Source organism: Rhinoderma darwinii, chromosome 12 (genome assembly GCF_050947455.1).
Source record: "Rhinoderma darwinii isolate aRhiDar2 chromosome 12, aRhiDar2.hap1, whole genome shotgun sequence".
Classification (NCBI taxonomy): Eukaryota; Metazoa; Chordata; class Amphibia; order Anura; family Rhinodermatidae; genus Rhinoderma; species Rhinoderma darwinii.
This window is the reverse complement of record NC_134698.1, coordinates 13,312,474-13,384,562: the sequence shown is the minus strand read 5'-3', so window position 1 is coordinate 13,384,562 and position 72,089 is coordinate 13,312,474. Positions and strand designations below refer to the sequence as shown.

Below are 72,089 nucleotides of genomic sequence, written 5' to 3'. Positions count from 1 at the left end.
TTCTTGTTATATTGTATTCTACCTACAATTGTTTTTTTACGTAGGTCATAGATATAAGTATCAATAAAGCTTTGTGGATAGTATATATATGTGTCCGTGTGTTTATTGTAGCAGATACAAATTTATACGTTATTTACTCTGTAAAATAATTTATAACATGGTTACTGGAGATGATCAGTGACCTACCATAAAGGGATTTACCAGAATTACCTAAATAGCTGCTAAACTATGTAAAACAGTAAGCGACTGTAACATACATACCATATATACTCACCTTTTAAAAATGCTCTGTTCCCCCATTACTCCAGACTGGTTCTGCACTGCTCCCCTGTTTTCCTTGGTGAAATAATAACATGTCATCTGGTGACAGCAGTGGCTTGTGATTACATAGCGGGGGTATACAGAATACACGGCACAAGACCAGACAGCACCAATGGATTAAGGCATCACGTTGGTGGACTGACAGTGGTCTGGGTACCCTAATAATAATGCTCAAGGCCCCCTCACCAACCACCATAGTTATAATACACTTTGTTTAGGTTAACAAAATGCCTTAGAGCAGTTTTCAGCATAAGCATCTGTAGTTTTTTTGTTTAGATTTGTTGCTAACAATACACTTTGATGCGTCTGGCTCAGGGGCTTTGGGACCCTTAGGTAATGTTCCCTATAAACCTTTATAGCTGGTGAGCTGGGCAGTTAGGGACCTGGGTACTGTTCCTTCTAAACCGGCAATGCAAAATAGCAGCAAATAAATATTGCTGTATAGCGCTAAATAATTAGCTATGGCATCGTTCTTTTTGTGGTTGCGTAGATAGTGACCGATGTGCACGTTGCATGTACTCAGCCATAGGTGTGAGGAGCCAAAAATATAAGGTCGTAGCAGCCACTATGACCCATGGAGGCGCAGAGCAATTCCCCACAAAGTGGTGCATCCCCTACGTGTATTGAGCCAGGCTGTGTGATAAAGGGGATCCCCTCAGCGACACACAGCCGCACGGTTGGGACAGGCGGCGGAGCCCGCAGTCACTTTTTCCCCAATTAGTGGGAACTAATGACTACGGTTTAGGACCGCTCAATAATTTTACTAAAAAGGGGAGAGCAAGTGGAGACCACTATAGACGCTGGTAACACAGCCATCATAGTAGAAATCCACCAGCTCCCAACGATTCAGTTTCAGAGAAACATGTTAAATTTAATTTCGTTATTTAGTCCACTAGGATTCAAAGTTCCCAAAGTGTAGATCAACATAGTTTCCTTTTGTAGGAGTATGCGGTTACGATCACCTCCCCTCCTATCTCCAAGAAGTTGCTAAATCCCCATAAATCTCAAGCCAGTTGGAGATTGTTCATGATGTGTTTTAAAATGGGCTGCCAATGGGTTCTTCATTTCTCCCTTAATGATATCTAAGATATGCTCATTTATGCGTATATGTAATTCTCGCTTGGTTTTCCCAATGTATTGTTTCACACACGGGCAGATAATAGAGTACACTACCATAGTTGAACGACAGTTCATGAAATTATAGTCTTTAAATTCCTTCTTGTGTTCACTGTCGGAGAAAGTATCTGATTTTAGTACATATTTACAACATCTACATGAGCCACACATAAACATTCCTTTTGGACGTTTCTGTAGCCATAAATCGTTTTCCGGAGTTCTTCTCTTGAACTCAGAACTAACTAACATGTCCCTCAATGTAGGGGCTTTTTTAGGGACCATGCTTGGTATATTCCCCACTATTGAGTTAATTCTTTTGTCCAGGGTTAAATGTGGCCAATTCTTTATCATTAAGTTTCGTAAAATGTCCCAATGGGACCCATATTTTGAGATGAATCTAACCCTATTATCACTGTTCTTTTTTCCTCTTTTGAGGATTTCCTCTCTATTATGTCTGAGCGCCCTATTGTATCCCTTCTTAATTATTTTTTTAGGGTACCCCCTTTTTTCAAAGCGAGATGATAAATCCTGAGCTTCATTTTTGAAATCTTCGAAATCAGTGCAATTGCGTCGAATTCGAAGAAATTCACTTATCGGGATCCCCCTAATTTGAGAGGGAAGATGATGACTACTTGCTGCCAATAAGGTGGGCTGTATGTATCGCAATGTCTACAGGGGGGCTGTATAGCACTGTCTACAGGGGGGCTGTATAGCAATGTCTACAGGGTGGGCTATATAGCACTGTCTACAGGGGGGCTGTATAGCACTGTATACAGGGCGGGCTATATAGCACTCTCTACAGGGTGGGCTCTATAGTACTGTCTACAGGTGGGGGCTGTATAGCACTGTCTACAGGGGAAGCTGTATAGCACTGTCTACAGGGGGCTGTATAGCACAGTCTACAGGGTGGGCTGTATAGCACTGTCTACAGGGGGACTGTATTGCATTGTCAACAGGGGGCTGTATAGCATTGACTACAGGTGGGGCTGTACAGCACTATCTACAGGGGTTCTGTATGGCACTATCTACAGGGGGCAGTATCTACAAGGGTGGGCTGTGTGTGGCACCCAGGGGAGAGGAGGCCCAGTCAAAAGGTTTCTATGGGCCCTGTGTTTCCTAGTTACACTAGTGTGCAGAAGTATTATGCAAACAATACAAAGACAATAGGCAGTCAGTAACAGAGCAAGGTCATACACAGGTAATCAATATAGGAAAGTAAATAAAGCTAGAGGCCGTGACTGAACAGACTTTACACTCAGACACTAAATGAGTGAGCTAGCTGGGTATATAAAGCAAACCCTGATGACTTTATAATAGGAACAGCCAATGGAAGGAGCCCTGGCAAGTCACCTGATCCACACAGCACAGAAGAAGTTAATAAACACAAGTGGTAGCAGCATGTGTGGTCAGATGCCCAAGGAAATCAGAGAAACATAACACTCACTAAGGATGCCTGAGGGTCAAATGGAATCTTCTTGGAGACACCAGTGGTGCACACCGATCGCCTAGCGATACAGCGCACCTGTCGTGAGGACATAAGAGAAGAGTACTGGTGCATAGAGTTGTGAGTATCAGCGCAATCAGCGATTTTTGTGACCGTTTTTATGGATGGCAAACTGGGACATTGCCTAGGGCCCTTTATTCCTAGGTGGCTCCCAAGGACTGTATTCCAAGGAGCAATATGAGATTGAAGGACTCCACTGACCTGGACCCAGAGGGACTTTACTATTAACCTCTTTACTATTCAGGCATCGTACTGTATGTATTATTTTAGCAATATTAGAAATATTGAATAGCAATATTGAGTGGGCATCGTATGGAAGAATTTTTTGGCATATATATATATATATATATATATATATATATATATATATATAAAAGCACAGTAAATGTCAAAAGTTTTGACACAGCTACCCAAAGTGGTTTTCTTTATTTTTTCTTCTTTTCACATTTTAGAATAATAGTAATTAGAACTAGTAAGTAATACAAATGAAACTGAACAGTGACCAAACAAGGTCATACAATTCAAAACTATCTTATATTTCAGATTCTTTAAAGTACCAACCCTTTGCCAAAAATAACAGCTTGCACAGTCTTGTCACTCCCTCTACCATGTCATGCGTTAGCCAAGAGGATTGCCTTTCCAACAGTCCAACCTTTAACGTGGGTTTAATTAGGATACACTGAAGGCAGACTAAGAACCAATCAACTTATTTATTAGGCAGCAGCAACGTATACGTTTTAGCCTAACAGACAATAACCGAGGTCGTGGAATTCGACTTTTGTTCCCACCGTGTCCGTTTGTGTCAAAGAAATCTATGACCGCACAGTCTCCACCTTCTATAGTGCAGCCACGAGTCACTCTTTACCACACAGCTTATCCCGATCTATTTAGTCACCTATATCACTGGGTTGCACCAGATTCATTTGTGAAAGATGCTCTCCTACCCCTGCTACACTTATGCATATTGTTGGGAGGTTCTGCTACCTTTCCCACCTGGATTCCCTCGGCAGTACACTGGCAACGGTCCGAGTACCTTAGGTGCAACTGTTTAAGGAGGTATTGTAAAGTAAGTAGATAGTCTAAAGTGTATGAGTCCCTTGAATAAGATGATTACAGCCCCTTTAGGACCGCTTTGCACTGGCTATAACATAAACATCACTCGCTTGTAACTTGTATATTTATAACGAGGAAATATTACTTCAAAGACGACTGTTCACTCAAATTACAACAAGGAGTGGAGGGATGACCAGACTTCATTTGATCATCTGGATACAGTTTATTCAGTTAATATTCAGACCTTAGTCTTAGGTCCCTCTGACTTGATGACTCTTTTTAGTGTTAGAGTCCCAGACACTCAGCCAGACACTACTATTCTCAGTTTCTTTCTACCTATTGTCACTCTAACTCCCTCAACTGTCATCATCCCACACTTTTCCGCCTTTTACTAACTCCGCTCCTTCACTCTCTAACCTCTTTCTGTACAGGAACCACACCAATCCCCTTAACCCGTGTGGTCACCTGAGCTGTGCACTGATACAGGGCTCCACGAGAACCCCCTTTGGGCTATTGTATTACCATATCTACAATGGACACCCAGGATTCAAAGAACGAAGACGAACACCGGGGGACACACAAAAGGGTGATAGAGAAAAACATGCAACCATTTACAGTACCTGGTGGGTGACCAGAAAACACCCTAAAACCAATTCCAAACCATCTCTATAAGGTTTAGGTCAAAGGACTGTGGTGGCAAGTTCATCTGTTGTTACTCCTTATTTGGGTTATTGTTCTATGGTAAAACAAATAATGGCTGAACTTAGTGCAAACCAGGTTGAATGGTTTCCCTGCAGAATGTTGTGGTAGCCATGTTGCCATCAGTGTCTTCAGCAAGGCATCCCTACACCATCACACACCCTTCCCCCATGCATCACGGTGGGAACTACTCATCCATACATTATCTGATCATCAGCTGGTCAAAACACAGTGATTAGCGACAGTTAATTTCTTGTCAAGACCCCATTTTTCTGTAAAGCCGGCCCTGGGCAGCACAAATCCTAATTTCATAGAATACACTATACACAGCGGTATTGCTATTCTAGACCCATTACCCATATTTAATCTCGAAAATGGACAGTGTATAGTCACACGTCTAAGAAATCCCTATCAATTCTGAAACACAACACTTTAATGGTTAATTTTCCTCTTTCTCCAAACCATGCAACACATTTCCATTAACTGCCATAACAAGGATAAAAATATACTCGCAAAACAAATCCAAATGTCTCATTTTGTGGTCATATTCAATTTGCATTAGATATTTTTCAGCTATTAATAGTATCATGTTCTTACAGCCAATAAATGAGATGGCGTATGAGGAACATCTGGCTATTTCTAAACCTGCTTAGGTGCAGAAGGACAGAGATGACTACTGTAAAGGAAACTCTCATATATTTCAATTATGTGACTTTAATGCTCTCATATCCAGGAAACATCTTTATTATTACCGTGAATATTCTAGATTTCCGCAAGAACAGAAGACTTCCATTGAGTGATCGGCTCATATTTGGTTTCAGTGTCTTCAGTCTACTACATGGACTTCTGAAAGGTTATATTCTTCACAGAAATCTCTTTCAATTGGCCAAGAATGATTTTGATAAGAACGCTACACACGTCTTTATGTACTTGAACATGTGCACCTTATGGTTTTCCGCGCTCCTCAGTATACATTTCTGTCTGAAGATTGTCAATATTAACCACTGGTTCTACATTTGTCTTCAGAGAAGATCTTCTAAGATGTTTCCTTGGATTATAATCGCTTTTCTCCTAGGATACTTCTTCTTGAGTATTTTATTTTCTTCAATGCCCACAAAGCCGGAGTGTCTACTGAACTCAACATACAAGGTTGAATCCATAAAGGAGTTTGCAAGATGTTCTTGGTTAATATTGACCTTTCTAATAATATGTGTCTTGTGCGCTTTTCTCTGCTCTATATCAGCATTGACCATCCTCATCTCTCTAGTTAAACACATTAAAAGGATAAAAGAGAATACCAAGGAATCCAGAACTCCTAACATGGACGCTCATATTCGTGCAATTACAACGGTCACCACTTTACTTGCTGTTAGCATTCTTATATTTTGTTCTGTGTTCATATTGAGTTTTTATACAAAACCATGGGTGTATGTATTTAGTATTCTAATTTCTATATGCCATATGTTAAGTTCCTATTTTTTAATTAAGGGGACAAAAAAAATGGAAACGCCACTGGTGGCGATACTTAACCGGTGCTCATGCTTCAGCGGTAAGAATCAGTAATGGTAATACAAGGTAACAAAAGGGGATTAAGATGTTCTTACTATTTACTTAAATTTAGTTCTGGGTCATGATCTATTGTGTAGTTATGGCGAGCCATCTCAAGATATTTATCAATGGTAATACATGGTAACAAAGGGGATTAAGATTTTCTTACTATTTACTTAAATTTAGTTCTGGGTCGTGATCCAGGGTGTAGATATGGCGCGCCATCTGGAAATCTTTATTAATGGTAATACATGGCTATATTTTCTTTTTTAATATTCCAATTGTTTTTCCAAAAGCAGCAGCAAATCCCATCAAGCAGATATAAGACAGACTAAAAGTATGTATCGCCATGTGCTCATAATAAAACTACAATGTGGAACATTTCCCTAATGGTTTTAAAATCAATGTGTCAACCCATTTGTGTCTTTATTGACATGCTATAAAACATTAGGACAGTAATTTCTAGGAACCCTAATAAATCATGTCCTGAGAATTGGCCATAAAGAACTCACGTACTAAATAAGCTCTGTAATATTAAGGAAATTGTCATTATATGATTTTTGGGGAGTTCCTTCACGGTTGGTTTGGAGAACACTACATCATGACATCTGTGGAATTATTATCTATGTATGATGACATTGCATTGACTGTTCCACATGGGCTCCCCACAAGGGGCTATCAGAGTAGAGCCAGGATCACACACAGTTTTGATGCAGGTTTTGGCTAAGTCTTTGGAGCCAAAGCCAGAAGTTCAGAAATTCAGATCTTGCTACTCTGATAGCCCCTTGTGGGGAGCCCATGTGGAACAGTCAATGCAATGTCATCATACATAGATAATAATTCCACAGATGTCATGATGTAGTGTTCTCCAAACCAACCGTGAAGGAACTCCCAAAAAATCATATAATGACAATTTCCTTAATATTACAGAGCTTATTTAGTACGTGAGTTCTTTATGGCCAATTCTCAGGACACTAGCTTAATAATAAATGGTAAAGAATCTCCTTTATTGTTTAACCAGACAAAGCACCGTACATAAGTTGTAACTGTGTTCTACTTCCATTTATTATTAAGCTAGTGTATGCAGTAGATAAACATGAATTACAGATACAAAAAAAAAAGAAAAAGAGTTACAACATTAAAAAAAAAAAAAGATTTTGTTTGCAGTCCATTAGAACTTTGATTTATTTACTGGTATTTCGGTATTTTTGTAGTGTTTTGATTTCACTTCATGAGTTTTCAATATTTCAATGATTTTCCATTTAACTATGACGTAACAAAAGGTGGCCCATAGGGGGCCCCTTTGCATCCCCTCAGGCTGCCACGTCAGGCGTTCTGTGCCAAGATGCATACAAAGTCCTGATTCCGGGCAGTGTCAGTACATTATATTCGACACAGCACACACAGTTCTAATGCTGGACACAAACCGGGTCTAATGTGACAGCCCAAGCGGAACTGCTAAAGGTCCCATGCGAACAAGAGAAGATGGAGGAGCGCCGAGTAAAGGCCTTTTTCTATATGTCTTTCTTGCTGGGTTTGATCTAGGTGGGATCTAATATGGGGAGGAAGGGACCGGCAGGGAGGCCTGGCGCATTCTGTTTACGACCCTGACCTCTACTGACCCTGACCTCTACTTTGTGTTTGTTTTACTTATTATTAGTGTGGAATTGTAACTTTTTCTTAAGATACTCATGTATACTGACTATGACTTCGTATTTGACTGGACATCTCCTTATTTTAATACTCCAGTCTGTTGTTTGAGTGTAGCAATATTTTTATTACTATTATATTCTAGTTATATTGTATTTTACCGACAATTGCTTTACGTAGGTCATAGATATAAGTATCAATAAAGCTTTGTGGACAGTATATATGAGTCCGTGTGTTTATTGTAGCAGATACAAATTTATACGTTATTTACTGGGTAAAATAATTTATAACACAGTTACTGGAGATAATCGGTGACCTACCATAAAGGGGTTTACCAGAATTACCTAAATAGCTGCTAAACTGTGTAAAACAGTAAGCGACTGTAACATACTTAACCATATACTCACCTTTAAAAAATTCTCTCTTCCCCCATTACTGCAGCCCAGTTCTGCGCTGCTCCCCTGTTTTCCTTGGTGACAAAATAAAATGTAGTCCTTAAGGATGACACCTTAAAAGAGTGTGGCGGCCATCCATGGGCTACGGCAGTAATGTTGTGGTAGACATCTTGTGACTGTGGTGGGTTTTAATCACATAGCGGGGTAAACAGATTAATTGGAACAAGGCCAGACATCACCAGTGGGTGAATGCATGACATTGGTGGAGTGACAGTGGTCTGGGTCCCCTAGCAATAATGCTCAAGACCCCCTCACCAACCACCATAGTTATACTACACTTTGTTCAGTTTAACATAATACCTTTGAGCAGTATTTGTCTCAAGTATGTGTTGTTTGTTGGTTTGATTTTTTGCTAACCTCACACTTTAATATGTCTGACTCAGAGAAACAGATAGATTAAAGGCAAATTCCTAAGACCAGTAGCCATGTAAAACCACCACACCCGACGTGCGTTTCGCTTAGTAAGACTAAGACAAAACCTTTCTAAGCGAAACGCGTGTCGGGTTTGGTGGGTATGCATGGCTAATGATCTTAGGCATTTGCCTTTAATCTAACTGTTTCTCTGGTAGGATTGTTGGGCTACTTCTATGTATTGTCTTAATATGGGCTAAAGGGGTTTTCCACCTTTGTAAAACTATTTAGCAAAATATTTTAAAAATATATTAAACTATCTTTGTAATATACTTACTAATGCAAATCTGTAGATGTCTTCTAATACTGAGTAGTGTCACGTGACTTCGCTGGTAGATTGCAAAATAATATTTTTTTCCACTTAAAGAGGCTCTGTCACCAGATTTTGCAACCCCTATCTACTACTTTTACTAGCTGGGCTTTCTGACGAGAAGTATCATCCACTTCTCTTCAGAACGCCCAGCTTCTGGCAGTGACAGACACACAGCGTGTTCTCGAGAGATCACGCTGTGACATCACTTCCCCAGGTCCTGCATCGTGTCAGACGAGCCGGCACCAGAGGCTACAGATGATTCTGCAGCAGCATCGCCGTTTGCAGGTAAATCGATGTAGCTACTTACCTGCAAACGCTGATGCTGCTGCAGAATCAACTGTAGCCTCTGGTGCCGATGTGGCCGACACGATGCAGGACCTGTGAGTGACGTCACAGCGTGATCTGGCAGAAGCTGGGCGTTGTGAAGAGAAGTGGATGATACTTCTCATCAGAACGCCCAGCTAGTAAAAGTAGTAAACACGCCCCGATGTACGCACATAATACACGCCCAGTTGTACTTTTACTTTTCAACACGCCCAGTTGTACTTTTGCAAGCCTCATTTGCATAAATAAAAAAATGGCCATAACTTGGCCAAAAATGCTCGTTTTTAAAAAATAAAAACGTTACTGTAATCTACATTGCAGCGCCGATCTGCTGCAATAGCAGATAGAGGTTGCAAAATCTGGTGACAGAGCCTCTTTAAGTACCTTACCAGATATTTGTGCAGCATACTTAACTTTTTATGTGGTCTGTACTTTGTATTTTTTAACCATTTGTTTCTATATTTTTAATGTATACCAATAATGTTTTCAGATATTTTTTACCGTATATGGGTCTCGGACATATAATCTCTATAAGTGCCATGTTTGATTCAAGTGCGAGACCTTAGATCTGTAAATTTATCCTTTGTTAGGATCATTGTTTTGTATCGGTGCTATCATTGTGACACCGCTTGATGAAGGAGCAGGTATGGCTCTGAGAAGCGTTACTTGTCTCACTGTACTAATAAAAGGATACATATTTTGACAACTCCAGAGTATTTCCATAAATGGTAATTACCTAAAAAAGATACAGAAAAGGGAATAGCGCCTTCGGAAAGGTAATTTTTTGGCAAATTTGCATTCAGAGTGCCTTTGTGCATTTTGCATCCTATATTTCCTATCCTTGTTACTGGAAAAGTTTCTACACCCAGACAGAACCTTGGCTAGCAGTTTATCAAACCATCAATAAGACTTTTTTTGACTACTAGGTTGCCGTTACCAGGTGAGTGTACAGTATACCCTTCCCACTTTCCTGCCTCTTCAATTTATCGTGAGACGATGCATCATGTTGCGCCATTGTGTGCTATTTATCTTTAAAGTGATTCTCACCATGTTCCATGTCGCAGAGCAATTTCCCACAAAGTGACTGGAACATCCCTGAGCTAAATATATGGCTGGGCCAGGCTGTGTGGCTGAGAGTAGCCCCTCATTGACCCAAAGTTGGACGGTTGGGACAGGCTGCGAAGCCTGCAGTCACTTTAGCCCCACTAAGTGGCAACACCAACAGAGTTTGTATCCCAACCACGGTTTAGGACTGCTCAATAAAGTTTGTGCTACTGCTAAATCTACTGTTTAACTGCAACATCTGTGTCATCTTCTGGAAGACCCTGTTACAAATGACTGCAAATCCTTGCTTTTCTTTACACCTTTACATTAAATTTGCCACTCCATAACTAGCTCAACACTCTACCATTTTCCTGCTTTTCTCTATAAATTCTAGACTCAGGCCTGAATTTCAGGGCATCACACACCCTGCATCCAAAACTCAGCCTGCCTTAGCAGAAATACTGTTCCAAGTGGGTGACTTTCTGGCTCCCAGTTGTTACATAAGTAAAGGACTCAGTTTGGGGCTGCCACAAGACACTAAGATTGCAGCCTTTGTCTTGTCGATGGCTGCGGCTAGCCAGAGGTCAGATAAGCTCTGCAGGCTGCTGCTTTGGCGTCTCCCTCAGCTTCCTGTGCAAGCTTCTGCTCACATGACCGCTAAGCCTCTAATGAGGTCTGTCGGGTTTCCGTCATAATGTCGTCCATTTTACCCCCAAAAAATAGTGCTGCATGCTGCGTTATTTTTTCTGCCATTTTTTATGAAAACTGCAACGAACCCTCTAAATCAGATGTGAACAGAGTCTTACTACGAACTGTAACCTCTAACAGTCCAAGAGTCCCTTATCAATATTAGTTGAGCCCCATATCAATATCGTCCTCTACACTTATCTCCCTATTTCCCAAGTTAGTACTTCTGTGTCACGTATCACATGAAATTTATGAAATGTTTGATTGATGCGGGTCCCAGCTCTGGACGCGACCAAACCACTTTCCTCCTGGCTAGGCATCCACTTGACACAGATTCCAGACGAGGGCTAGTGGAGAGGGGCAATTCTACTGTATGAGAGTTATGGATTCAGCCGAGCAAGCACTGCTTGGATTTTTCCATATACAGTGAAGGAAATAAGTATTTGATCCCTTGCTGATTTTGTAAGTTTGCCCACTGTCAAAGACGTGAACAGTCTAGAATTTTTAGGCTAGCTTAATTTTACCAGTGAGAGATAGATTATATAAAAAAAAAAAAAGAAAATCACATAGTCAAAATTATATATATTTATTTGCATTGTGCGCAGAGAAATAAGTATTTGATCCCTTTTGTCAAACAAGACTTAATACTTGGTCGCAAAACCCTTGTTGGCAAGCACAGCAGTCAGAAGTTTTTTTGTAGTTGATGATGAGGTTTGCACACATGTTAGATGGAATTTTGGCCCACTCCTCTTTGCAGATCATCTGTAAATCATTAAGATTTCGAGGCTGTCGCTTGGCAACTCGGATCTTCAGCTCCCTCCATAAGTTTTTGATGGGATTCAGGTCTGGAGACTGGCTAGGCCACTCCATGACCTTAATGTGCTTCTTTTTGAGCCACTCCTTTGTTGCCTTGGCTATATGTTTCGTGTTATTGTCGTGCTGAAAGACCCAGCCACGAGCCATTTTTAATGTACTGGTGGAGGGCAGGAGGTTGTCACTCAGGATTTGACGGTACATGGCTCCATCCATTCTCCCATTGATGCGGTGAAGTAGTCCTGTGCCCTTAGCAGAGAAACACCCCGAAAACATAATGTTTCCACCTCCATGCTTGACAGTGGGGACGGTGTTCTTTGGGTCATAGGCAGCATTTCTCTTCCTCCAAACACGGCAAGTTGAGTTAATGACAAAGAGCTCATTTTTAGTCTCATCTGACCACAGCACCTTCTCCCAATCACTCTCAGAATCATCCAGATGTTCATTTGCAAACTTCAGACGGGCCTGTACATGTGCCTTCTTGAGCAGGGGGACCTTGCGGGCACTGCAGGATTTTAATCCATTACGGCGTAATGTGTTACCAATGGTTTTCTTGGTGACTGTGGTCCCAGCTGCCTTGAGATCATTAACAAGTTCCCCCCGTGTAGTTTTTGGCTGAGCTCTCACCTTCCTCAGGATCAAGGATACCCCACGAGGTGAGATTTTGCATGGAGCCCCAGATTGATGTCGATTTACAGTCATTTTGTATGTCTTCCATTTTCTTACTATTGCACCAACAGTTGTCTCCTTCTCACCCAGCGTCTTACTTATGGTTTTGTAGCCCATTCCAGCCTTGTGCAGGTCTATGATCTTGTCCCTGACATCCTTAGAAAGCTCTTTGGTCTTGCCCATGTTGTAGAGGTTAGAGTCAGACTGATTAATTGAGTCTGTGGACAGGAGTCTTTTATACAGGTGACCATTTAAGACAGCTGTCTTTAACCCGTTAGTGACCACCAATACGCCTTTTAACGGCGGCCACTAACGGGCTTTATTCTGATGCATATGCCTTTTTACGGCACTGCATCAGGTTAAAGTAAACAGAGCAGGGAGCGTCAAATCTCCCTGCTCTCAGCTGCTAGAGGCAGCTGAAGGCTGGGGTCGTCCCTGCTCTGCCGTGTGAGATCGATATAAGTATCGATCTCACCCGTTTAAACCCTTCGATGCGGTGCACAATAGCGTGCACAGCATCTGAGTGGTTTTGGAGAGAGGGAGGGAGCTCCCTCTCTCTCCCACCGACACCCGGCGATACGATCGCCGAGTGTCAGTGTCTCCCATGGCAGCCGGGGGCCTAATAAAGTCATTGCCTGTCAGATGCCTGTCCGTTTTAAATGGACAGGCAGTAATACACTGCAATACAAAAGTATTGCAGTGTATTATAATAGCGATCGGAGAATCGCATATTAAAGTCCCCTAGTGGGACTAGTAAAAAAGTGAAAAAAAAGTTTAATAAAGTTAATTTAAAAAAAAATGTGAAAAAAAATGAAAAACCCAGCTTTTCCCCTTACAAAATGCTTTACTATTAAAAAAACAAAATAAAGTAAAAAAAGTTACACATATTTGGTATCGCCGCGTCCGTAACGACCCCAACTATAAATCTGTTACATTATTTAACCCACACGGTGAACGCCGTAAAAAAAATTAATAAAAAACTATGGAAAATTGCAGTTTTCTGTGAATCCTGACTTAAAAAAAATGTGATAAAAAGTGATCAAAAAGTCGCATCTACTCCAAAATGGTACCAATAAAAACGACAAGTCTTCCCGCAAAAAAAAAAGCCCTCATACAACCGCATCGGCGAAAAAATAAAAACGTTACGGCTCTTCAAATATGGAGACACAAAAACAAATAATTTTGAAAAATAAGCGTTTTTCCTGTGTTAAAGTAGTAAAACATACAAAAACTATACAAATTTGGTATCATTGCAATCGTAACAACCCGCTGAATACAGTTATTGTGTTATTTATATCACACAGTAAACGGCGTAGATTTAAGACGCAAAAAAGTGTGGCGAAATTTCAGGGTTTTTTTTCCCCCCCAAAAAAAAGTTAATAAAAGTTCATCAATAAATAATATGTCCCCCAAAATGGTGCTATTAAAAAATACAACTTGTCCCGCAAAAAACAAGACTTACACAGCTATGTCGACGAAAAATAAAAAGGTTATAGCTCTTGGAATGCGACGATGGAAAAACGTAAAAAATGGCCTGGTCATTAAGGTTTAAAATAGGCTGGTCATTAAGGGGTTAATGCAGGCACCAAGTTGATTTGGAGCGTGTAACTGGTCTGGAGGAGGCTGAACTCTTAATGGTTGGTAGGGGATCAAATACTTATTTCTCTGTGCACAATGCAAATAAATATATATCATTTTGACAATGTGATTTTCTGTTGTTTTTTTTTATATAATCTATCTCTCACTGGTAAAATTAACCTAGCCTAAAAATTCTAGACTGTTCATGACTTTGACAGTGGGCAAACTTACAAAATCAGCAAGGGATCAAATACTTATTTCCTTCACTGTATCACACAGAACAAAATGGAGAGAGTATACATGGCTTGACACTCAGGCACTAAATGAGTAAACTAGCTAGGTATATATAACAACCCTAGATGACCACATAATAAAGGCTGCATCCAATAGAGGGAACTGCTGCAAGACAACTGATCCTCACAGCACAGAAGAAGTTAATAAACATAAGCGGTAGCAGTCTGGTGTGATGACATGCCCATGGAATCTTGTCTGTAACACCAGCATTGCACACCGATCATCTAGTGACACAGTGTGACCTCAGGTGGATGCAAGTAGTGCCGGTTTTAGACAAAGTGTGGCCCTGGACAAAGTTAAAAGTGGGGCCCCAAATGCTGAATTACTGTATTTATAATGCAGTAAATTCAAAAGTCGATGTGCAGAGAACTGCATCACTGATTTCTAGCACATCCAGGAGTGTTGCAAGCCCAAATGAACATGTCCCCCTCACAGAAAAAAAATTGTTATTAAATCATACCACTATACCAGATTAACCCCTTCCCGATATTTGCCGTACATGTACGTCATGGAAAGCATTGACTTCCCGCATCTTGCCGTACATGTACGCCGAATGTTTGGGACCGGCTCAGAAGCTGAGCCGGTGCCATCATCACCGGATCTCAGCTGTATCTTACAGCTGACATCCGGCTGTAACGGCGGGGACCGAAATTAGCTTCAATCCCCGCCATTAACCCCTTAAGTGCAGCGCTCAAACGCGATCGCTGCACTTAAGGTGTTTGCAGCTCATCGGAACCCCAGTAATGAAATTGCCGGGGTTCCGGTGGCTGCAATGGCAACCGGAGGCCTAATACTGGCCTCCCGGTCTGCCTAGCACCGAAGCCGGTCAAGATCCGCCCGGCGGCGGAGCCTGATCGGCTTCCGTAGCTGCCGGCAAGATAGCGCCGGGTCAGGAGCTGATCCGGCGTCATCAGCGGTGGAAGTCAGCTGTACTGTACAGCTGACATCCACCTGTAACGGCAGGAACCGGAGCTAGCTCCGATCTCTGCCATTAACCCCTTCGATGCAGCAATCGAAAGCGATTGCTGCATCGTAGCGGTTACTAGCAGATCGCCAGCCCTGACAGGCAATCAGGACTGGCGACTGCTGTTATGGCAAAAGGAGACACAATGGTCTCCTGCTCTGCCATTACGGAAGCCGATTTAGGCCCCGCCGGGAGGCGAAGCCTAATCGGCTTGCTGTCAGTGAATGACTGACAGATCTAATACATTGCACTACATAGGTAGTGCAATGCATTAGAAAAAAAAATATCTGACCGTTGGACCTTCAAGTCCCCTAGTGGGACTTGAGAAAAAGTGTAAAAAAAAAGTATAAAAAAGTGTAAAAAAAAGTGCAAATAATAAAAGTTTGAAAACAATAAAAGTTTCAAGTAATCAAATAAAACACAATCCCCCTTTTACTCTTATCAAGTCCTTTATTATTGAAAAATAATAATAAACCATATGTATTTGGTGTTGCCGCGACCGTAACGACCTGAGGTATCAAAATATTATATTATTTATTGCACGCGGTGAACAGCGTAAAAAAAACGTAAAAAACGTTACCAGAGTTTCTGTTTTTTAGTCACTTTGCCCTACAAATGTTAGAATAAAAAGTGATCAAAAAGTCGCACGTATCCAAAAATGGTGCCTATAAAAACTATAGCTCGTCCTGCAAAAAACAAGCCCTCATACACCTCCGTCGACAAAAAAATTAAAAAGTTATGGTTCTCACAACTTGGCGACAGAAAAAATACATTCTTTTTACAAAAGTAATTTTATTGTGCAAAAAGTTGTAAAACATAAAAAAGTTCTATAAATTAGGTATCGCCGGAATCGTACTGACCCGCAGAATAAAGTTAACATGTAGTTTATAATGCGTGGTGAACGCTGTATAAAAAAACCGAAAAAAGCTGTGCCAGAATTGCGTTTTTTTGTTTACCTGGCATCCAAAAAATAGGATAAAAGGTGATCAAAAAGTCGCATGTACCCCAAAATGGTACCAATAATAACTACAGCTCATCCCGCAACAAACCAGCCCTCATACCGCTACGTCTATGAAAAATAAAATTAGTTATGGCTCCAATAAGTCAGGAAATAAAAAAATATGCAGTTGTGCCCGAGGGGAACATTTCTTCTGTTTGAAGAGGCGATTTATCAAGGACCTAAAATTAGGGAACCAGGAAAGGGAGGGCCCAAACATATCCGCTGGAAGCGACGGTGCCCGTATTATACCAGGACAACACTTCCCAGCAAAATTCCCCAAACGACAAAGGCGCGGAGTGTGGATCAAAAGGGGGATAATAAAGGACACCATATATCAGTGCGACGCCGGCCTGTGCAGAAAGGATTGCTTCACAGCGTAACACACATCTATGGATTATTTTTTTTTTTTTTTTACCCCATTATTATACCACCTGACTATGCCCCTTATATACTCCGCCCGGCTTACATATGCCCTACATTATAAACGGAAACACCAGTAAGACTCCAAACAAAACTACTACCAAGCAAAATCCACGCTCCAAAAGCCAAATGGCATTTCCTCCCATCTGAACCCTACAGCGTGCCCAAACAGCAGTTTCCTTCCACATATATGGCACCGTCATACCCGGGAGAACCCTTTTAGCAATTTTTGGGGTGTGTGTCTACAGTGGCATAAGCTGGGCACGACATATTTGCCACTGAATGGAATATCTAGGGAAAAATATAAATTTTTAATTTGCACCATCCACAGCGCATTAATTTATGGAAAAGACCTGTGGGGTGAAAATGCTCACTACACCCCTTAATAAATGCCTTGAGGGGTGCAGTTTCCATAATGGGGTCACTTCCCAGGGGTTTATTTTTATTATTTCACATCTGAGCCTCTGCAGTTGTGAACCAATACTTTGTAAATCGCCAAATTAGGCCTCAATTTTACATGGTACGCTTTCACTCCTGAGCCTGGTCGACTGTCCAGGCAAGAGATTAGGGCCACATGTAGGGTGTTTCTAAAACCAGGAAACCCAGCATAATAATTAGAGAGCTGTCTTGTTATGGTGGCACAAGCCGGGCACCACATATTGTCCACATATCTGTGGAAAAAATCCCATTTTCACTCTGCAACATCGAGTTCACACTAATTTCTACAAAACACCTGCAGGGTTAACATGCTCACTACACCCCTAGGTAAATGCATTGAGGGGTGTAGTTTCCAAAATTGGGTCACTTCTGGGGGGTTTCCACTGTTTTGGGCCCACAGGCGCCCAGAAACCAATCCAGCAACATCTGCACTCCAAATGGCGGTCCTTCCCTTCTGAGCCCTGCCGTGTGCCCAAACAGCAGTTTATGACCACATATGGGGTATTGCCGTACTCGGTAGAAATTGCTTTACAAATGTTGGGTTCTTTTTTTTCCTTTATTTGTTGCGAAAATGAAAAAAATTGCGCTAAAGCTACGTCTTATTGAAGAAAAAGGATTGTTTTTATTTTCACTGCCCAATTCTAATAAATTCTATGAAACATCTGTGGGGTCAAAATGCTCACTACGCCCCTAGATGAATTCCTCAAGAGGTGTAGTTTCCTAAATGGTGTCACTTTTTGGGCGTTTTCATTGTTTTTTCCCCTCAGGGGCTTTGCAAATGTGACATGGCCGCCGCAAACCATTCCTGCTCAATGTGATCAGCCCTGCCGTGTCTCCAAACAACCGTTTATTACCACATGTGGGGTATTGTCTTACTCGGGAGAGATTGGTTTACAAATTTTATGGTGCTTTTTCTCCTTCAGTACTTGTGGAAATGAGAAAAAATTAGCTAAACCTACATTTTCTTTGAAAAAATTTAGATTGTCATTTTCAGGGCCTATTTCCAATAATTTATGCAAAAAACCTGTTGGGTCAAAACGCTCACTAGATAATTTCCTCAATGGGTGTAGTTTCCAAAATGGGGTCACTTGTGGGGTGTTTCCACTGTTTTGTCCCCTCAGGGGCTTTGTAAATGTGACAAGGCCTCTCAAACCATTCCTGCTAAACTTGAGCTCCAAAAGCCAAATAGCGCTCTTTCCCTTCTCAGCCCTGCCGTGTCTCCAAACAACCGTTTATTACCACATGTGGGGTATTTTTTTACTCGGGAGAAATTGCTTTACAAATTTTACGGTGCTTTTTCTCCTTTAGTCCTTGTGGAAATGAGAAAAAAAATTGCTAAACCTACATTTTCTTTGAAGAAATGTTGATTTTAATTTTCACGGCCTACTTCCAATAATTTCTGTAAAAAACCTGTGCGGTCAAAATGCTCACTGTACCCCTAGATAATTTCATTGAGGTGTGTAGTTTCCCAGATGGGGTCATTTTTGGGGGATTTTCACTGTTTTGGCACCGCAAGAGCCCTTCAAACCTGACATGGTGCCTAAAATTTATTCTAACAAAAATAAGGCCCCAAAATCCACTAGGTGTTCCTTTGCTTCTGAGGCCGGTGCTTCAGTCCATTAGCACGCTACGGCCACATGTGGGATATTTCCTAAAACTGCAGAAACTGGGCAACAAATATTGAGTTGCATTTCTCTGGTAAAACCTTCTGTGTTATAAAAAAAATTGTACTAAAAATTTATTTCTGCAAAAAAATATGAAATTTGTAAATTTCACCTCTACTTTGCTTTAATTCCTGTGACATGTGTAAAGGGTTAAGACATTTTCTAAATGCTGTTTTGAATACTTTGAGGGGTGAAGTTTTTAAAATGGGGTGACTTTTTGGGGGTTTCTAATATATAAGGCCCTCAAAGCCACTTCACAACTGAACTGGCCCCTGTAAAAATGGCCTTTTGAAATTTTCTTGAAAATGTGAGAAATTGCTACTAAAGTTCTAAGCCTTGTGAGGTCATAGAAAAATAAAAGGATGTTCAAAAAACGATGCCAATCTAAAGTAGACATATGGGGGATGTTAATTAGCAACAATTTTGTGTGGTATAACTGCCTCTCTTACAAGCAGATACATTTAAATTGAGAAAAATGCTAATTTTTGCAATTTTTCGCTAAATTTTGGTGTTTTTCACAATTAAATACTGAACATATCAAGCAAATTTTGCCAGTAACTTAAAGTCCAATGTGTCACGAGAAAACAATCTCAGAATCGCTTGGATAGGTGAAAGCATTCCGGAGTTATTACCACATAAAGTGACACATGTCAGATTTGAAAAATGAGGCTCGGTCAGGAAGGTCAAAAGTGGCTAAAGAGGGAAGGGGTTAAATATTACCTGCATACTGTTACTGAACACAACTCACTATTATAAGACCAATATTACCAATAATAGCACAATATAAATTCCAAATAATACTGCCACACCATAACCACATAGTGACTGACTAATACCCCCAAACTGTTACTGAATAATACCCCCACACCATAACCACATAGTGACTGAATAATACCCCCATACCATTACTGAATAATACCACCACACCATAACCACATAGTGACTGAATAATACCCCATACTGTTACTGAATAATACCACCACACCATAACCACATAGTGACTGAATAATACCCCCATACTGTTACTGAATAATACCACCACACCACAACAACATAGTGACTGAATAATACCTCATACTGTTACTGAATAATACCCCCAAACCATAACCACATAATGACTGAATAATACCCTCATACCATTACTGTATAATACCACCACACCATAACCACACAGTGACTGAATAATACCAACACACCATAATCACATAGTGACTGAAAAATACCCCCATACTATTCCTGAATAATACCACCACACCTTAACCACATAGTGACTGAATAATACCCCCATACTATTACTGAATACCCCATACTGTTACTGGATAATACCTCCACACCATAACCACATAGTGACTGTATAATACCCCCATACTGATACTGAATAATACCCCATAATGTTACTGAATAATACCTCCACACCATAACCACATAGTGACTGAATCATACCCCCATAATTTTACTGAGTAATACCACCACACAATAACCACATAGCGACTGAATAATACCCCCATACTGTTACTGAATACCCCATACTGTTACTGAATAATACCACCACACCATAACCACATAGTGGCTGAATAATACCCCTACACTGTTACTGAATAACCCATTCTGTTACTGAATAATACCTCCACACCATAACCACATAGTGAATGAATCATACCCCAATGCTGTTACTGAGTAATACCGCCACACCATAACCACATAGCGACTGAATAATACCCCCATACTGTTACCGAATACCCCATAATGTTACTGAATAATACCTTCACACCATAACCACATAGTGACTGAATCATACCCCCATAATTTTTCTGAGTAATACCACCACATCATAACCACATAGCGACTGAATAATACCACCATACTGTTACTGAATACTCCATACTCTTACTGAATAATACCTCCACACCATAACCACATAGTAACTACATCATACCCCCATACTGTTAATGAATACCCCATACTGTTACTGAATAATGCCACCACACCAATATTATCACCATATAATGACCATATAGTGGTAGATGTTAGTTAGACACAGGCGCTCTGCAGACCATATAAGTGATTACAGCACATTTATATACAGTGACACACAGGTGATGTTTTCTCTGATTAGAGTCGTTAATATTTCCTTTTTTTTTCTCCTCCATCCGGCCCAGACCCCTGTGACAACTTTTTCCAGCCGCAACTCTTCTCTGTAGAATTTGATACACAGTCATGGGTTGGTTTCTTGATTTTCTAGCACCCTCCACACCTATACCCCATCCTCTAAACAAACTCGTAATTCACAGTCCCCCAGATAGTAATAATGATCTCTTAGTGCTCGACACAATAAAATTGCCCCATCAGTAAACGTGCCCCCTTTGTGCTCCTACAGTAATAATGCCCCCTTTGTGCACCCTGTAGATAGCGCCACAGCATCCTCTGTAAATAGTGTCACACACAGCCCCCTATATATAAAGCCACACACAGCCCCCTATAGATATCACCACACACAGCCCAATGTAGATAGTGCCACACACAGCGTCCCCTCTTGTAGATAGTGCCACACAGCCCTCCTTGTAGATAGTGCCACACAGCTGTCTCGGACACTGGACTTGGCTAGGACACTGGACTGGAGTAGTGCAGTCATTTCGGACACAGGACTTGGCTAGGACACTGGACTGGAGTAGTGCAGTCATCTCGGACACTGGACTTGGCACCGGCACCAGACACAGATGGTGAAGTCGCCTTGGACACTCGACCCGGCACCAGACACAGATGGGGAAGTCGTCTCGGACACGGCTTGGCATGGGCACCAGACAAAGAAGGTGAAGTTGCCTCTACACTCGGTTTAGCACCACACCAGATACAGATGGTGAAGTTGTCTCGTACACTCGGTGTGGCACGGGCACCGGACACAGATGGTGAAGTTGTCTCGGGCACTCGGTTGGGCACGGGCACCGGACACACATGATGAAGTCATCTCAGACACTCGGATTGGCACTAGAACTAGACACAGATACTGGATACGGGAAGCGGGACTCAGCATATGGGATACAGGGTACAGGATACAGCTAAGGAACCAATTGCAAGACAAACATAGGGAAGACACAACATTGCTCAGGCACTGGAGCAGAGGGCAGGTTAGATTATATAGCCAGGTGTGTTCAGGGATAAGCTAGGGAAACGTTTAGTGATGTGCACTGGCCCTTTAAGAGACCACAAGAGCGTGCGCGCACCCTATGTGTTACATAGTTAGTTACATAGTTAGTACGGCTGAAAAAAGACACATGTCCATCAAGTTCAACCAAGGGAAGGGAAAGGGGAAGGAAAAATTTCTACACATAGGAGCTAATATTTTTTTGTTCTAGGAAATTATCTAACCCTTTTTTAAAGCCATCTCCTGTCCCTGCTGTGACGGCTCCTGCGGTAGGCTATTCCATAAATTCACCGTTCTTACTGTAAAGAAGCCTTGTCGCCTCTGCAGCTTGAACCTTTTTTTCTCCAGACGGAGGGAGTGCCCCCTTGTTTTTTGAGCGGGTTTTACAAGGAACAGGATATCACCATATTTTTTGTATGTGCCATTAATATATTTATATAAGTTAATCATGTCCCCCCTTAGTCGTCTTTTTTCAAGGCTAAATAGGTTTAATTCTTTCAATCTTTCCTCATAACTTAAATTCTCCATGCCCCTTATTAGCTTCGTTGCTCTTCTTTGTATTTTTTCCAACTCCAGGGCATCCTTTCTATGAACTGGAGCCCAGAACTGAACTGCATATTCTAGATGAGGCCTCACTAATGCTTTGTAAAGTGGCATTATTACATCCCTGTCCCGCGAGTCCATGCCTCTTTTAATAAACGACAATATCCTGCTGGCCTTTGAAGCAGCTGATTGACACTGCATGCTGTTATTGAGTTTATGATTTACAAGTACACCCAGATCCTTCTCAACAAGTGAATCCGCCAGTGTAGCGCCCCCTAGGACATATGATGCATGCAGGTTGTTGGTACCCAGATGCATAACTTTACATTTATCTACATTAAACTTCATCTGCCAAGTGGACGCCCAAACACTTAGTTTGTTTAAATCTGCCTGTAATTCATGAACATCTTCCATAGTCTGAACTATATTACATAGCTTGGTGTCATCTGCAAAAATAGAAATAGTGCTATTAATCCCTTCCTCTATATCATTAATAAATAAGTTGAATAATAGTGGTCCCAGCACTGAACCCTGGGGTACACCACTTATAACCGGTGACCATTCAGAGAAGGAATCATTGACCACAACTCTCTGGATACGGTCCTTGAGCCAATTCTCAATCCAATTACAAACTATATTTTCTAAACCTATAGTCCTTAATTTACCCATTAGGCGTCTATGGGGGACAGTGTCAAATGCCTTTGCAAAGTCCAAAAACACTAAGTCCAAACACTAAAAGCACACTGATATGTGTGCGGGGTTTAGGAAGCAGTACACCCCAGCGTCCCCGGGGATGAGGAGGGAGACGCCCAAATCAATACAAGGAAAGCTGACGGCCACCAGGGGAGGTAGAATGGAGGTGGTTGGCGGCCATGAGCGCTACAGTGGGTAAGAATAATTGGCATTGGGTAAGATTGAGGAAAGACAGTCCATAAATTATCTTTAATAGGCACACATTTTCCACCATTAAATAATACAGAAATTAAAAGATTTCCCCAACAATCTTTTAAACATTATTTTTACAAAGCTTACACTTTATTAATAGACAGGATTAACTACAATATTTATATTTGCAGAAAATAAAATTACAAAATTCATTAAGTTATGTCCAAGTTATGTTGCTAAGACCCCTTTTTTTTGTAAAGTTGGCCCTGGGCAACAAAAATCCTAATTTCATTGAATTCACTACACAAGACAGTCGGGCTATTCTAAAGGCGACCCTTTACCCATAGTTTACCTCATAAATGGACAGTGTATAGTCACACGTCTAAGGAAGGACTGTTATTTTAGAAACACAAAACTTTAATGGTCAATTTCCATCTTTCTCCAATCTGTGCAATACATTTCCATTATCTGTCATCACAAGGTTAAAAATATACTCGCAAAACAAAAACTCGTGTTGCGATCATGCTCAATTTGCATTTGATATAGTTCAGCTATTAATAGTACAATGAATTCTTACTGCCAATATATAAGATGGAGTATGAGGAACATCTGGCTATTTCCAAACCTGCTTAGATGCAGAAGGACAAAGATGACTACTTTAAAGGAAATTCTCATGCATTTCAATTTTGTGACTTTGATGCTCTCATATCCAGGAAACATCTTTATTATTACCGTGAATATTCTAGATTTCTGCAAGAACAGAAGACTTCCATTGAGTGATCGGCTCATATTTGGTTTCAGTGTCTTTAGTCTTTTACATGGACTTACGAAAGGTTATATTCTTCACAGAAATCTCTTTCAATTGGCCATGAATGAGTTTGATAAGAACGCTACACACGTCTTTATGTACTTGAACATGTGCACCTTATGGTTTTCCGCGCTCCTCAGTATACATTTCTGTCTGAAGATTGTCAATATTAACAACTGGTTCTACATTTGTCTTCAGAGAAGATCTCCTAAGATGTTTCCTTGCATGATTATTGCGTTTCTCCTAGGATACTTCTTATTGACTCTTTATTCTGCACTGGAAGCGAACCTGGAGTGTCTACCAAACATAACATCCAAGCTTGTATTCATAATGGAGTCTCCAAGATGTTCTTGGTTATTATTGATCTTTTTGATAATATGTGTCTTGTGCGCTTTTCTCTGCTCTATATCGGCATTGACCATCCTCATCTCTCTAGTTAAACACATGAAAAGGATCAAAGAGAATACCAAGGAATCCAGAACTCCTAACATGGACGCTCATATTCGTGCAATTACAACGGTCACCACTTTACTGGCTGCTAATATTCTTATATTTTGTTTTTTGTTCATCACAGTTTTCAGTGAAGTCAAATGGATTTATCTGTTTGGTGTTCTAATTTCTATATGTCATATATTTAGTTCCTACTTTTTAATGAAGGGAACAAAGAAACTGGATGAGGCACTGGTAGCGACGATGAAGCAGATTTCATGCTTTAGATATCGGAACCAGTAATATGGTAATACAGTACATTTAGCCAAGCTAGGTCATAATATCATGGCTGTTTTTTCCTTCATGTACTTTTTCCAAAAATGAGAGAAAATTACTTCAAGCTAGAAATATACAGATGTAACGGAAAGTATGGCCGTGAGTTTTTAATCAAGCTAAAATGTAGATCAAATTTCCCTAATGGTCCAAAATAAGTTTCACACTGGTGTCATGGCTTCCAAATATAGCAATGGCGCTGTGCAGGATCTGTTGTACGATGGGACCAATTTTCGAGCAACAGCATCCATTAACTTATAGTGGAATCTGTCGGGGGTTCTGTTGACAATTCTTTTATTTTGATGGCAGGAACAGGGCTGAATCCTCACTAGTCTTGCCATTAAAAGTGACGAAACCCCCTAATGAAGATTCTGAATGGCAATGTGAACAGAGACTAACCTATCTATTTTTTCAATGATAGTCTATCTCTTAGAAGTAACTGTTCATTTTATAAAGATGAAGCTAGTAGGGAGTTTTAGGGCAATGTTTCCTTGAAAAAAGTAGGTAAAATAGCTTTCCTCCAGAATGAAGAGTCTATTTAGTTCCACACTGTTCCGACCTTTTAAAGCGTTCTCCGGTCTCAGGACAAAATTCTAAATGTGACGGGGTATATGGAGTTATATTACCTGGTGCCCTCCAGTTGTGCCCATATGTTGTGGATCCTCGTTTTAGGATCCCCTCTGTGTTGTCCCAAAATGGCCACTGTGCTTCTCAGAATAAGACACATCCTCTGTTCATGGATCGGACAGAAGTGCTTACATGAGCAGCTCTGGCCAATCCGAGAACAGTGGGAGTATCTCAGACTCATAGTCTAAGAAGCACTGTAGCTATTTTGGGGCAGTACAGATGGAACCCTAAAATGGCAGATCCTTGGCAGAGCACTTAGAAAGTCATCAGTGAGACCACTTAGCTATGTGTGTATATCTCTGCTACTGTTTTTGTTACATGCATGTGCAAGGACGTGTACAATGGCATACGGAGTCCCTACAGGACCATATTATTAGAGCTATAGGAACTCTGTTTGTTGCTGCATGGTGCCTCAATGAGACACCCTATCTCTCCTTGTAGGAGAATACTTCCGTAATATGACATGCAAAGAAGCACATTTTTTTTCTCACGCAACCTGTATGTATAACTCTCTGCTAAAAAAAAATTGTCGCAAAATAAAGGCAAACAGCCGATTATCGGCACCAGATTACGGATTTGTACAACATAGATTAGATATACAGCCATGTTCATGAGGCCTTACAAAGAGCATTTTTTTTTAACTTGGCCTTAAGTTGCCCACCTGAACCGATTACCAGTCTGGGTTGGCAAACACTGTTTATACTAGTATATCATGTGTTCCATTTCTATTCATCACTAAGATAGTTTATGTAGAGGATAAAAATGATTCAAAAATGAATAAACTATGACAATTACATTGTTACAAAAAGTTTTTTTCAAAAAGAACTTTCTTACAAGAACGTTTGAGATTTAAAGTTCATGTTCACTTTATAATATTTTGTGGTATCCAGATTTTTCTGTAGTGTGTTTTATATTTACAGCGTGTTTCTTAATTTTCCTAATTTTAATTATTCCCCCTCTACTCTGTGCTTTTTTTCATTATTTATTATAAGAGCTCATTCACACAGCGTCCTCAGTAATGATTCATACAGCCTCTGTGTGCTGCTATATATTTATTCTCCACCAAACGCTGTATGTACAGAGATATTGTACTATATATATATATACACAAATACATCCGTACATGCGTCATCTGATGGAGCACGTCACCATATTTGTACAGAATCCAATGGAAAACCTTTATATGCCTGTCTAAAATTGGAGCCATATGGAGGTACAATGGAGACCCTATGTACGTCTAAAGGAGCTCTATTACTGCTCCATACAAAACAGAGCTGAAATACGGCTGTGTGCATGGGCCCTAACTGTGGGATATTTATGTGCAGTTTACAGACTATAACTCAGCAGTTAACTCTTTATTCTGTTACTATTTCACATTTCCAGTCTGTTGTTTGATTGCATTGATTTTATTAGTGTTTTATTTAGTATTGTTATATTGTACTTTATTGACATTTGTTTTACATTTGTTATGGATATTATTAAAATGAAACTTGGTGTGTAGTATATGTGTGTTTGTGTGTTTTATTGCAGCAGATACAAATTCACACTTTATGCTACAGGGTAAAAATCTTTTTAGGTAGGGTAATGGAGATTACAAGATATTAGGCGCCGTTCGCATCTGCAGTATCGGTTCCATCGTCCAACGAATACCCCCTTCACCCAATAGACCTTATTGACTTTTAATGGGGTCTGTTGTAGTGTCCGTCTTTGGATGATAAGAATAACATTGCATGTAGTACTATTATTTCTGGCAAATTTGAGAGAATCTGCAATAGGGACTCTGGACGGAGCCTCCGACGCAAATGTGAACAGATCCTGAATGCCTTAAAGACGACAACTATGTTTTTACACTGGTCATTAAGGGGTTTTTATTCTGCATTGTCATAAAAAAGTACTTTGCACTAAAAGCCAGAAGTTATAATTTTGTGCTGTGCACTTTTTCCCTATATAATTTATCCCTATGTGTGCTTAGGGTTTGTCTGGTTTTAACTTTCCCTCTTAGGCCAGGATCACACACGCAGTTTTTGATGCAGTTTTTAGCTCAGTTTTTTAGCCAAAGCCAGAAGTGGATCCAAAAGAAGGGAAAGGTGTATATGAAAAAAAAAAGTGCCAAGGCTATAATGCCTGAGACGTAGTAAGAAGCGGACCTGTCCACTTTGCACAATATGTGTGGGCGTGACCATGGATACAAAGGGTGTGGTTATGCAAATAAGGACAGTGGTGTTCATATAAAAACAAAGTTATAGAAATTGGAATGCTGGTTGCAAACAGGTTTAGGCAGGTTATTAGCAAATAAAACAATATGACTATACATTTTAAATATGGTTATGATTGAATATGAATGACTCAAAATAGTAAAAATTTTGGGGCTCAGTAATCGTTATCAAATTTTGTGTGTCTATAATATCTCGGCTCAATAAAAAAAAAAAAAAATACTTCTCTAATAATGATTAAATATGACATTTTCATTATTCACTAATTATCAACTATAAATTTGGTCAGAGAAAATGACTGATCAGTGATAGTGATCTAATATGAATTATATGTCCCAAAGAACTGAGCGCAATAAAGCAGAAAAAAAGATGATAAACCTATAGTTTTTTGTTTTTTTTCTAAGTTTCTCCTCTCCCTACTCTGGACTCTTCCCTTCACTACTATTTTCCTTTGCCTCTCCAATCATACTCCAAACTCCTTCCTTCTCCAAATCCTTCCTCCTCTAAACACCCTTCTTCCTTATATCCTTCTTCCTCTAGACTACTTCCTTCTCTAAATCCTTCCTCCTCAAAACTCCCTTCTTCCTTATATCCTTCCTCCTCTAGACTACAGTACTTCCTTCTCCAAATCCTTCTTCCTCTAAACACCCTTCTTCCTTATATTCTTCTTCCTCTAGACTGCTTCCTTCTCTACATTTTTCCTCCTCTAAACTCCCTTCTTCCTTATATCCTTCTTCTTCTAGACTACTTCCTTCTCTAAATCCTTCCTCCTCTAAACTCCCTTCTTCCTTATATCCTTCTTCCTCTAGACTACTTCCTTCTCCAAATCCTTCTTCCTCTAAACTTCTATCCTGTTTGTTGTTTCACAAATATCAATGCTAATTTCTTCTCCCCACGTGGCATAGAGATTTCAACCATGGGCACGCTGTGATCTTGAAGGATTACCAGGATTGACAGTGTTGCGGTCATGTGACCACTTGGATGACTATACCACTGCTATGCTACAGGCCAGTTGTCGGTCCCTCGATCCTCAGTTGCACATGACTACCACACTGGTATGACGATAGTATTGTAGTAATATGACTGCCCGGACATCATGCCGACTGGACTTTACTGCTAGTCAGCGTAGCCATGGCGTGGTCACCTTACTTTGACGCTGGCGACATACCATTCCATGTAAACCTTTAAAATTGCCGCCATGACCCTCCTCCTCAGAAAACATCTCTATGCCCCATTTTAGTTATAACTAACGATGGGCATAGAGATGTTGGCAGCGGCTGCAAAGGAAGGACGCAGGTACCAACAAGCACGTTTCGTTAGTTATAACCACATTCAGGGGCCTCATTTTAAAGGCACATCCTGGTGCTATGACAGCTCTGCAAACCCGTCCACAGGTTGTTTGTGGTATTGTAATTCAGCCCCAATGCACAGCTGTGGCACTGGTTCTGGAAAAAAGCAGCCATGTTCATCTAATCCTGGACATTCCCTTCAATATATAAAACTTGAGTTAATACAGAGGCACCCCAGATGGGAACCCTACACTATTAGCTAGGGCCATGACCCCCATTGACTCATGACCCTCATGAACCTGAATGACCAGATGAGGAGCATATGAAATGCTTCATTTGCTCTGCATTTTAGCTATTTATGGGGAATTTTCAGGAGCCCCTTATAAGAAGATGGTCTTATGGGGACCTGCAGCATCAGAAAGAGTTGCCCACAAAGCATGTGAATAAATAAATGGATCTATATTGTTATTTGTCTTTAGAAGTCAATCTCATTTGAATGTTCTGAGCTCAAATACATTTACATGTTAAACTGATAAAAAAATTAACAATAAAATGAGATAAAAAGGGATAAGAAATGTAATACCATACTACAGAACAAAGTAAATTAAGAATCAAAATGCATATTATCTTTTATTATTAGCACACACCAAAGAAATAAACTTTCCACCGATAAAAATCCACCGAACATTAAAGAGTATGTTAGCTGTGGATTCATGTATTATGGTGTCATTAATTCATCCTTCATATAATAACTCAATTTACAGGAAGTAACTTGGTCTCCAGCATAAAAATTAATTGGGTATTCCTCTAGATTCCTGAAGCCAGAAATTAAATTCTGCATTTGATATTATGATATTCTCCATAAGTGGTGTTCTTTCAGTTCCACTTCTCGACCTTTTATTTTAGTGCTGTCGTAAAAGAAAGATAAATAGAAATGATAAGCAATTGGCTACTAGAGGAGATAAGTACATAAAAAGGTCCAAAATATAAAATAAAAAATGAACTTCCCGGAAATATAGCTCATCACAGTCAGTCATCCAGTCAAGACATTATATTGCTGCATGTATCAGAACTGACATGGCTGGAATAATTGTATGGACGGATAGTGAGCAAAATAAAGTAGAAATTGCACAGGTCTTGCTACATAAGCAGTACGGAACTTATGCTAAGGCCCCTTCCATTAATATATTTATGAAAAAAACTACATCCCCTATTGGAAATTAGTGTGCAAAGTTCTGAACAAAAACTTCCACCTGTATAGAGTCTAAATCATGTGTATATAAGTACTAAGGAAGACTTCTGGACCAACTCACTGTGCCAACTATATTCTACTCTTGACTCCCCTCTCCACAGGGCCATCTATAGGCACTTGCCTTTCACGCCCAATTGAAAATTCAGCCATCCACATATGTGTGGTCACCCAGCTAACTATAAAAGTTAAACAGGTTCTCCGCGATATATACGTTGATGGCCTGTGCGTAATGTTTTTTTCCATAATCATTATTTTTCACCTATTCATAGCATAGGTGATAAATATCTAATCGTTGGGGGTCCGACCGCTTGGACCCCCACCTATCAGGAGAACGGGCTTACCTTGTAGGTTCCTGGGAGCACTCTAGGAATGGATGGTAGTGCGCATGCTCGACCACCACTCCATTAATTTCTATGGGGCTGCCGAGCGCTATATTCGGCAGCCCCATTAAAATGAAGATTTGTGGCCGAGCATACGCACTACTGCTCCATTCCTATGGGGCACCCAGGAACGGCAAGGTAAGCCCATTTTTGTGATCGGTGGGGTCCCGGCGGTCAGACCCCCGCCGATCAGATATCGCTATCTAAAATGTATGACCAGCCTTAAGGTAAGCTCTCATTGTTTGATCGGTGGGGGTCTGACCTCAAACAGCACAATAAAAGGGCCATGCAAGCATGGCCCTTTCATTGTTTGCACAGGCACATGCTCTTGTCTGTATAGGCCAATGTGCCTGGTACTGCAGCTTGTCCCTTTTATGTTAGACCCCAACCAAACATTGATTCCTTAGGATACACCATCAATGTTTCTCAGAGAATCCTTTAAAATATATTCTAAAGATTTCTGTAAAAAAACAAAACTGTTTTTATATTTGGTGTTGACCATGAATTTTGTATGAAATGCCCATCCATATAAATGGAGCAGTACTGTGTGGATGAGTATGCACAGTACCGCTTCATTCATATTGGGTGCACATAGATGGCCAGGTAAGCCCGTTTTTCGGGATTGCTGGAGGTTCCAGCAGTTGGACCCTTACCTGTGGATAGGTGATAAATATTGATTATTGAATAATCCCGTTAACAGTTCTTAGCTTGCATGGAGATAACTGCTTTGCTTAGGGGCAAAAAGTCTAATTACGGAAGTGCAGAAGATAATTCTAGAGAGATTTCAAAAAGCATTAGCCTTGGGTCACATACGCATGGCAGTATTTGGGTTCCATGTCCCACAAATCCTGAATACGGTGCCCATAGAAAATCAATGGACCAATACTATATGTCCGGATGCGTCAGATTCAACATAGAGGTACATTAAACATTTTTCTCATGGATTCCAAAGCATTTCTTCTAGAGGTGGATACATTGCTTCATGGAGGCACGCAGATCCATAGTACCTTCAGCATTGCCATGTGAAAGGCATAAAGCATAGTCATATATACAGTACAATGTACCATGAACTTCACAATACAAGTATTGCTGAAATGTTATGGAAGTACAATGTATTTACATGCCTTAAATTCTAATTTAATATGGTAAGTCTTTAATACTCACAACTAGTGTGTATGTGGCCTGGAAACCCCTCAGCTGAACAGTATCATCACTGTGGAATCTGATCAACATGACATTGCCAGTGGACACCAGAGGAGGAGGGGTCAGAGAACAGTATTTTCCTATCAGTGGAGAGGTGATGTAAGGTCCATTAAAAACGGCCAGGTAGTCATAACCGCAGCTAGGCTCCGATTCAATGGCAAAGTCTTTTATAGTTAGAGTAATCTGAAAAAAAAAGAATATATATTATGAAATCATTTTCCACGCCCCATAACCTACCCCATGTTATAGCAGCACTCTTCTATTTTCCATTATACTTCTTCTAACTTGCTTTTTGATATAAAAATAATGCCGCTTCTGTCCATCCATGAGTGTAGAAATCACTGGCAGTAGGCAATAGCTCCGGTCACTATGTGGATGCCTTGCTCCGGCATCACATGGGAGGTATGGCTAGATTACATCTCAGGAGCTACAGTTCTATCAATTATTCCAAATTGTGAGCAGTGCGCTGAAGAGACACAGATACAGGTCTAAGCTTCGAGTCTGATCCTGATCCCTGTTTCTGGTCCCTGTGCTACTGGTGTTGGCTGCTGTGTTTGATTTCCTGCTCTGCTGATGGTACTCTGTCCTGCAGCTGTCTCTGTGTACCAGTCCTGCTACATGTAGCCTGTGCCTGTGCCAAGACCTCAACTCTGTGAGGTGACACCACTTGCTCCTGGACGCTCCTTCTTCTGACTCTGGCTACTCCTGGACTCTCTTCCTGGCATCTCCTGGTTCCAAGTCTAGTGCCAATGCCTGACTGCTGCTCTGGATGATTCCTGGTTCCATCCAATGTCTGCTCCTGGTTTCATCTGAGGTCAGCTTCATCTCTGCCATTCCGGTGTTTAGCGCGTCTGGGCCGGTTGGCACTTCTATTTGTTTATGGACTGTCCAGTTACCCCATTACCGGTTTCTGCATCCATGTGTTTGTATTGTTGACACTGTTGCTGCCTACTGATTGCACCCCTAGGATCCACTACCTAAGTTAATAATTTACGTTGCCTTATCCTGAAATCTGCTTCTCCGGTCTGTTGTCAATAAAGCAACATTTCACATATACGACTATTATCTTAGCATTTCTCACCTTGTATCCAACAGGAGCTGTGATTATCCAGCCACAGTCTAGACTTGAGTAGTAGCTGACAGGATACCCAGGAGAGGAAAATGTCTTTGATGCGGCATAATATGCTCCCCCACATTGTACTGAAAGAGGAATTATAAAAGTAATAATGCAGCTACTATTCACCCATATACTTAAAGGAGTTGTCTTAGTATAGAAAAAAAGCCTGCTTCTCTTGTCTCAGAAACAGCGCCACTTTTGTCCATTGGCTATACCTGATATTGCGTCATATTTTCATTCACTTGAAAGGGGCTAAGCTGCAATTCCAGGCACAGCCCAAAGACAAGAGTTGCCCTGAGTTTGCAGAAAAAAAATCAACTTTTTTTCTAATTTCGGACAACTTTTTTTAATACTTATTGTAATGTCCCACATGAACTATTGGTTTAAACTCAGTAAACTTACGATAACACGATTTAAAGGGTAACTAAACGTTTGACAAACTTCTGACATGTCATAGTGACATGTCAGAAGCTTTGATTGGTGCACTGAGACCCCCACCAATCACTAAAACGAAGCGGCAGAAGCGCTCGTGTGAACGCTCAGCCGCTTCAATTCTGTTTGGCTTTTTCCGGAAAGTCTATGTATCGGAGTACGGCTCATAGACTTTCTATTGAGCTCATACTCCGATACATTGATTTCCGGAAAAAGCCAAACAGAAATGAATCGGCTAAGCGCTCACACAAGCGCTTCTGCCGCTTCATTTTAGTGATTGGTGGGGGTCTCAGTGCTCGGACCCCCACCAATCAAAACTTCGCTATGATATGTCAGAAGTTTGTCGAATGTTTAGTTACACTTTGAGGCCACGTAATACCAATTTTACTCCAGAGAGATACAGTGTTGGAGTTATTTCTTATGTCAATATACAATATAATCCATATCTAAAAACAAAATAACAATGTTCTCCCCAAAATTGTAACAAGGTTAACTTTTTGTTTTGTTTAAGATTCGTACATTTTTGCTAATATAATAATAATTAATGCGTAAATAATATAGGACATACTAGCAGTGTACGTAGCTTTAAACCCAGTCCCAGCAATGGCTGCATCGCTAACAAACTCCACCAGCATCTGATTGCTTGAAGATACCATCAGAGGAACCAGTCCTGTCCCACAAGTCCTTTCCATTAGGACTGGGGAAGATTTACTGGGACCATCATAAATTTTCAGGTAGTCAAAAGTACATGAACTCGAAAGTTGAAGGTCAAAGGATGCAAACTGAAGTGCCACCTAAATAGGAAGATATTTTAATTATTATTGTTTACAATTAAACTTACTATATTATATTTAAGGAATTGAAAGTAGATAGATAAGGTGGTGTTCTAATCATAGGGACAATATACTAAAAATTGACCAGCATGAGGAGAGGGAAATGATCAAGGAAAGAGTCTGAATACTTATATACATGCAGAGTGACCAGGTGACCTAAGACAGATCACAATAGGTTTAAAAATGGATGACAGTGATTGCAACTTCCTGTCTCAAGCCCTAAAGCACAAACTGCTGCTAGGTGGTAAATCCAAAGTGTGAGGATATCTTCCCATTAATATTTTTTTTGACATTGATATATATATATATATATATATATATATATATATATATATATATATATAAAAATTAAACATGGGGTTGGCTGTTTACCTGCCCAGCTGGGGTTCTGATCAGCCAGACACAATTGGCTTTATTAGGATATACTGAAGGGTAGTTGGCTGATGTGAAAGTCCCAGTCATATCATTAAGCAAATTAGCACAAAGATCTGAAAAAGATAAATGGTAGTTCATGAAAGCATAAAATCTGTTGGTTCTACCTGTTATACTCCAGTTGCGTATCCTCTTACCATCCACCAAGGGCCAGCGAACACCAGGCTTCTGAAGGTGGTGCGTCACCTTGATGATGTGATGCCTCCTCTACCTGGCACTACTAAGTTTTAATCTACCAGCCGATTGAGCCTGTCTGTGTCCTGATTCCATGAGAATGCAATGCTTAGCCTTTGTTCTTTTTTTAGTTTGATCAATAGGACCTATATTTAAAGGTGACTGGCCAAGTTATTGCTTTCCAGGTGTTCCTGGTCATATCTGCCCTGTGTCTTGCTTCTGCCCCTTATCATTATTCTGGTTCTCTTGACTTGTGGCCTTGTCTCTGGCTTCTGACTTGTCTTATCCCTTGGCTTGCTCTCCTGGTTTAATTTCAGACTCTGTTCTCTGACTACATTTCTGTCTGTGCCCGTAGTCAGCTCCCTTCTGACAATATCTATAGTCGGCAGCTGTCACTTGGAAGCTGCAGATGAGTCCAAACCCAGTGAGATTGGTCAAGGGTAAAGACTAGGGAATCCCTTAGATTATGCACCTCAGCTTAGAAGGCTTTGATTTAGTTCGCTCTCCTAATGTGTCTATTTTAGCAAATACTTGTATTTCCCATAAAAATAAAAAAAATTCACTGTTCCATTTCTCTGTTACCCCTCCAGGAAAAACTGATAAACTGGGTATTAACATTCCCCTTACCAAAGAGGCACATCACTACACAGCTTGACACTGTCAGCACTGATTGGACAGTTTCAGAATATGTAAGGATACGCCTCACTAACATAGGAAATGGTAACACCCAGTTGTCAATTTATTCATACATTTCCAGGAGGAATATCAGAGGAATAGCACAACACAGAGTTCATAGTAAACATGCTCCAGATTTGTTGTTTTATGTGGAATACAAGTAATTACTTAAAAAAATAGTTGCGTCAAGAGGGGGTACAGGTTTTTTTTTAAAGTGGATCCAAGGTGGAGCTTTACTTTAAGGTCATACTTTACATTGAGATATCATTCAAATGAAATTAATTTTGCCTTTATTAATGAATCTTTATTAAGGGGGCTTTTATTTTAACCCTCCATGTTTCTAAGGGAATTTAATTGTAATTTACTTTTAGTTACTTACTGCAATTATATAACTTGTTAATTTTAGACACATCAAGAAGACTTAGCCCATATCGTTGTCCTATGGGCACATTTGGATTAGGTTTGGGTACGATGGTGTCTAGTGCTGGAGAAATACTGAATGCATTCCTGAGGAAGAAAATAATATCACAACATTACTCTAGTCAAGTTAGTCATGGCTCCATATTTTGCTCCATAATTTGAATTGTCATCATAATTCAGGATTTAAATGGGACAGCAGCTTCAAAATTAGATACTTAGCTTTTGTCAGTAAAGTCACTTGTCAATCTCACCACAGAATATGCCTTTTTTTTTCATCAAATAGGTTGTGTCCATACCTATTGGGAGAATGATACCTCCCTAAATAAACACATAACCCAGACCCCCTAAAGAAATGCAAACTCCAGCCCTGCCCCTAATTAAATATGACCCCAGACTAAACCTGCCTTTTTTTTTCATCAAATAGGTTGTGTCCATACCTATTGGGAGAATGATACCTCCCTAAATAAACACATAACCCAGACCCCCTAAAGAAATGCAAACTCCAGCCCTGCCCCTAATTAAATATGACCCCAGACTAAACCTCAATACAGACCTGAGACCTCCTACATAGATACAGACCCCAGACGAGACCCTCTAAATAAACACAGACCCCAGATTCCCTAAAGAATTGCAGAACCCAGCCCTTAACCAAAATACAGACCACATTCCAGACATCCTACATAAATACAGACCCAGACCCCCTAATTAAATACAAACTGCTAGACCTTCTAAATACAGATCCCAACCGAACCTTCTACATAAATGCAGACTCCAGAAAAGACCACCTCAAAAAAATAAACTGCAGATTCCAGCCCACTTAAAAATACAGACCCTGGACCAGACCTCCTACATAAATACAGACCCCAGACCCTCTAAATAAATACAGACCACAGACCTTCAAAATACAGACCTGATTACCTAAATGCAGACCTAAAACCAGGCACACCGACAGATACTCACCTCTCCCTCTTTCCTACAGAACTGAAAAGGATGCGGGGCATCAAAGAAATTTTCCAGCTTTTCAAGGAGTCCGGTAAATCTCCCCTTTTTCTGGGACTCTCCCGCATATTCCAGGAGATTTGAAAAGTATGTTCTTATCTGATAAAGTTTTAAACCTTCTGTTGTATTCTACAATTGTCTTCACCTCTGGGGACCTTCTATAACAGATCATCTAGTTTTTCTACAGTCCTAAACAGTAAATCTTACTAGCCTAGATAAAATAGATGACACCCCTGGTTGAGCTATAATGGGCGTCATTTTGGTCGTCATCCATATTTTCCAAAAACATATATAACTATATAATGGATGAATTTTTTTTTGACTTGATAGACGGCTAATAGACTTATTTCAATGTTTTTATTAGTTTTTAGGGAAATCTTTTTTAAAAAATATCTCTCATTTATGCTCTAGTAAGGAAATTAATGTGTTATATGTTCACACCTGGTGAATTGACTAAAGCTGGCCATACACTTAAGATATACTTGTTCGTCCGACAGCTATTCGTCCTGGCTCCCCCATACACATGCACACTTCGCTGGGCTGAGAGTTCATATGTACTCAAATGGGGGAAAGGAGTAAGCCAGAGAGATTTTGAACAAAAGGATAGGGCATGTTGAAATCCAACATTTGAATCCTTCGCTCCGCTGACATCTGACTTTGGCGGGGAGTTGGGACACCGCCATACACATTAGATGGTTGGCCGGTCCTACCCAAATCAGTGGGACGAAAAATCATGTAATGCATATTGGCCAACTTTACACTGACTGCCCTTACCCTGAGCTCTCTTGTACTAAATAGTATATAATTTCCATGATAATTGTCCACATTCTTAAAAAGTTTGTACATCTTCAGCGCCATCTGGTAATATAAAATTTTTCACTGTGGTCAAATTTGACTTAGACACAGGTCACAGTAACCATACTTGCTTCTTTTTGGTTGCGGGCTTTGTACAGGTAAAGCACATGGTTTTAATGTATTTCACTTCTACCAGTCACACAGCCAAAAAAATGGGTCAATTCATGGTAAAACCACATGGGGTTTTACCATGCTTTTTGCACAGGCACCCTAATTATATGAATTAATACTGTAGTATATCTGTTTATTGGGGTTACGTTTAGGTGACATCTTGTTATGTTTAGGATAAGAGACCAGTCTTTTTTTTTTATCAGTCTTTTTATCTGAACTATACAAGTTATATATTACCTGGCATAATGCATCACTGAGGCATAATCATATTCCAATCCCAAATTGTTGGTGCTATACTTTTGGAAATTGATCAGATTTTCTGTGAAAGATAAAATAAACTAAATTAAGCAAGAACATTTTTTGATGCAAATATGAAACAGAGCTGGATATTACAGAATCAAGGAGAAAGAGCATTTCCTTATACCACTCACTACCCGATCATAACAATTTTATATACAGACAATGACTATGCCATATAAAAACAGTGCCACCCTTGTTTATCTCTCTAATTCTGTTATCGCAAATAGACCTGAGCTGCAATACCAGATAAAACCCATAGACTAGAAAGGCGATGCTTCCTTTTTTCTGGTGTTTTTAAAGTTCTATTGAAAGCCTATGGAGAAAAATACCTAGATAGCTTATAAAGCCTCCTCAAAAACACACTGAAAATTGCCATGAAAACGTAACTAAATTCTGTATTTAAACCAGTCTCAAAGGGATTGTCCAGTATTAAAAAATAGTCTTTATTTTTTTTCCAGAAATAGCGCCCCTTTTGTCAATGAGCTGGGTCTGATATTGCAGCCTAATACCATCTACTTCAACTGGGATGTTCTGCAAAACCAGATGCAGCCTGGTCAAAAAAGAGATACTTTTTTCTAATATCAAACAACCCTTTATATAAATAAAGTAGACAGAGCCCCAAACCCTGTCCAAATGTCCTATTAGGGCATATGGATGTCATAGAGCAGGGTCTGGAAGAGAGACTCCTGCTCTGGAAGACACAAGACATCCATGCATTACATAGTCGTATATATATTACTATATTTCCCCTGCTACAGCCGCTGCAGTGTCTGCCTGGACTTGGCTTCTCCAAAATTAATGGTTTCTGATTAATAGTCACTTCTCCCCTCTCTCTACTCCTCTTCAGCCCATGGAGTCTAAATAATTTAGGAGTCTTGTCTGGAGTCTGCATTTAGGGGGTTTGAAGTAATAAAGGCATCTGGTCTGGGGTCTGAATTAATTTAGCGGTCTGGTGTCTGATTTACTTTAGTGGTATGGTCTGTGGTTTGAATACATTTTGGGGTCTGGTCTGAGTGCTACATTTATTTAGGGATCTGTTCAGAAGTAATTTTGAGGTCTGGCCTGAGCTCTGAAATAATTTAGAGGTCTAGTGTCTAGTTCCTTTAGTGGTATTGTTTGTGGTTTTAATACATTTTTTGATTCGGTCTGGAGGCTAAAGTTATTTAGTGATCTGGTCTAGGGTCAGAATTTATTTAGGGGTTCTGTGATCTGAATTAAGCTAGGGGTCCTGTCTAAATTATTTAGGGGTTTGGTGTCTGAATTTATTCATGGATCTAGCCTGAGGTCTGAATTATTTTATTGATCTGGTCTGAGGTCTGAATCAATTTAGGGGGATTATTTAGGGGTCTAATCTGGGGTCTGAAATAATGTATTGGTACAGTCTAGAGTCTACATTTTATTAGAGGTCTGGTATGGGGTCTTAATTAATTTAGGGGTCTGGTCTGTATTCTGAAATGATGTTGCTATAGAGGGTGGGGTTGTGCTATAGAAGTGAGGGGCCAAAGATTTTTGGTCAGCAAACTGTACAGTTGTTAGGAGACATCATCACAGTGAACTATGTCGGATGAAGAAAAAATGAACTTGAATAAAAGAAGATGTCACCTATAAATTACTGGATTTTATTGTTATTTATTCTGCCTGTGTCTGATAAGTACTGAATTCTCTTGTATGATCTGATACTGGAAAATGTTATGCAGACCGCTAGTGTAGAACTGGTATCTGACCACTGTATGGTCAATGTATGGCGGTATTATTTCTTATATTGGTCTTTGTATAGTGGTAGCATACAGTTGACCCTAGCTGTAAGATCAAGTGTATGCCTGTCTGTGACTGTGTGATTGGGTATTTCTGTGTTCCACTTCACCCCACTTACCTAGATTTCACTCCTGGATACACCCCTGGTTGGAACCGCCCCTGGCATAAATAAAGTTCTATGATCACTGTAGTAACCACAAGGGAAGAAATTCACTTTGTTCAACCTTTGTTTGAGCAAAAAACGTACTCATTAACCAGATCTCGCTGCTGAGACCCCTCCCCCTTGTTCAGTAGTACAATTAAGTTGCAAGAATTCATAATACCTGGTGCAATATTTGCGGTCATAATTGTAACATAGCTATCACGGTCACTTCGAGAGTGTTCATGAAAAAACCCAATAGAATGGCTCAACTCATGTTGTATGATCCCTCTGAGCATGCAGGTATCTACTGACAAATACAGCAGCTGAGCACCTCCGATTCTTCCAATGTAGGATGCGCAACTGGAAAAGTTAAAGGCAAAAGTTAATCCCATTGTTTCATTGGTTAAAGAGAACCTGTCAGCAGTTTTTACCCCCCTAAACTGCAATCCCCTCTATATACGGGCTAGAGATATACTGCTAAACATACCCATGTGTGCCCGTAGTTGTACAGTGTATCTTAGAAAAATACATTTAAATAGCTCCCTCTCCGTATGCCAATTACTATAGAAATGTCTGCAGGGCACCTCTTCAACAGGGAAGTGCCCTGCATTTTTGGCGCTAATCCTTCCCATCATGCCTTGATTGACGTGTCTGCGTCATTAAGCGCCAGCTCAAAATCTTGAAATGGAGATATGCAGCGGGACATGCGCAGAAGGAAAGTAAGGCCGATGCTCACAACAGATTGCAATCTGTTTTTCGATGACGCAGGAGGCATCAGACACATCAATCAAGGCAAGATAAGAGAGATAATATGTTGAAAATACTCCCAGCGGACACTACTATAGTCATTTGCATATGGCGCTGGAGATAGTTAAACTTATTTTTCTAGGGTACTCTGTACTATTGCGGGCACACATGGGCATGCTTAGAAATATCTCTCATGAACCTAGGATTAGGGGGGTAAAAACTGCTGAAAGTTTCCCTTTAATTCAACTCACTGTCCAAATCACCATCTATCATATTAACTACACGTACTGTATATACACACATAACTGCTGCTTTTTTAAGAAAGTTAGTTTGTGCATATAGATGTCTTCATGAGAACACTACAATTGACGGAAATCAGAAAGATTCGTGCCTTCGGAACACATTGACTATAATGGGTTCCATCAGGTTTCCGTCAGGGTGTCGGCTATTTTTTTCAGTATTTAGTCCGGATCAGCGACGAAGGCCCCTGACGGAGCCTCCAACACAGGTGTTACCAGGCCTTAAAAGGTATTAAAAACATTTTTTTACATTTTCATTAAATGAATTTACAATTGATATAACATGTAGCAACATTCTCCCAACCTTTTGTGGATCTTATATTTTGCATTATACTCATATTATAATTTAGGTTATAGTAAATTTATACATTCATCTTGCAATTCCATATATAAACACTTGGTGTACTCTACAGGAAAAACATATACTGTTTGCATACTAGATATAGCGTTTTTCAATACATTTGTCCAATGTTTAGTTGGACATGTTACTTACAAAATGTACATATGTACCTTATCTTAAAATATACTCTGTTGTTATGATGGTATTAATATGTGTCAATGAACATTGATTGAGCCATATATGTGTGTGCCTATATACATCTCAACAATGACAAACTATTTTCAGCTTATGATCTATAAAACCCAATGGAACATTCTTCATATTCTTTATATCACTCAATTTTGATTACAATTTGACTTGTGAGATACAGTCATGTTGGGTAGCTTAAAACATATAAAAAATGAATAGCACTACAAAGACAACTTTTCATTATGAAAGGAATGGACATAAGCAGGGATAGACTAGCCACTCAGAGTACTAGAGGATCCCCTGGTGGGCCCAAACCGGTGGGACTTTTAAAAAACTATTATTTGTTAGAAGGTTGATTTCCAAATGACCTATTTGACCTTGATTATATGTCGCTTGTAATGATAATAACAAAATTTACGATGCACATGTTCTGGAGGGCGGCCTTTAGAATAATTTCCTCAGATGGGCTATTGGCCAGAAATGATAAAGGAATACATTCTGAAAATTTTGAAATAGTGAACGGATAAGCCAATATACTTGTTACAACTTACCCATTTGTGGATACAATGTTAACGTAATCTGTTTCTGATGTCCTTGGAACGAACCGAACACAAGTCAAAGTTTCAAATTCCTGCATGGCGGTGTTAAACAAATTCTTCTGTTGAAAGTCTATAAAAAGTATAAAGAAAAATCAGTAGAAGTCTATAAGACTAGGATTACATGGTGGTAAGACTGTAGAAGAGTAAGGCTACATGGTGCTCAGTCTGTAAGACTAAAGTTACCATTCATAATGTTTAGTCTACTGGGGCTACTTGAGGGTGAGACTCTATAAGGTTGCGGTTACAAGATGATGTGAGTCTTTAAGGCTAGGGCTACAAGATGGTAAGTCTAACTATGAGACTGTGGTAAAATGATAATAAGACTCTATAAGGCTGTGGTTACAAGATTATGAGCATTTAAGGTAAAGACTAGAGCTACACAATCGTGAGTCTTTAAGATTGCAAATACAAATGATGTGAGTCCTTAAGGCTAAGGCTACATGGTGTTAAGTGTAACTTTGTGACTGTGATAACATTATAATAAGAGTCTATAAGGCTGTGGTTACATGATGATGAGCATCTAAGGCTAAGACTACAGCTACACAATTGTGAGAGTCTAGCGAGGTTGCGGTTACAGTGGGATTTGAGCCTATAACACTGGGGTTACATGGTATTGAATTCCTACGTAGTTTGGGATCTATGGCTCACTTGGGTAGTGAGACATAGGGTTGCCTCCTGAAACTACATACTTTTTAAAATACAGTTACCCGGGTGACATTGTGTCTACAATTTGATGTTCCTTTGAGTGACTAAAAAACTTTAGACGAGTTTAGACATAAAGGAAAGAATAGTGGATTTTCTGTACTTTGAAAATGTAGCCTACTCCCTTTTGTCTTCTCTCTGATTTGTCCAATGGAGCAATAAAATTGGAGGCTGACACGTTATAATTTTTTTCTAAGAATATTTTAAATATACAGCCCTAGTCTACATAACAGTAAAACAAAAATAAGACAAAAAGTTTACTTACCGTAGACAGATGAAAGGACGTAAGGCACATTGACGGTTCCAAGTGACTTAGGCCAGAGGCACTCTATGCAGGAGATAGCATTGCGTCCTCTTTTTAAGATAATGTCACCTTCATGCATTGTAAGGTTGCTATCTAAATGTACCATGAACAAAAGAAGACATTTATTTCACCCGTCCTGATAACATCCAAAAATATATTTACTTACATTAAGATGTTTTAGATTTGTTGCAGACATTTCTGGAACTGTTCCGTATATCTTAATGAGAGCTTGTATAGATCTATGCACTTGTTGCGGAAACAGCCCCTTTCAGATGTATGGAAGGGATTTCAAGAAATTTCATCGACAAATCTGGCATGTATAAACATACCCTATTTCAGCAGATTAAGTAAAAGTTTTGGTAAATTTTTATTTTATTCACACTTTTACAGTTATAGCGGAGCATGATAAGAATGGAAATGATGATAAAAGGAGAAGTTGCATACACGGATGAGCTTTTCTTTCTCATAGTAGACAAGACCACAGAGATTATACTACTACTGTAATTACTACTATTAAGTGAATTTTTAACCGTTACAAAGCTAATATTTTCTTTAAAAAAAAAATCTTACCTTTGTTTCCTTCAGCTATTTTGCTGAAGATATCCACAAAGTCATGGGATTCGTTCTTTCCTGTGTACAATAAAAGACAATGTACTTGTAATACATCTGTAAATATGAGTATTATTAAGTCTGTAGTGTCTTTTATTAGAGATTGATGAGAATTTTATACCCTCAAGGGAAGAAACAAGCGTGGTGGTTGCTATAAGGCTCGTGGAGATTGTTTACCCAATTCAGATTGGTTCAACCATGTTCCCAGCGTCGGACTGGTATATTTGGGCCAACATGAGGAGATGATTCTGAGGGTCCACCCTCCATCTATATACAGGGTGGGCCATTTATATGGATACACCTAAATAAAATGGGAATGGTTGGTGATATTAACTTCCTGTTTGTGGCACATTAGTATATGGGAGGGGAGAAACTTTTCAAGCTGGGTGTTGACAATGGCGGCCATTTTGAAGTCGGCCATTTTGTATCCAACTTTAGTTTTTTCAATGGGAAGAGGGTCATGTGACACATCAAACTTATCGAGAATTTCACAAGAAAAACAATGGTGTGCTTGGTTTTAACGTTACTTTATGCTTTCATGAGTTATCTACAAGATTCTGACCACTTATAAAATGTGTTCAAAGTGCTGCCCATTGTGTTGGATTGTCAATGCAACCCTTTTCTCCCACTCTTCACACACTGATAGCAACACCTGTAGAACATGTCCACTTTTCATTTCATCATAGTTCATTCAAGAAAATTCGGTGAGGATTGTAGCCCGATTTGCAAGTGTCAGCCTATCCTAACTATATTCTTTCACTAGCTTAGGTGGTGAACCCCCTTTAAAGGAGTGGTCCCACAATAAAATATTACATTTGTCTGTTAGATGACGAAAACCAATTTTTTTTATTTAAATTATTTATTACCAAATGCTCCTGTGTCTAGATTTTGCTGTTACATACTTGTTATGGTGCCCCAATGTGTCATTTTAATTCCCTTTTTTGAACACCAAACTAATGTATTAATTGCCGATGGACACACATGTCCGTTAGCTCGGAACGTCCACCCAGATCCTTTTGTACAAGGGCAGCGGAGTGATTCCTGCCATTATGCAGGCCAGGCAATAAGAATGGGCGTACTAGAAGCGGCTTCATTGATTGTCAGAGAAGAAGCCGGGCATGCCCAGTAGCATGTCAATCATCTTTAAACCTGTGTACAAGAGGATCCTGGGTGGTGGGACTGAGCTACTAAGCATGTGTGTCTGTCATCTTGACAAATTAGCTGGATCTTCAGAGTAGAGAATCAAAGGAGCACCATAAAAAGTATGTAATAGCAAAATCTATACACAGGTGCATTTATAATAAATGTATATATATAGATACCCCCAGCTGAGCAGACAGGATCACAAATGATACGGTTAAATTCAGTGGCTCAGCAGGCAGGATTACACATGAAAGAATTAGATACAGCAGCTCAGCAGACAGTATCCAGTGGCGGATTAAGCAGACCATAGGCCCTGGGCTGTTACCCAAACTTCTGCCCCCCTTCTTCACTGTTGTCCTCTGGCGTTCTAACTATTGTTAACACTACCTTTTTGTGCAAGCATTAACAAATGGGTGTTACAATTCCTCTTGTCAAAGGGCTGTGTCCCTACATACTGACAGTCTCCAAGCATCACTGACATTATCACAATCAAGACTTTTTGTGAAATGCAAGGATTTCCCATAATAAACATGTCAGGAGAGGTGACAGATTCTCTATAAATCCAGTGACTCACAGGTGACGTCTTCTCAGATTCTAGTTGGTTTTTTTTCTCTGTCCGGGCCAGACCTCATGACGACTTCTCCTGGCCACGACCCATTTCTACAGAATTTGCCACTCTGATGTCTTCGCCTCCTCACTTTTCCAACATTTCCACACCTATAAACAAATATAAAGTTATCATAGTGCCCCACACTGTGTAACTAAATATATTAATAACCATACACTGCGACCCTGAATAAAATAATACCACTATGTGCCCCTGAATATAATTGTGTCAAACACTATAAAGTAAAGCACCACATACACAGTGCCCTCTGTAGATAGCATCACATACCCACCCCTGTAGATAGAGCCACACAGACCTCCTGGAGTTGTGTGTAGAACTAACAAAGTCATTAAAGTACAATCCTACCATTACAAATCATATACTGACCTTGGTTGGAAATGTTTATTGTCTGTCGATATGTCCACCACCTCACACTCCAACACGCATTTCACTACATGACTCTTCCAGGACATATGAAATACTTTGGCCATATAGTGTTTCTATGGTTAATTACCATTATTGTTTAACTATGTTTCCGATAAACAGTAAAGTTTTAGTCAATTGTGGACTAATGCTTCAAAATAAGAATGTTTTCAAAAATAGAAGTGTTAAAAGTTTTGTTTTTTTTATCAATGAACAAAATATAAAGTGAATAAACAGAAGAGAAATCTGAATTAATATCAATATTTGGTGTGACCAACCTTTACATTCAATACAGCATCAATTCTTCTAGGTATACTTGCACACAGTTTTTGAAGAAACTCGGCAGGGAGGAAGTTCCAAACATCTGGGAGAACTAAGCACAGATCTTCTGTGGATGTAGGCTTCCTCAAATCCTTCACTCTCTTCATGTAATCCCAGACAGACTCGTTGATGTTGAGATGAGGGCTTTGTGGATCCATTTCATCACTTCCAGGGCTCTGTGTTCTTGTTTACGCTGAAGATAGTTCTTAATGACATTGGCAGTATGTTGGGGTCCTTGTCCTGCTGAAGAATAAATTTGGAGCCAATCTGATGCCTCCCTGATGGTATTGCATGATGGATACGTATCTGCCTGTATTTCTCAGCATCGAGGACACCATTAGTCCTGACAAAATCCACAACTCCATTTTATGAAACGCAGCCCCAAACCTGCAAAGAACCTCCACCATGCTTCACTGTTACCTGCAGACACTCATTATTGTACTGCTCTCCAGTCCTTCGGCAAGCAAACTGCCTTCTGTTATAGCTAAATATTTCAAATTTTGACTCATCAGTCTAGAGCACCTGCCACCTATGTTTTCATGCACAATTGAGTCACTTGGCCTTGTTTCCACGTGAAAGGTATGGCTTTTTGGCTGCAATTCTTCCATGAAGACCACTTCTCGCCAGTCTTTTCCGAACAGTGAATGGGTGTACCTGAGTTCCACTGGTTTGTGCCAGTTCTGAGCTGATGACACTGCTAGACATCTTCCGATTTTGAAGGGAAGTAAGCATGATGTGTCTATAATCTGCTGCACTAAGTTTCCTTTGCTGACCATTGCCTCTACAGTCCTAAACATTGCCCGTTTCTTTGCGCTTTTTCAAAAGAGCTTGAACAGCACATCTTGCAACCTCAGTCTGCTTTGAAATCTTTGCCTGGGAGAGACCTTGCTGATGCATTATACCTTGTGTCTTGTTGCTGTGCGCATTCTTGCAATGGTGGACCTGTGACATGAAACTGTCTTCCACAACCTCACCTTTGTAGCAGAGTTTGGCTGTTCCTCACCTAGTTTTAAGCCTCCTACACATAGTTACATAGTTACACGGCTGAAAAAAGACACATGTCCATCAAGTTCAACCAAGGGACGGGAAAAGGGAAGGAAAAATTTCTACACATAGGAGCTAATATTTTTTGTTCTAGGAAATTATCTAACCCTTTTTTAAAGCCATCTACTGTCCCTGCTGTGACCAGCTCCTGCGGTAGGCTATTCCATAGATTCACAGTTCTCACGGTAAAGAAGCCTTGTCGCCTCTGCAGCTTGAACCTTTTTTTCTCCAGACGGAGGGAGTGCCCCCTTGTTTTTTGAGGGGGTTTTACAAGGAACACGATTTCACCATATTTTTTGTATGTGCCATTAATATATTTATATAAGTTAATCATGTTCACCCTTAGTCGTCTTTTTTCAAGGCTAAATAGGTTTAATTCTTTCAATCTTTCCTCATAACTTAAATTCTCCATGCCCCTAATTAGCTTCGTTGCTCTTCTTTGTATTTTTTCCAACTCCAGGGCATCCTTTCTATGAACTGGAGCCCAGAACTGAACTGCATATTCTAGATGAGGCCTCACTAATGCTTTGTAAAGTGGCAATATTACATCCCTGTCCCGTGAGTCCATGCCTCTTTTAATACACGACAATATCCTGCTGGCCTTTGAAGCAGCTGATTGACACTGCATGCTGTTATTGAGTTTATGATTTACAAGAACACCCAGATCCTTCTCAACAAGTAAATCCGCCAGTGTAGCTCCCCCTAGGACATATGATGCATGCAGGTTGTTGGTACCCAGATGCATAACTTTATATTTATCTACATTAAACTTCATCTGCCAAGTGGACGCCCAAACACTTAGTTTGTTTAAATCTGCCTGCAATTCATGAACATCTTCCATAGACTGAACTATATTACATAGCTTGGTGTCATCTGCAAAAATAGAAATAGTGCTATTAATCCCATCTTCTATATCATTAATAAATAAGTTGAATAATAGTGGTCCCAGCACTGAACCCTGGGGTACACCACTTATTACCGGGGACCATTCAGAGTAGGAATCATTGACCACAACTCTCTGGATACGGTCCTTGAGCCAATTCTCAATCCAATTACAAACTATATTTTCGAAACCTATAGTCCTTAAAGGGGTTGTCCGAGATACCAACATTTTTTCAAAAACTCTGTCATACATTACCCCTTATACAGACAACCTAAATAAAGCATTATTTAAAAAAAAAATTCTACTTAGCACATTTCTTCTTTGAATTCAGCACAGTTTGTTTACATGCAGTTCAGCTCTGGTTTGTTGATCTTTCCTTGTTATGAAACTTTTTTCCCGTGCACGCTCATTGCAGGCTGCAATGAGCGTGCACGTACCTTCCAAGAGTTCATGTGAGCTGTCCTTGCTCCTCCCGCTGACCTCCTTCACTGGACTTGTCTTCTTGATGACATTCTTGAAGGATGGTGACCGTTCTCCCCCCATTATGTTTTTCACATTTATGTTTTCTTTCTCTTTTCAGGTCTATAAACCTCTTCGTGTCTACCCTCACCCTCGTCCACCCTCACCCTCGTCCACCCTCACCCTCGTCCACCCTCACCCTCGCCCACCCTCACCCTCGTCCACCCTCACCCTCGTCCACCCTCTTCTATCTCATGTCTCTCTCCACTAAGGCTATGTTCACACAGAGTTTTTTTGCCGGAGGAATATCTGCCTCAAAATTCCGTCTTGAAGTTTGCGGCAGATTTACCTCTCCCTGCACGTTGATTTTTGCGTCATTTTTCCCGGAGTTTTTTGTGCGCTGTTTGCGGCTTTGTTTGCGGTTTTGTTTGCCGCTTTGTTCGGGCCGTTTTTTCGCTTCGTTTATCTTGGCGTTTTTTGCTTGTTTGTTTGCGTCTTTTTTTGCTGTGTTTTCCGTTGCGTTTATCGTAGCCTTTTTCGTATCGTTTCTTTTTTTGCATCGTTGTTTGCGGCTATTTTTGCTGCGTTTTTCGTTGCGTCTTTCGTGGCGTTTTCCCAGTAGTTTTTCGCGGCGTTCTTTGCCTCTTTGTTTGCGTCTTTTTTTGCTGTGTTTTCCGTTGCGTTTATCGTAGCCTTTTTCGTATCGTTTCTTTTTTTGCATCGTTGTTTGCGGCTATTTTTGCTGCGTTTTTCGTTGCGTCTTTCGTGGCGTTTTCCCAGTAGTTTTTCGCGGCATTCTTTGCCTCTTTGTTTGCGGCTTTTTCCGCGATGTTTTTCGCAACGTTTTCCGTGGCGTTTATCGTAGCCTTTTTTGCGTCCTTTTTCGCCTCTTTTTTTTGCGTCGCTATTTGCGTTTTTTTTTCTGCGTTTTTCGTTGCGTCTTTCGTGGCGTTTTTTGCCTCTTTTTTCGCGGCTTTATTTGCGATGTTTTTTGCGGCGTTTATCGTAGCCTTTTTGGCGTTGTTTTTGCGGCTTTTTTTGCTGCGTTTTTCGCGTCGTTTTCCGTCATGTTTTTCGCCCACGGCAATTGAGTGCCGCGGGCATAAAACAACGGAAATACGCTTTCTCTGCCTCCCATTGAAGTCAATGGGAGGTCAGAGGCATAAACGCCCGAAGATGGAGCATGTCGCTTCTTTTTCCCACGAGGCAGTTTTCCTGCTCGCGGGAAAAAGACGCCGACGCCTCCCATTGAAATCAATGGTACGCATTTTCGGGCTGTTTTTTACAAGTTTTGCTACGCTGTTTCCGCTTAAAAAAAACCAGGCGGAAACATCCCCGGAATTTCAGCAGTTATGGACGCCCTCGTGTGAACATACCCTAACAATGTAGGCTTAGATACAGGACCCCAGAAGATCTTATCTAGTTCAGGACCGGGCTATTTTGCGCCTTCAGGACCAGACACCGTTTAGCCATTTTTAGCACGTGTTCGTTAAATGGCTATAACTTTTTTATTTGTTGGGCTAACGACGTGATTTTTGCGACGTTTTTTCCGTAGACAATGCAGGTTTCATTTTTTATCGTTTTTATACACACCTTTTTTGCCATTTTAGAATTTTCTTTCATAAAGTTTGAAAATAATAGTAAAAAAAAAAGCTTTTTTACGTTTCAGCTATTTTTTTTTGCGGAATAACATAGTTTTACCCTAAAATAGACCTTTTATTTGTAATCATCATTGTCTACCGTAAATTTTTATATATTACATGTCTATATTAGGGTAATTGGGTCAGCGCTAGCGTTACAACAATGATTGGCGGGGGGAACGGTATTTTTTTGGGGTGGGTATTTTATGTGTATTTATTATTGTATTTTTTTTTGCACTTTACTATTTTTTTTTACTATGGTCTGTTCACAGTGAAAAGATGCATAGGCTGGGCGGGCGGGCACGCGCAGAAACGTCACGTCTCCAGTGACGTGTCGTGTCCCATCCGAGGTCTCGCTGGGGCGAGACCATGTGATCGGGACACGACACGACAGTGGAGGAGGAAGAAAACGTGACGTCAGAAGACATGTGATCGGCAGAAAAGAGCTGCCAGAACGGAGAACAGAAGCAAGATTGCACAGGTAAGTATATTAGGGAATATTTAATGTGTGTATTGTGTGTTTAACTTTAAAATAAAAATATATCTCGGACAACCCCTTTAATTTACCCATTAGGCGTCTATGGGGGACAGTGTCAAATGCCTTTGCAAAGTCCAAAAACACTAAATCCACAGCGGCCCCTCTGTCTAGACTTCTGCTCACCTCTTCATAAAAACAGATTAGGTTAGTTTGACAACTTCTGTCCTTAGTAAAACCGTGCTGGCTGTCACTTATAATGCTATTTATTGTCACATAATCCTGTATATAGTCCCTCAATAGCCCCTCAAACATTTTCCCCACGATGGATGTTAAGCTTACTGGTCTATAATTACCCGGGGAAGACCTAGAGCCCTTTTTGAAAATCGGCACCACATTTGCGCTGCGCCAGTCCCTTGGCACTATACCAGTCACTAGAGATTCTCTGAATATTATGAAAAGGGGGACAGAAATAACTGAACTAATCTCTTTAAGAATTCTAGGGTGTAACCCATCTGGTCCCGGGGCCTTGTGCACATTTATTTTATTTAATTTAGCTTGGACCATATCTACATTCATCCAATTCAGTATATCAACTGATATATTAACAGCACTGGCACCGGCTACATCAGCTGCTCTTTCTTCTGTTGTATATACAGAGCTAAAGAACCCATTTAGTAACTCTGCCTTCTCTTGATCCCCTGTGATCAACTCCCCATTACCATTATCTAGGGGTCCTTCATGTTCAGACCTTGGCTTTTTAGCATTTATATACTTGAAGAATTTTTGGGGATTTGTTTTACTATCCTTGGCCACCTGCCTTTCATTTGGTATTTTTGCTAATTTTATTACATTTTTACAGATTTTATTAAGCTCTTTATATTTTACAAAGGCTACAGCTGTACCCTCAGATTTGTATTTTTTAAATGCCCTTTTTTTGTCGTGTATTGCCCCTTTCACAGAAGGTGTAAGCCATGTGGGGTTTAATTTGAGTCGTTTATACTTGTTACCTATAGGAATAAATTTTGCACTATAATAACTCAAAGTAGATTTGAAAATCTCCCATTTATCATTTGTTCCATTATTTGACATTAGTTCTTCCCAGTCCATATCCTGAATTGCAGCCCTCATCCTGGGGAAATTGGCTTTCTTAAAATTAAATGTTTTTGCCCTCCCAGCCTGCGTTTGTTTTTTACAGTATAGGTAAAATGTAACGATATTATGATCACTGTTACCGAGGTTTTCACGAACATTGACATTCCCAACTTGATCTGCATTATTAGAAATGACCAGATCCAACAGAGCTTCACCTCTAGTCGGGTCTTCCACAAACTGGCACATAAAATTTTCCTGCAACAGGTTGAGGAAATGTCTCCCCTTTGCAGTTGAAGCTGAACCATGACACCAATTAATATCCCGGAAATTAAAATCTCCCATTATCACTACAGTACCCGCCTGTGCAGCCCGCTCCATCTGTTTATATAGCTGAACTTCCATCTCCTCAGTTATATTGGGGGGTCTATAGATTACACCAAAAGTAATTTTTTCAGTGTTTACCTCTTTTTCTAGTTCCACCCACAAGGTTTCAACCTCCTCACAGTATTCACCCACTATTGTCTCTTTCAGACTCGCCTTCATATCATTTCTCACATACAGACATACACCACCACCTTCATATCACTTCTCACATACAGACATACACCACCGCCTTTCCTATTTGTCCTGTCTTTCCGAAAAAGTGTAAAACCCTGTAGATTTACAGCCCAGTCATGTGAAGAGTCCAGCCATGTTTCAGCAACACCAACTATATCTATATTTTCTTCCAGTATCAAGGCCTCCAGCTCCCCCATTTTGCTTGCTAGACTTCTGGCATTTGTGAACATACACTTTAACTTGCCTGTCAGTTTTTCACTTTTATTATCAGAAATGTGATTTGACATTAATTGGGCCTTTTTATTTACACTGATGTTTTGTAACGAAAGGATCTCCTTATCTTGTTGTCTAGTCCTCTCCGCACATTCTGTTTCTCCCCCCACCAATATAGTCTGACCCCTCTCTAACCTGGCTACCCCTTTTTTTTCTACATTGACCTCCCTCCTCAGCCCTAGTTTAAATACTCCGCCACCCCAGCTAGAATTCTCTCCCCCAGCACAGCGGACGCCCTTCCATTTAGGTGAAAATCATCTGCAGAATACAGTTTGTACCCTAATGAAAAGTCAGCCCAGTGCTCTAGGAACCCAAATCCTTCTCCTCTACACCAAGACTTCAGCCATGCATTTAACTCCCTGAGCTCCCGCTGTCTTTCCTGTGATGCGCATGGCACAGGCAGTATTCCTGAGAATACTACTTTGGAGGTCCTTCCCTTCAGCTTGTAGCCTAGTTCTTTAAAATTATTCTTAAGGCTCCTCCACCTACCATTTATTCTGTCGTTGGTACCGACATGGACCACGACAGCTGGATCATCACCAGCCCCTCCCAGCAATTTGTCCACCCGTTCCACCACATGTCGAACCCTGGCACCGGGGAGACAGCAAACCATTCGGTTGAGGTGGTCTTGGCGACAAATTATTCTATCCGTCTTCCTGATTATAGAATCCCCTACGACTATCAATTGTCTTGGCTTACCTGCATTACCATCCCGTCGACTACTAGCTGGGCTGTTCTCCCGGCTGTTAGGGAGATCAGTATCCACTAGGGCTGCCATTTCTGAGACTGACACCCTCGCATCATCACCCAACTTGGCAATTTTGCCTGGAATGTCAGAAACCGGATCGGCCTTCCTTTTCTTTGACCCCTTTCTACTGCCCCTAACTACATTAACCCAGCTACTTACCTGATCCTGCTCACCCATGTCTTCACCCTCCAGTTCTAACCCACTAACTGCATGCTCCGTGGGCAGCAAGCTCAGCTCAAGATTGTCTATCCTCCTCAGTGTTGCATTCTGCTCCTCCTGATCTCTAATACGAGCTTCCAGGTGACCAACATGCTCACATCTGCCACTGTTTCTGATACAGTTAATGCCTGTGTTTCAACACACAATTGAAACCATGACCCTTATCACCTGTTTGGTATAATTGGTTAATCATACACCTCACTATAATCCTACAAAATCCATGATATTATGCAGGTGTACCTAGAAGAATTTATACTGTTTTGAAGGCAAAGAGTGGTATTAAGCATTCTTACTTTGCAGCATTTTTCCACAACTGCCAAAATACTTTGCACAGTACTGTATGTACACACACACATACACACACATACACACACAAAAAACACACACACACACACACATACACACAAACACACACACATACACATATTTATTTACCGTGTATTATGCCGGCACCAATGTATAATTTAAAAGGATCATATATGTCTCCAGCTCTTTATTTTCTGAGTACTACATGACATTGCTCTAAATTAGACTATTATAAAAGGTCTGTGGGGATGATTATGGAATCATAATAAATTAGATGGGAAGTAAGCATGATGTATCTATAATTTGCTGCACTAAGTTTCCTTCTCTGACCACTGCGTCTACGGTCCTAAATATTGCCTGTTTCTTGCTTTTTCAAAAAAGCTTGAACAGCACATCTTAAAACCTCAGTCTGCTTTGAAATCTTTGCCTGGGAAAGACCTTGCTGATGCATTATAACTATATAACTACACTGTGTCTTGTTGCTGTGCTCAGTCTTGCCATGGTGGACCTGTGACATGAAACTGTCTTCTACAACCTTACCTTTGTAGCAGAGTTTGGCTGTTTATCACCTAGTTTTAAGCCTCCTACACAGCTGTTTCTGATACAGTTAATGCCTGTGTTTCAACATACAAATGAAAGTCATGACCATTATCACCTGTTTGGTAAAATTGGTTAATCATACACCTGACTATAATCCTACAAAATCCATGATATTGTGCAGGTGTACCTAGAAGAATTCATGCTGTTTTGGAGTCAAAGAGTGGTATTAAGCATTGTTACTTTGCAGCATTTTTCCACAACTGCCTAAATACTTTGCACAGAGCTGTATGTACACACACACACACACACACACACACACGCACACACACATACACACACACACAGACACACACACACATATTTATTTACCATGTATAATGTCGGCACCAATGTATAATTTAAAAGGATCATATATGTCTCCAGCTCTTTATTTTCTGAGTACTACATGACATTGCTCTAAATTAGACTATTATAAAATGTCAATGGGGATGATGGTATGGAATCATAATAAATTAGATGGAATCATTAACATTTTGGTTGATGCTTCATCTGTCAATGTCCTCAATATTATATAAGAAACATTCAAATGAATGAGATGTGACTAGAAACATTCTGTTGACTTATTTGCAAGTACACGCAAATTTCAGATATATTGTTTTTCACCTACGTATGTATTACACCCTACTAAGATAGAAATTTCCATACATTGGTACTACGTGTTACTTGCATATAATGTTGACTCCAGTGGTGTTGACATTCAAAACTGGGTGTTTGATCACTCAACTAGACCTTTGGAGGGTTACCCGTTCATAATGAGTCTTTGGTACATTGGCTTGATGGTGGTAGATGTGGCTCTTCTTCTTCTTGTAGTCCCAGGACACTTGAGTATATTAATGGTGTATATTCACGACTGGAGAAGGAGAAAAGGCTTTGACATAAATGATAAACTTTTCTGTGGTTTGAGTATTTGTAACCCACTACACGTACTTATTCAAGTCTGGTATCATTCTATTTTATTTCTGGATGTGACTTTTCTTGGGAAGTTTTATGACTTGATTATTATTTTATCTACTCAGCTTACTGCAATGTCCTGCACCCTCATCTTTTCCTCTTGGCTCAGTGTTTACTTCTGTCTCAAAATTGTAAACCTCAACATGAGATGGTACATCTATTTACAGAGACGATTTCCCAGGATATTCTCATGGCTCCTTTTTTTTTCTGTGTTGGGATCTATTATCTACAGCTTTCCATTGGCATTCTACTCTTCAAAGTTTTACGAATCTCAAAACACAACTCTATCATCATTTTATTCAAATGCGGAAACAACATCGTTTTCTATGCACCTCAGTACAAAGGTCTCAGTTCGATATTATATTATGGGGTCTTTAATGTTGTTCACGCTGATTTTCAGCTCATCATGTCCTATCATTGTTTCTCTTTACCAACATATTAATAGGATACTAGTTTCTAATTTGGGATTCAGAATTCCTACCCTTGAGCCTCATATTTATGCAGTCAAAACCATAACTTTGTTGATGATCTTAAATGCTATGTATTTTAATTGCATGATATTACTCATACATTATGGACAAACACTAGCATGGTATTATGCTGTTATAACTATATTTTAAATTTGCCAGGTTGCTTCAGTGGTGATATTAGTATGAGTGCTATAGGTGCAGGAAAAAAAGAGAGAGTCTCCAGGTGGCGCGGCTACACTCTGGATGACATATAAACCCGTGAACTGTAATAAGTCACATTTGAGGTAGAAATAAATATCAAAGGTTCATTGTGGATGATAAAGGCAACGCGTTTCAATGCCGCACCGGCATCTTCATCAGGCCATATAAATAAATGTATATACGTCAGTGTTTAAATACAACCACGTTATTAGAAAAAAAAAACAAAAAAAAAAAAAACACCATTTGTTCCATATTACTATGAGGAAATTTCAAGGTCTGATACAAGCTGAAAGTGGCCATACGTAACAGCCTTGGTATGGGAGTCTTATCTGTGAACTAAAATACTAAAAACAGTAGCGTGCAAAGGAGATCAAAATGGGTCCCTAATTGTGTCGGGTTTTGCAACCCAGGAAAGAAGGGCCTAGGGTTTCTTGACCTTTGAGCCAATTCCCCTCATATTAGCTTATTAACAATGGAGTTCGTATAGACAAGGGAATCCTGCAAATCATCTCTCTGCAGATCATACAGTGACTACAGTACTGATTATTGGATATAGAGAAAAATAGCTCCTTGTATCGGGTGCTTCCGTGTAGCTGGTTTTTCGTTCACTACAGACCAATTTTTTCAGATAAAAATGTTTTATTTAACATTGCGTAGGTATAAACTTATGAACACTAAAAGCATAAAAAAATGGATGGACTGCAACGCGTTTCAACGCCAGACCGGAGTCTTTGTCAGGCAGGTACTGATTAGTTAGAGGCAGAATTAAACATTTACATTTAGTGACTCAAAATTTACATCTTCTCTAGTCCTTCTTTTTCTCTTTTCTCCTCCATTCGGTTCACACCAAGATGATGACTTCTCCCAGCCACGGCCCATTTCTGCAGTGTGCCTTTCAGATGTCTTCAGCTTTTCACTTTTCAAACATTTCTGCACCTATAAGCAAAGATAACATTCTCATGGTACCAGAGAATGGTACCAGACACCATACACTGGTGTTACACACTGTAAAGTAAAGCACCACACACACACTTTGCCCCCTGTAGATGGTTTCCCCATAGAGCCCCCTTTAGATAGTACCCCCATAGAGCCCCGTGTAGATAGTACCCCCCATAGAACACACTGCAGATAGTGCCCATTATAGAACACACTGTATCTTGTGCCCCCATACAAAATGCCTTCCATAGAGCCTCCTGTATATACTGCCCCAGGAGCGTTTCCTGTATTTAGTGCCCCCATATCGTCTCCTGTAGATAGAGCCCCTCACATTGTCTACTGAAAAAAAAAAACATTACATACTCAACTGATCCCGTTTCCGCACCATCCTCTAGCAACAGAGGCCTGGTCTCTTCTGACCATGTCTGCTGCAGATATATGACGTAGGCGGTGAAATTATGTCATTGCGCCGCCTTCATCATTGAACGGCACTGAATGGCAGGGCAAGAAACTAATGTTTCTTGCCCTGCCAGCACTAGTGATCCGTTCAACCATATCTCCGTCCCATAGATGTAGATACAATTGTAGTGCAGGAAGGAGTTGCGGCAGTTGATTTCAGTGTCGCCACCCCTTCAGGCATCGGCATTCCGCGTGCTTGTGCCCCCTGCCCGATGATAGAGACGGCAGTGATGCAAAATTATTTTATGGGGAATACAAGTATTTGCTAAAATAGACTTGTCAGGGGAGCTGACAAATTCTCTTTTGAGTTAAAGGACTGGACAAATATTTATTTTTGGCAATCAAGAGTTTTTTTTCATTTGCATCAACATAGCTAAATGAGTCCTTGTTTTTTGAGGAACATGTCGTAGTTTCTTTACATACCATTTTGCGGCATATATAAATTAGCATTTCATTTTTATTCATTTTATTTTAGTGGTACAATCAAAAAGAACCACAATTCCTCCTTGTTTTTCTCTACTCAGTTTATTGTTGACCTAAACAAAGTGTATATGTTTAAAATATAGGCTATTATTGTCAAAAGGAAACCAAATCTGTTTTTTTAAGTTAAATGTACTTACTAAAAATATATATATATTAAATTTAAATATTTAATATATTAAATATTTTATAATTAAAATGTAAAATATTTTTTTTGAGACTCATATATGGACTTTACATTGTATTTGTATTTTTTATTGACCCCTTCCCGCCACAGCCATTTTTCTGATTTTCATTTTTGTTTTTCCCTGCCCACATTCCAAAAGCCATAACTATTTTATTTTTCGGTTGATAAAGCTGTATGAGGGCTTGATTTTTGCGGGACAAGTTGTAGTTTTCCATGGCACCATTTATTGTACCATATAATGTGAAATGGGAAATGGGAAATGTGAAATGGGAAAAAAAATCTTTGTGGGGTGGAATGGAAAAAAAACAGTGATTCCTCAATTTTTTGGGGTTTTGTTTTTACGGCATTCAAAGTGCGGTAAAAATTACATGTTAATTCTGCTTTTGACTGCAGGTCAATACAATTACGGTAATACCAAATTGATGTAGTTTTTTTTTTTTTCTACTTTTACAAGGAAAAAAACTGATTGTTAAAAATAAAATTTGTTTTTTGTCGCCAAATTTTGACAGCCATAACTTCCTATTTTCCGTCGATTGAGCAGTATGAAGGCTGATGTTTTATAGGGAGAGCTGTAGTTTCTATTGGTACCATTTTAGGGTACGTAAGGCTTTTTGAGCACCTTTTATTCCATTTTTTGTGAGAGATGAGGTGACCTCAAAAAAGGGAGTCTGGCGTTTTACCTTTTTTTTTTTTTTTTTATGGCTTTCACTGTGCATGTTAAATAATGTTATATTGTGATTGTTTGGACTTTTATGGACGTGGCAATGCCAGTTATGTTATTTTTATCTTTTTTACATTGTTTTTGGGGGATATGGGAAAAGGTGTTTTTTAACTTGTAATATTTATATTTTTTTATATATGAAAAATCGTTCTTGAACTATTGTTAACTTCCTTACTATACATTACTAATACTAATGTATTTTAGTATATTGTAATTCTGACAGTCTCCTTCGTAGGAGCACAAAAAAAAAAGCACAAAGATGGCAGACCTGAGGTCCTTCATTAGGTTCTTAAGCTGCCATGATGACCAGCGGCATCCCGAGTACGCATCGCGTGGGGGGGGTGGCACATCAGAGGGGACCGCCCCTCTCATTCTAACGGCCCACTTATGACAGCAGCATATAAGTGTAATGACAGGGGGGTAGGGAAACAGACAGTGAGCCCTAATCTACCCACCACTCAGTCCCTGCCTACTTGCAACGACCCGCCCTAGGCGACGGGGTACAACTGGGCGACGGTCCCTACACTCAGTAGGTGCACGACAGACAAATGGACAAGGGGACACAAGCAAAGGGAAATGGGGCAGTTGCCCACGGCAACACCGTGAGCAACAAGAGAGGTGAACGAGCCGAGTCAAACCAGGAATGTACGAGATACCAAACGCAGAGCAGGAGAGTAGTCAGGAAGCCGGGGTAGTATGAAGCAAGGTCAAATAGCTAGGAGCTGCAGCAAGGCCAGGAAACCACACGAGAAGAATCACAAGCAAAGGAGGAACAGGAAAGGCAGGTATAAATAGACAGAGGGTGGAACTAGCTCCGTCTGGCCAGGCTGCGATAGGCTCTCCCACTCCTAAGCCTGCCATCCTGAGTGGTGGAAGATGGAGTCAGTCTCAGAGACATAGAACCAGGTGCAGACTGATTACCCATGGGCGTATACACAGAAGTGCCTGGCAGATCCTTTACAATAAGGGGTTAAACAAGAGGGATCCCGCTCGAGATGTCAGCTATTACACACAGTCGACACGCTTTGAAGTGGGCTCAGCCACACGGTCAGGTGTCAACTATCTTTTGACTATACAGTGGATCGATGGTTAATTACCATGGATGTTTCGACTTTGTTTTATATATATTTTTTATATATACTGTATATAATGTTGGCACCAATGTATAATTTAAAAGGATCATATCTGTCTCCCGCTCTTTATATTCTACATGGCATTGCTTTAAATTAGACTATTATAAAATGTCAGTGGGGATGACGGTATGGAATCATAAAATATTAGATGGAATAATTTACATTTTGGTTGATTCTTCATCTTTCACTATCCTCAATATACTATATCCAACATTCAAATGAATGAGACGTGACTAAAAACATTCTGTTGACTTAGTTGCAATCACACGCAAATTTCAGAAATATATTTTTTCACCTAGGTATGTATTACACCCTACTAAGATAGAAATTTCCATACATTGGTACTTCGTGTTACTTGAATATAATGTTGACTCCGGTGGGGTTGACATTAAAACCGGGATTTTGAGCAGTTGACTAGACCTTTAGAGGGTTACTCGTTCATAATGAATCCTGGGTACATCGGCTTGATGGTGGCAGATGTAGCTTTTCTTCTTCTTGTAGTCCCAGGACACTTGAGTATATTAATGGTGTATATTTTCGACTGGATCAGGAAAAAAGATTTTGACATAAATGATAAACTTTTCTGTGGTTTGAGTATTTGTAACCCACTACACGTACTTATTCAAGTCTGGTATCATTACATTCTATTTCTGGAGGTGACTTTTATTGGGAAGTTTTATGACTTGATTATTATTTTATCTACTCAGCTTACTGCAATGTCCTGCACCCTCATTTTTTCCTCTTGGCTCAGTGTTTACTTCTGTCTGAAAATTGTAAACCTCAACATGAGATGGTACATCTATTTACAGAGACGATTTCCCAGGATATTCTCATGGCTCTTGTTTTTTTCTGTGTTGGGATCTATTATCTACAGCTTTCCATTTGCAATTTACGCTTCAAAGTTTTACGAATCTCAAAACACAACTCTATTATCACTTTATTTAATTGTGGAAACAACATTATATTCTATGCCTCCCACTGTAATGGCCTCAGTTAATAGTTATATTATAGGGTCTTTAATGTGGTTCACGCTGATTTTCAGCTCATCATGTCCTATCATTGTTTCTCTTTACCACCATATGAAGAGGATACAGGTTTCAACTTTGGGATCCAGAATTCCTACCCTCGAGCCTCATATTTATGCAGTCAAAACCATAACTTTGTTGATGATCTTAAATGCTATGTATTTTTTTGCTATGCTATTATTCATATATTATGGACATATACTTGCATGGTATTATGCTGTTATAATTATATTTAAGAGTTGCCATGTCGCTTCATTAGTGATATTACTAAGAGGAAATCAGAAGGTCCGAAACAAGCTGAAAGTGGCCATACGTAACAGGCTTGGCATAAGAGTCTTATCTGTGGACTGATGCACTAAAAACAAAGGCGTACATGGGAGATCAAAATGGGTCCCAAAGAATGCCAGGTTTTGCCAACCAGGGCAGAAGGGCCTAGTTTTTGTTACCCCCCCTATGCTCTTTACTTGACCTTTGGGCCAATTACCCTTCTTTTAGCCTGCTAACCATGGAGTTCCTCTAAAAATAAATTACCAATATATTTTATATATACATTTAATTTAATTTTTCTTTCTTTAAAGTTATGACCATAGAATTATACGATGAGTTTATGAAAATATCGACATCATCAGAAGAGCATTTGTATCCTAAATTGCCTCAACCCTATTTTCCTCTGTTTCTAAACTCTTTTTGTTTTATTGACTTCTTAAAGAGAACTGGTCAGGTGATCTCCCATTTTTTTTTTGTAAATAATTGTATTCCACCTTATTATATCAATTATGGACAACTTTTTCTTAGAATTTTTTGTTGTGCTGTTCCTCTGTTATTCCTCCAAGAATTGTAAGAATAAATTGATAACTGTGTGTTACTAGTTGGGGGCTAATCCTTATACATTTTGCCATTATTCAATTAGTACTGTCAGTGCCAGGCTGTGTAGTGACAAGCCTTTTTAACAAGGGTAATATTAACACCCAGTATGTCAGTTTTTCCAGGAGGGATAACGGAAGAACGAAGCAGTGCAAAGTTATTTTATAAGGAATACAAGTATTTGCTAAAACACACATCAGGAAAGCTCTAGTCCTTTTTGGTCAAAGGACTAGACACATTTTTTATTTTGGCAATCCAGGGTTTTTTACTTTTCTATCAACACAGCTGAATGAGGCCTTGTTTTTTGAGGAACATGTCATACTTTCTTGTCTTACCTTTTTGCGTTATGTATACATTAGCGTTTAATTTTTGTTCTCTTAATTTTGTTGCTACAAGCAAAAAAAAAATAAAGTATCGGTTATTATGCTCATAGGGATACCAAATATGTGGTTGTTGTTTTATGTTAAAAGTATTTGATTAAATAAAATATACTTTATTGAATAACTGTGTTTTCTATGTTCATTGATTTAATTTGACAAAACTTTAATTTGTTTTTCTAATACTTATATAGGGTCAATTATAAATATAGAATATTAAATATAATAAAATTAGGGCTATAGGAACAAGAGAAGGATCTGGGTATATTAGTTTCAAATAAGCTAAGCAGCAGCACTCAATGCAAAGCAGCAGCTGCAAAAGCAAATAGGATTTTAGGGTGTATAAAAAGAGAGATAAAAACCTGTGATTAAAATGTAATATTACTCCTATATAAATCCCTTGTAAGACCACATATTAAATATGGAATTCAGTTTTGGTGTCAGGCCTGTGGGGTATGTGGACCCACTAGGCAGCTCCGCCGTAGTGGAGTTGTAGCTGGCCAAATGACAGTCAATAACAGTCTCTGTGGTAATAGTACCTGGGAAGATGATCTGGAAGATACTCAGACACTTGGCACAGATGATGATTGGCGTGGCAGATGACACTGGACGTGGCAGATGACTCCAACACTAGATTTCAGCTCAGGAACAAACACAGTTATGGTATACTGGATACAGGAAGCAGGATATGGGAACACTGGGATCAGGATACAACTAGGGACCATTTGCTTAGCCTAACATGGGAATACAACGCTCAGGCAAGGGGTAGAATGGCAGAGCCCTAGGTCTGGGGAATAATTAGGGAACTTTTTACCCTAGGAAAGGCTGCAGGGCAGTTAAAAGCCGTGTGTGCTGGCGTTTCCCAGGAGGGAGACGCCGGCATGAGCACAGAGGTCTGCGGCCGCTGTGAGGTAAGAGAATGCGGCGGTCCGTGCCCGCGGCCATTACATTTGGGCTCCAAATTGTAAAAAGGATATAGGAGAGCGGAAGAGGGTTCAACGGCAGGCAACTTGATTATTAAGTAAGGTGCACAGTGTCTGCATACCACCCACCTATAACAAGCGTAAAGAGGGACATTTATTTTTTAACGCAAAAGGAGTTATCCTACCACATCACCTTATCACTTATCCACAAGATAGGTGATAAATGTTTGATCGCTGGGGGTGTCCTATTGCTGGAATCCCCACTGCTGGATCCCCCACCGATCAAGAGAATGCTGTCCCGAGTCTCCTAAATGTGATGAGCGACAGTCATGCATGAATGGGACTGCTCTATTCATTCTCGATGGGACTGCAGGAGATAGCCGAGTACAGCGATCAAAGACGTATCACCTAGCCAAGTTGCTGTGGTGGGATAGCCCCTTGAAGCCACGCCTCTAATCCAGACTAAACACTATTCATACACAGTATAATGCGCCAAGAGTGCCCCACACAGTATCATGCCCCCACAGTGCCCCCAAACAGTATTCTTCTTTCATAGTGACCCCACACAATATAATGCTGCTACATTGCCCCATAGTGCCCCCAACACAGTATAATTCTCCCATAATGTGCCCCAACACAGAAGATTGCCCCATAGTGCCCCCACTAAATAGAATGCCCCATAGTGCCCCCAACACAGTATAATTCCCCCATTGTGCCCCCACACACAATATAATTGCACATAAAGTGCTCCTTACACACACACACACACACACACACACACACACACATTGTAATGTCTGCACAGTGCATTCCCACAATATAATGCCCACTACACAAAATAATGCCTCCATTGTGCCTCCACACAGTACAATATCCCCATAGTGCCCCCTACACTGTATAATGCCCCATAGTGCTTCCTAAAAGTAAGTAAATAAATAATTTGTAAATTAATAAATAAGTACTAACCTAGTCCCATTCCCACGATGAATGGCGGACATTTTTTATCAGGTCTTCCCCGGTCTGTGCTGTGCGTGGCTTGGTGCAGACAGGCACAATAATGTTACTGCATTGCTCCTGTCTGTGCCAAGCCACTCACGGCAGATAACACAGCTCACAGCTCCCTGCTCCACCATTGGATTCAACTGTATTTGCATCCTGAGAATGCAGATAACTCCACGGGGCATGCTGAAATCGGGACTGTCCCGTTGGATCTGGAATGGTAAGGAGGCATGTGTCTGTGCCTGGAGTGTGTGCAGGTGTGCAAAGTGTCTGTGCCTCGAATTTGTACAACCGCGCTAAGCGTGTGGCTGGAGTACACAGAGTGTGTGACTGGAGTGTGCAGAGTGTATGGCTGAAGTGTGTGCAGGTGTGTGCAGGATTTATTTTATTTCTGTTATTTATTTCTGTTACTTATATTGATAATGCAGAATGTGTGGCTTGAGTGTTTAGGTGTGTAGAGTGTGTAGCGGGACTGTGTGCAGGTGTGCAGATTGTGTGGCTGGTGTCTAAGTAGGTGTGTAGAGTGTGTGTCGGGTGTGTGTGTGTGTGTGCAGAGTGTATGGTTGGAGTGTGTGCGGGTGTGAGTGTGAGACTAGAGTGTGCGCAGGTGGCAGTAGTTTGTGGCTGGATCATGTGCAGGAGTGCAGAGTTTGTGGCTGGAGTGTGTGCAGGTGTGCAAAGTGTGTTTACAGATTGTATGCAGGTTCGTGGAATATGTGGGGAGTGTGTATGTTTATAGTATATGTAGAGTATATGTACATCGAGTATATATATATCTGTGCAGGGATACATTATTTCTCCCTTGACTTGAGTGTCTGTATGCGTGCAGATTGTGAGGCTGGAGTGCAGGTGTGCAGACTGTGTAGCTAGAGTGAGTATGTGACTGGAGTGTGTGCAGAGTGTCGCTGAAGTGTTTGCAGTATTTATTTTATTTCTGTGATTTTTTTCTGTTACTTATATTGACATACCTTCCAACTTTCAAGTATCACAAAGAGGTGCAATTTATTTTCTTTTATGCCACGCCTCTAATCCCACGCAATCCCCGCCCATACACACCTGGTTCAGCCCACATAGTATCATTCCCATAGTGCCTCCCACACTGTATAATGCCCTCTAGCTGCCACCATACAGCATAATGCCCCATAGATGCACCCATACAGTATAAAGCCAACACAGATTCCCCCATAAAGTATAATGCCCACACAGATGCCCCATATAGTATAATCCTCACACAAATGCCCCCATGCAATATAATACCCAAACCACTGCTCCCATACAGCATAATGCCCCATAGCTGCCCCCAGGCAGCATAATGCCCCCATAGCTGACCCATACAGTATAATACCCACAAACATTATAATGCCCAAACAGATGCCCCCATACAGTATAATGCCCCCATAGCTGCCCCATACAGCTTAATGCCCCTATAAAGAATAATCCCCCATACTTGCCCCATACAGTATAATGCCCCCATAGCTGTCCTTATACAGTATAATGCCCCCAAAGCTGCCCCTAGTGCCAGTGCCCGCATATGAAGTGCCAGGGCCCTTGTAGATAGTGCCAAATTGCCCATGTAGATAGTGCCCATGTAGATAGTACCTCTATATAATGCCACAGTGTCCATGTTGATAGTGCCACACCCCCTTGAAGATAGTGCCACCCCCTGTAGATAGAGCTAGCCCCCCTGTTGATAGAGCCTTTGGGACTCCCTCTAGGAGTGGAATCCCCAGCCAGAACAGGTGGACGCCCTGGTGTCACTGTCCATATATGGACAGTGACATCAGTGGCTACTCCTTGAGCGGAATCCCTGTTGCCGTCTCTGGCCCGGGGATTGCGCTCCAGGAGGAGCCCCTGAAGTCAATGTCCATATTTAGACAGTGACCACAGGGGTTTCCTCTAGGAGCGGAATCCATGGCCAGATCATTGGCAACGACGTTTCCGTTCAATCAGTAGCCACTGATGTCACTGTCCATATATGGATAGTATTCGTGGAGAGTATGGGCAGCACAGTAGAACTAAGCTTGACAAAGGCTGCATTGAGCAGCTGAAATGTTGATCCTACTACAGTTATGGGTGAATAAATTATCCTCATTTGATATGATCCTTGGAGTGTTGCCTCTTCTATTTTTTGTTTACATATATGGATAGTGATGTTAAGGGCTTCCCCGAGCACAGCGCTTAAAGTAGCTCTGTGCACGGGGAGCCCTCGGCAAGCGGAGGAGCTCTCTCTGCTCCTCCGCTCTGAACTAATTCTGAAGCAGGGAGCTGATGGTTCCCTGCTCCAGCTTCGGCTTCAACTGTATCTGCGTCCCCAGGGCACACACCTCCCGGCCGCCCGGGACAGCTGGATACAGACCCGAAATCCGGTAGGGTTGGAAGGTATGATATTGATAATGCAGAATGTGTGGCTGGAGTGTGTTTAGGTGTGTGAATGGTGTGTGTAAATGGAGTGTGTGCAGGTGTGCATTGTGTGTGGCTGGATTGTGTGCATGTGTGCATGGTGTATTGCTTGAGTGTGTGCAGGTAAGCAGAGTGTGTGCCTGGAGTGTATTTAGGTGTGCAGAGTGTGTGTTTGGAGTGTGTGCAGGTGTGCAAAGTATATGGTTGGAGTGTGTGCAGGTGTGCGTGTGAGACTGGAGTGTGTGCAGGTGCATCGAGTATGTGACTGGAGCATATGCAAGAGCACAGAGTTTGTGGCTGCAGGGTGTGCAAGTGTGCAGAGTGTGTTTACGAATTGTATGCAGGATCGTGAAGTATGTAGGGAGTGTGTATGCTTGTAGAGTGTATATGTAGAGTCTATATGCAGTAGATGTGCAGAGTGTTTGCAGGGACGCATTATTTCTCCGTCAACTGGAGTGTGTGTAGGTGTGTAGAGTGTGTGGCTGGAGTGTGTGCAAGTGTGCAGTGTGTGTGTGTGTGTCTGTCTGGAGTGTGTGCAGATGTGCAGTGTGTCTGTGTCTGTCTGGAGTGTGTACTCGTATGCAGCGTGTATGTGGCTGGCTTGTATTTAGGTGTAGTTGGAGTGTATGCAGGTGTGCAGAGTGCGTGACTTGAGTGTGTGCAGGTAAATAATTCGCAGCAAAACAGACCCGTGTGGAGCTGGCCTGATAATAGAGGTGTTACCTTTTATTGTTATCCTTCCCGGTCTGGACACTGCAGTTTTAAGTTTTTAAAAAAAAATATAAATAGTTAAATAAAAAAAATTAAATCACGTCTGATTTTCTATGACCTTCTTCAATAATCTGCGCAACATATGAAACCTTTATTATCTACCAGTCATCTAAAATGCTGTTCAGAAAAATTATTCATCACCTGAGAGGTTCTTACAAAGTCAATGATGACCACTCAGTATCAAATCTATTATCATGTAGAACCAATTCCATAGTATTTGCCACTGTACCTGGAGCACAAAGTCAATGCCAGAGAACCAAGTGTGAGACAGAAGAGATCAAAGGCATAAGCGTTTCCAATAAAACTTAGCACTTATGTGTCTCGTCATAAAAAATGACAAGTGGCGACGTTTTGGAATTGCAGGGCGCCTTTTTCAAGCCAAGACAAGAACAGGAACAATAAACACGTACATAAAGCCAAACTTTTAAAGCATTTTTGGTGCTAACCGTGCCTTTTATTACTCCCTGCAACTCACCCATATTCCCATTAAGCAAGGTGGGAATATCACCTTAAATAAATATATTAAAACTACTTTAATAAAATAAAATACTTACACTACCGTTCAAAAGTTTGGGGTCACCCAGACAATTTTGTGTTTTCCATGAAAACTCACACTTATATTTATCAAATGAGTTGCAAAATGACTAGAAAATATAGTCAAGACATTGACAAGGCTAGAAATAGTTATTTTTATTTGAAATAATTATTTTCTCCTTCAAACTTTGCTTTCGTCAAAGATTGCTCCATTTGCAGCAAATACAGCATTGAAGACCTTTGGCATTCTAGCTGTTAATTTGCTGAGGTAATCGGGAGATATTTCACCCCATGCTTCCAGAAGGCCCTCCCACAAATTGGATTGGCTTGATGGGCACTTCTTGCGTACCATACGGTCAAGCTGCTCCCACAACAGCTCTATGGGGTTGAGATCTGGTGACTGCGCTGGCCACTCAATTACAGATAGAATACCAGCTGCCTGCTTCTTCCCTAAATAGTTCTTGCATAATTTGGAGGTGTGCTTTGGGTCATTGTCCTGTTGTAGGATGAAATTGGCTCCAATCAAACGCTGTCCACAGGATATGGCATGGCGTTGCAAAATGAAGTGATAGCCTTCCTTATTCAAAATCCCTTTTACCTTGTACAAATCTCCCACTTTACCAGCACCAAAGCAACCCCAGACCATCACATTACCTCCACCATGCTTGACAGATGGCGTCAGGCACTCTTCCGGCATCTTTTCAGTTGTTCTGCGTCTCACAAATGTTCTTCTGTGTGATCCAAACACCTCAAACTTCGATTCTGCTGTCCATAACACTTTTTTCCAATCTTCCTCTGTCCAATGTCTGTGTGCTTTTGCCCATATTAATCTTTTCCTTTTATTAGCCAGTCTCAGATATGGCTTTTTCTTTGCCACTCTGCCCTGAAGGCCAGCATCCTGGAGTCGCCTCTTCACTGTAGACGTTGACACTGGTGTTTTGCGGGTACTATTTAATGACGCTGCCAGTTGAGTACCTGTGAGGCGTCTATTTCTCAAACTAGAGACTCTAATGTACTAGTCTTGTTGCTCAGTTGTGCAGCGGGGCCTCCCACTTCTCTTTCTACTCTGGTTAGAGCCTGTGTGTGCTGTCCTCTGAAGGGAGTAGTACACACCGTTGTAGGAAATCTTCAGTTTCTTGGCAATTTCTCGCATGGAATAGCCTTCATTTCTATGAACAAGAATAGACTGTCGAGTTTCACATGAAATCTCTCTTTTTCTAGCCATTTTGAGAGTTTAATCGAACCCACAAATGTAATGATTCTCAACTAGCTCAAAGGAAGGTCAGTTTTATAGCTCCTCTAAACAGCAAAACTGTTTACAGCGGTGCTAACATAATTGCACAAGGGTTTTCAAGTGTTTTCTAATCATCCATTAGCCTTCTAACACAGTTAGCAAACACAATGTACCATTAGAACACTGGAGTGATGGTTGCTGGAAATGGGCCTCTATACACCTATGTAGATATTGCATTAAAAACCAGACGTTTGCAGCTAGAATAGTCATTTACCACATTAACAATGTATAGAGTGTATTTCTGATTAATTTAATGTTATCTTCATTGAAAAAAACTGTGCTTTTCTTTCAAAAATAAGGAAATTTTTAAGTGACACTAAACTTTTGAACGGTAGTGTATATAGGAGGATAACTTGTAGCTATATTGTTGTAATCTTATGAGGAACAGTTCTTGATTAAATGTATGGTAATTACATTTTTTTTTCCAAAATCATAAATGATCACCTATCCACAGGATAGGATATCATTTTCTGATCACTGGTGGCCCCACTGCTAAGACTCTCACCGATCTTGAGAAAGTGGGTCCCGAACACCCAGATCCTCCTTACTGCAATCCCCACAGTAAGCTGGAGCTTGAATTGAGTGGCAGTCAAACATGCGCTTGCTGTAGCTTTCACAGTCTATGAGAATGATGGAAACATCTGAGTACTTCACTTGGCTGTTTCCGTCATTCCCATAGACTTTATATACCAACAGAAAGGATACCAACACAGAGTAATGTTCAATGTAAAGCAACGTTGCTGAACTATATAGAATCTACTGTGTTAAGTCCTAGGTAGTAACCAAGATAAACTTGGTGCATCGATCAACAATTGACACAAGAAGAATCCAAGAAAATATGATCGACTAAAGCACATGAAATTTATAGAGAAATGTACAAAATTGTATTGAAATAAAAACATGAAACAATTAAAACTGGAACAGGGAATGAGTCACTCAATAAAAAGACATCAAATCGATCACACACCGGATATGAATATTACGTAAGTATGTAAGCAGTATACATGCCTATAGATATGCTGAAAGATATAAATATTACGTAAGTATGTAAGCAGTATACATGTTGTTGAAACAGCAAGAGAGAATTGTGTATATACTCATGCAGAACTGTGTCTGATGGAGCCGAAGTAAGTTATGACAAAAAAATTGTCCAGCATGCAATCTAGCACACCTATGTAAAGGTATGTGACAACAATTACGTATAAGTACATAGGTGCAGTAGTTGTCTGGATGAGCATGGAGGGCTAGCAAAGGCCGTAGCCCATAGTGTGGATGCTGAGAGATAAGCACTGGAATGTTAAATGTGCAATGTACATGGGCTCACAAAGAAGACAGAGAAAAGACAAGAAAAACTCAATTGCAGCTGTCTAACAGGGAGGAAATGTGAGACATACCGGTAGACATGGTGGAGGCGTGAAAGAGATGTCTATAGCCGACGCGCGTTTCGGCAACTGCCTTCGTCCGGACATTTCCTCCCTGTTAGACAGCTGCAATTGAGTTTTTCTTGTCTTTTCTCTGTCTTCTTTGTGAGCCCATGTACATTGCACATTTAACATTCCAGTGCTTATCTCTCAGCATCCACACTATGGGCTACGGCCTTTGCTAGCCCTCCATGCTCATCCAGACAACTACTGCACCTATGTACTTATCCGTAATTGTTGTCACATACCTTTACATAGGTGTGCTAGATTGCATGCTGGACAATTTTTTTGTCATAACTTACTTCGGCTCCATCAGACACAGTTCTGCATGAGTATATACACAATTCTCTCTTGCTGTTTCAACAACATGTATACTGCTTACATACTTACGTAATATTTATATCTTTCAGCATATCTATAGGCATGTATACTGCTTACATACTTACGTAATATTCATATCCGGTGTGTGATCGATTTGATGTCTTTTTATTGAGTGACTCATTCCCTGTTCCAGTTTTAATTGTTTCATGTTTTTATTTCAATACAATTTTGTACATTTCTCTATAAATTTCATGTGCTTTAGTCGATCATATTTTCTTGGATTCTTCTTCCCATAGACATTGAATAGAGTGGCTGCATGCATGTTTGACCACCACTCCATTCAATGTGGCTGCATGCATGTTTGACCACTCCTCACTGCGGTCGAGCAGTGAGGAGGATCTGGGTCTTTGGGACCCCCTTTCTCATAATCGGTGGGGGTCCCAGTGATCACTTATCCTGTGGATAGGTGATAACTTACGATTTTGGGAATACATCTTTAATAATTAGAGACGAGCAAATGGATTGAAAAAATTTGCTACAATTTTTCTAAAAATGTGTCTCGCATGAATCGCTCAAAATAGCGGCTGCCATTTTACAGATCAGGAGAAGACTAAAAGACGAAGTATCACGTGACCTCTGGTGATGGCCTGGTGGATTTCCCCATAATACCTTGCAGGCAGCCCTCCCTCTAGCACAGCCAATCATAACATAGTGGTGACAGTCAT

At 40.4% G+C, this 72,089-nt stretch overlaps 2 protein-coding genes across 2 annotated transcripts; one reads left to right on the top strand and one right to left on the bottom strand.

The window, feature by feature from the left end:
- The first annotated feature begins 24,184 nt into the window (after window positions 1-24,184).
- On the top strand, window positions 24,185-25,075 carry LOC142664395 (taste receptor type 2 member 9-like). The gene has a single exon (XM_075843464.1). It carries the CDS (start codon window positions 24,185-24,187, stop codon window positions 25,073-25,075), a length of 891 nt encoding a protein of 296 aa, XP_075699579.1.
- Window positions 25,076-32,003: 6,928 nt separating this feature from the next.
- Window positions 32,004-71,026, bottom strand: LOC142664393 (embryonic protein UVS.2-like). Its single transcript, XM_075843463.1, has 12 exons — window positions 71,017-71,026; window positions 70,171-70,302; window positions 44,065-44,124; window positions 43,456-43,587; window positions 42,441-42,558; window positions 40,496-40,674; window positions 38,355-38,436; window positions 36,112-36,239; window positions 34,824-34,939; window positions 34,187-34,412; window positions 33,151-33,269; window positions 32,004-32,252 (listed from the first exon to the last, which is right to left on the bottom strand). Exons 1-12 carry the CDS (start codon window positions 71,024-71,026, stop codon window positions 32,004-32,006), a joined length of 1,551 nt encoding a protein of 516 aa, XP_075699578.1.
- Window positions 71,027-72,089: the final 1,063 nt, after the last annotated feature.

What these genes read in the sequence shown, in the direction of transcription:
- LOC142664395 (XM_075843464.1), top strand. Translation starts at nt 24,185, where the DNA reads ATGACTACTTTAAAGGAAATTCTCATGCATTTCAATTTTGTGACTTTG.
- LOC142664393 (XM_075843463.1), bottom strand. An exon ending in AACATTGTATCCACAAATGG is followed by an intron (nt 40,675 to 42,440) that starts GTAAGTTGTAAC and finishes TAACTTTTCCAG; the next exon opens with TTGCGCATCCTACATTGGAA. An exon ending in TAACAAGTTATATAATTGCA is followed by an intron (nt 34,940 to 36,111) that starts GTAAGTAACTAA and finishes TATCTTTTTCAG; the next exon opens with ATCTTTGTGCTAATTTGCTT.